The sequence below is a fragment of the Artibeus jamaicensis genome, unplaced genomic scaffold, assembly GCF_021234435.1.
Source record: "Artibeus jamaicensis isolate MK-2021 breed Jamaican fruit bat unplaced genomic scaffold, CSHL_Jam_final contig_1998, whole genome shotgun sequence".
NCBI lineage: Eukaryota > Metazoa > Chordata > Mammalia > Chiroptera > Phyllostomidae > Artibeus > Artibeus jamaicensis.
In genome coordinates, this window is record NW_026521407.1 from 20587949 (window position 1) to 20660037 (window position 72089).

The following is a 72089-nucleotide window of genomic DNA, read 5'->3' on the forward strand; positions in this document are numbered from 1 at the left end:
TTTGATCTCTATAAGCTCAGCAAAATAGCTCCCCCCACTTCTGTCAACCACACAGGAAGTTTTCACACCTAGACAGGAAGAGGTTGAAATCTCCCATTTCCTTTATTGATAAGAGCACAATAACTCATTGTTCAAAATAAGATTTATTCTGGATATTGCGATGCCAGGTTGGCCACCCTCTCTACAGAAAGAAGAGAGTGTTGTGGGGTTGTCATTTTTGAGGGAAGGATAGGAAGCAAAGGGGAGGGTAACAGTGGGGTAAGGATAGGAAGAATGTATTTCTTTCACATATGGAGTCATGCCCAGTTGTTATGTTCCAACTGAGAATGGCTAGATCTGAAAGAAACTTGAGGGATTACTGAAAGTGGGGGTGGGGGAAAGAGGCGGTACCATCAATTGCCTAAAATTGGCCCTATACAGGTTTCCTCATTGTTCTGCCAATTGGTTTTGAAATAAATTGGAAGAAATTTGGCAAGAGATACAATCAGGATATGGACAGTATATTGGAACGAAAATAAACACTGTGAAAACTTGGCAGTTTCTCATTGGATACTTCAGAAGTGAGTTATGAGACATCAAGTTGGGAGTAACTTCTATAAGTTTACACAATGAAAATTAAAATTAGGCTAATGATGACAAGTTCTGTTCTTAACATTTGAGAGTCAGACACTTAAATAGGAAACTCATTAATGAAACACACAAAAAATGGAGAAAAAATAGAATTAGGTCAAATTAAAGATTTATATATAGTCAATACATTGAACTCAAAAATTTAATCCAGGCTATGGCACAGTGCATGTGAAGGGCCACTGCCTGGACCACCCAGCTAGCTGTGGGTAGATTAAGAGACTTCTGGCCAAGATAGAGATGTAGGTAAACATGCTTCACCTCTGTGCACAACTATAGCAAAAATTACAACTAAGCCCCCAAACAAACATTACCCAGATTCATCAGAAAATACAGCTGTATAGAAGTTGAACAACCAAGGGTTTAAAGAAGCAACATTCATCCAGACAGGTGCCTTTTCTACAATTAGCCATGCTACTAAGACAGGGAGTCAAAGCAGCTTTACTTAATATACAGAAACAAACACAGGGAGGATGCCAAATTGATGAGACAAAGAAATATGGCCCAAATGAAAGAACAGAACAAAACTCTAGGAAGAGAATGAAATGAAATGGAGATAAGCAAATTCAGATGCCCAGTTCAAAAAACTGGTTATCAGGATGCTCAAAGAATTCATGGGAGACTTCTGGCCAACATGGAGGCATAAGTAGACACACTGTGCCTCCTCAAACAACCAAAACAAGGACAACAATAAATTTAAAAACAAAAAGACAACCAGAACCGAAAGAAATAGAACTGTATGGAAGTCCAACAACCAAGGAATTAAATAAGAAACATCCACCCAGACTGGTAGGAGGGACAGAGAGGACTCACAGCAAGGCAGCAGCTGGAGACCCGAGGCGGGCAAGGTGGTGGCTTGCAGACTGGATGAGGTGGTGGCTGGCAGACTGGGCAGTCCCACATTCATGTGCAGATAAACAGGGAAGAACAGCTAGGGAGTGAAACAGACCACACAACCCAGGGTTCCAGCATGGGAAATAAAGCCTCAAAGCCACTGACTGAAAACACCTGTGGGGGTTGAGGCAGCAGTGGGAGAAACTCTCAGCCTCACAGGAGAGTTCATTGAACAGAACCACAGGGTCCTAGAACATACGCACATCCACCAGAAAGGCCCAATTTGATTGTGAGTAGCTGGGGAAGTGACTGAAAACCAGCAGAGAGTGGAGCAAGCAGCACTGTTTCCTCTCAGTCCCCTCCCCCACATATAGCATCACAACGCAGCTATGTGAGTTGCCCTGCCCTAGTGAACACCTAAGCCTCTACCCCTTACTACATAACAGGTGTGCTGAGATTAAAAAAAAAAAAGTGGCCGAAATAAAAGAACAGATCAAAGCTCCAAAAAAATACAACTAAACAATAAAGAGATAGCCAACCTATCAGATGCACAGTTCAAAACACTGGTAATCAGGATTCTCCAGGAACTCACTGGGTACTTCAGCAGCATAAAAAAGACCCAGGCAACAATGAAGGTCGCATTATGTGAAATAAAGAAAAATCTACAGGGAATCAACAGTGATGGGAAGGAACCCAGGACTCAGATCAATGGTTTGGAGCAGAACAAATAAAGAAACATTTGACCAGAATAGAATGAAGAAACAAGAATTCAAAAAAAATGAGGAGAGGCTTAGGAACCTCCAGGACATCTTTAAACATTCCAATATCCGAGTCACAGAGGTGCTGGAAGGAGAAGAGGAAGACCAAGAAAGTGAAAATTTATTTGAACAAGTAATGAAGGAGAACTTCCTCAATCTGGCACAGGAAATAGACTTCCAGGAAATCCAGGAAGCTCAGAGAATCCCAAAGAAGTTGGACCCAAGGAGGAACACACCAAGGCACATTATAATTACATTACCCAAGATTAAAGATAAAGAGAGAATCTTAAAAGCAAGAGAAAAGGAGAGAGTTACCTACAAAAGAGTTCCCATTAGACTATTAGCTGATTTCTCAAAAGAAATCTTACAGGCAAGAAGGGGCTAGAAAGAAGTATTCCAAGTCATGAAAGGCAAGGACCTACATCCAAGTTTACTCTATCCAGCAAAGCTATCATTTATAGTAGAAGGGCAGATAATGTGCTTCCCAGATAAGAGCAAGTTGAAGAAGTTCATCATCACCCAGCCCTTATTATATGAATGGTTAAAGGAACTTATCTAAGAAAAAGATCAAATATACGAACACTAAAATGACAGCAAACTCACAGCTATTAACAATCAAACCTAAAATAAAAAACCTAAGCAAATAACTAGAACAGGAACAGAATCATAGAAATGGAGATCACATGGAGGGTTATCAGTGGGTTACTGAAACAGTATAAAAAAGACCCAGGCAGAAATGAAGGTTGCATTCAGTGAAGTAAAGAAAAATTCAAAGGGAACCAACAGTGGAGGGGATGAAGCTAAGATTAAAATCAACAATTTGGAACATAAGGAAGAAAAAAGCAATCAGAACACCAAATAGAAAAAAGAATTTTAAAAAATTAGAATAGAATAAGGAGCCTCTGGGACATCTCCAGACATACCAACATCTGAATCAGGGGAGCCAGAAAGAGAAGTGGAAGAGCACAAACTTGAAAACTCATTTGAAAAAATAATGAAAGAAAACCTCCCTAATTTGGTGAAGGAAATAGACATACAAATCCAGGAAGCACAGAAAGTCCCAAACAAGTTGGACCCAAAGAGAAACACACCAAGACACATCATAATTAAAATACCGAAGGTTAAAGATAAAGAAAGAATCTCAAAAGCATCACAAGAAAAGGAGACAGTTACCTACATAGGAGTTCCCATAAGTCTGTCAGCTGATTTCTCAAAAGACACTTTGCAGGCTAGAAGAGACTGGCAAGAATTATTCAAAGTGAGGAAAGCAAGAACCTACAACCTAGATTACTTTATACAGCAAAGCTATCATTTAGAATGGAAGGTCAGATAAAGAGCTCCCCAGACAAGGTAAAACTAAAGGAGTTCATCACCACCAAGCCATTATTATATGAAATGTGAAAGGGAACTATATAAGAAAAAGAAGATCAAAACTACGAACATTAAAATAGCAACAAATGCACAACTATCAACTGAATCTATAAAACAAACTAAGCTAACAAGCAGAACAGGAGCAGAATCATAGATATGGAGATCACATGGAGGATATGGAGATCATCTGGAGGGCTATCAGCTGAGAGAGGGATGGGGGAAAATGGGGGAAAAGGTGTAGTGATTTAGAAGTACAAACTGGTAGGTACAAAATAGACAAGGAGATGTTAAGAATGGTATAGCAAATGGAGTAACCAAAGATCATATATGCATGACCTACAGACATAAACTAAGGGAGGGGATTGCTGGAGATAATGGGCATACTTGGCAGAGGGTGGCAAAGAGGGAAAATAGGAACAACTGTAGTAGCAAAATCAAATAATATATATTTTTTAATTTAAAAAAATTAGTCCAGAAATTCCACATACAGAAACTATCCAGGTCTTCTAATAACCAGGGCTACTTTTTTTTCTGGAAAGAGATATCCTTGTGACTCAGCCATTGCTATGTTTTCTTGAATGAGTATCTATAAATGAACAGAGGTTCTTAATTTTTGTACTGAGAACCCTTTTGAAAATTTGTTAAAGCCTGTAAACTCCTCAGAATTGTATGTTAAATGCATAACTTGAAATTCATAGGATTATAAAAAATAAATTATGTTGAATTGCAATTATCCAAATCTTTAGAAAACAAAATTGTCATAACAATATATATGCTTCATTATTAACACATCCAATAATAAGACCTGACTGTGGCCTATTAACTATCATAATTTTGAAGTAGTGAGGATTACAGATATTATTTTGGGACTTATAACACTGCAGTATGATATGAAAATGTCTACTGTTATTACTGGTGGCCAAGTCTCAGTATGGCCAATAATATTGCATATATTCATAATCAGAAATATATATAAATTTCAATTAGAGGTTAGAAAAAATAAAGATGCCATTTTTTCCATCCTACTTCAAAGACTCCCTGAATTCTATTTGCACATCTTGTGGGGGTCCATGAAAATTGGACTAAGGATCCATGGCCAAATCTTACACATCTATTTAACACAATTTCTGAATAATTATTCCTCCCATTTACCCAAAGGATTTACTCATTCTAAACAAACTGTTTCTTGCTAAGGTAAAACAGGTAATAATGTGCCCTCACTAAAAACTCTCACTGTTTCTCTTTTGTCTGCATTATATTCTAAGTCCTCAACATCATGTTTATAAGTCAGAGCCACAACAGAAAGTAGGTGGACCTTTAAAAAAAGACTTTGAAAAGGGTTTATCTACAAAGGGACTATTAACAAAATTGTGGGCTTGGAGGGAATCACAAGAAACAGTACAGTAACCTAGGACTGACCATTTCTAGACCCAAAGGGATAAGCAGAGACAGGAGTTACCTGATCCCCTAAAGGACAAGTTGAGTTGATCATTGATCATTAGAAGGCCAGTGCCCATCAGCTACGGGAGCAGCTAACTCAGGATGACTTCTCATGGAAGGAACCAATGGAGCAAATGGTCTGATCTCACTCTTCTTCTTCTAATCTCCTTCCAGGGATCTCCACTAGGTGAATTCAATCAGAAGTTGGAGGGCAAGGAATCTATTGATATCCTTCCATGAATAGGGAATGCAAGGGTAGAGAGTGGTCTGGGAAGACAAATAGGAGAAATCCAACATAGTATTGCAGATATTTCAAGCTCTGGTCCAAACTTCTCCTAACTTCCCTCTCCCATCCCTCACTCACAGATACCCTTCACTATGGACATTCCTATGCTTCCCAGACATGCCAAGTTTTTTGACTTGCCCATACTTTAACATAGTCTAGACTAACATGTCATTAGCCTCTTTCTCTAGTGGGTTCCTGGTTGAGTTCTTAATAAGTGTTCAGGATCAAGATCAAAGATCCCCTCTTCTTGGAAACCTTTTCCAAAAAGAACATGAGTCCTAGATGGTGTTATTAGAGGGAACATGAATTACCAGTTCATCGGGATTCAGTGTTCCATGGGGTACATTTTGGGAGGTGGTACTCTACTCCATTGCAGCAGTTACCAAATCCCTTAGACTCTTGATAGAAAATTCCCAGAAAGAAGGGACAGATTTATCTGAGGAATGATCCATATAGCAGTGAAAATGGAAGCAAAAATGGAATGTGTTCCCTTGTTAATCAGATATGCTGCATAAACACACAAACAAGATTCTACCTTTAAATCATACTCCTATCCTTGAAGAATACACGCTGAGGAATACATATATTTAAAACAGGGAAATGCAAGCTACATGTAACTTTAATCAGAGCAGGAAGCTTAGGCCAACAAGCTTCTGAGGAATGAGAAGCTCCAGATGGGACAGAAATAAGAACAAAAACCTGTTGGTCCTATCAGCTATTCTATAGTGATCATTAGTTTTCTAAGAATTACTTTCGAAAACAACCATTTCTTGTTGTTCATGTGCATTTTCTTTTTCTTCTGATAAGAAAATGTACTATAAAAAATAGTGATATGTTTGAAAAATTTTCAACTGTCTTGGTCTAAAGAAAGATTTAAAAAAAAAGGATCCTGTAACTACTCTTCTCAGTATCCCAGAAGGAAGGAAGGGCCAGTGTGACCACCTCACAGTGTCACCAAGAGGGAGGCAGAATGTAAGGGATAGAAAGTTGGGGGCCCTTGATTTGTCATCTCTTCCCTGCTAGACTTGTAGCTATCAAAAGCTTCTTATTTCTTGTCCCTAGTCAACTGAGAGTGTGTTGGTTAGTGATGGATCCTAGCCCTGTGGAGTTCTCAATCTACAGAATGACCAACCTCACAGCCTTATTGACCCCATTTTTCACCCAATTCCTTGTCCTTACAGAATCACTCAATGATAACAGAAGTAGAAATGTTCATCATGATCGTGTATGTTTTCTTCCACTCCTTTGGTGGAGGTTGTAGATACCTTACCTTCATGGCTGGACTGTCAGGACAAAGTTTTAATCAGAGGTGATTTTCAGGAAGTGTGTCCCTGCAGCAACCTGGAAGCATGATGTTCAGACCAGTTAGGATCTCAGTCAGTGGCCCGTCTGGTGTTGGCTAGGTCCTGAGACTGACCTGTGTGAACGAACACCTTGGTAAATTGATCTCTTCCAAATGCGGTTCCTTACATATGGCTGTTAAGGCCTGAGCTGTCCAGATGGCTGGGTTAGTTGAAATGAAAACTGTTTTTCTTGTGATCACCTCAGAGTTTCAAGTCAAGTGGCCCCAGCAATGACTTACCCTCTTTTCTACTCAAGCTCATAAAAAGATCTTCAGAGGGCTGAGACTGTGTGTATTTCCTTGTTTGCAGAAGATAAGCGAGAGGTAATGCACAGTAATGAAAATTCTCTGAGGACCTGGATCATTCAGCTCCTGTGAATAGGTCTTGACTTGTCTGCACCTTGAATTTTCTATCTGTAAAGTACACTTAGCAAACATAACTTCTGAGCTTAGGAAGCAATGTGACTAGAAGGAGAACCCCAAGCAAGCTGAGGTTGCTCTCTCCTTAGAGAGTCCCTCTCCCTCCATGCTCCTAGGACTCCTTGCTTCCTTTCTCCACCTATTTATGCATTGCCAACTTATCACACTTGAATACAAGGAGCCAAAACTAGGTCTTTCAGGTCCTTCATTAATTTTTTAGGCATAGAAATGCCTGGAAACCCTGACATATTGGCCTCAAGAATGGATTGGGTGTGTGAGTATATGTGGGCACATGAGTGTGGGAAGGCTTTCCAAATCGCTCTATTCTTAGGGAATAGCTACTAGAATTACAAAAAGTACAATCAATTTTTTATCCACTATCCAAAAAAGATGTGAAAACTAAATCTCACCCATGTTTATTTTTCTTCTTAATTAGTATTGCAGTGTATCAATGGAACATTTTTGGCTGCAAGTAACAAAACACCCATTTAAAAATGGTTTAAACAGTAGAGACAGATCAATAAGTCATGAGGTAGGTAGCTCCAGGAAGGGCTAACTCAGCAGCTCAATAATTGGTCTCTCTCAGAGTCTCTTGGTTTTTCCTGATGGTTGCGATTGGCCTCTAGCAGCTTCAAGCATTGCTTTCTGCATAGCAACATTCAAGGCAAAAAGGAAAGGCCTATTTCAGTGAATCTTTTTATGCAATACTATTTTCCAAGTGCTTCCAACAGATTCTCATCATCTTTCTTATGCCAGGTTTAGGATGCTGGCCTCTAAGCCAATCACTGGCAAAAAGAAGTTCAAGAGTCTCATGATTGGCTTTGATCAATCAATTTCTCTCCTTAAGCATCCTCCTAGTCCACCTTCCCTGACACATTACTTCCCCAAACCTCAATCAAAACAGGGTTTAGTCAGGTAGACATGGCAGGGACCAGCCCCTGAGTAGGTAACCAACATTTACCTGGTCACAACATTGTTTTCATTGCTGTTCGAATATAAACTATATAAACTTTCTGAACGGAACAGCAGAATATAGTTGGAACAGAAATCTACTGTCCATAGGACAGGTACATGGATGATGTCTTTTATTATAATTTAATGTGAATTTACAGCAAGTTTCCAATTCTAACTTTTTTTGTTTGTTTTACTCTATCTGGAGTATTATAAAATCTTAACATTCTTATCAAGCTAACATTCATCCCAGAAATCACTCTTTTCCGGTGGCCATGAGACTGAACTGCTAAGGTTTCAATGTGGACTCTCATGTCACTAAAGACCCAGTCACTTGTCATCCCTTCTATTTTTACCATTGATGTCTGGCAGTGGTAAAACAAGCACTGCAGAGATTGAAACAAATACAACTACACTCAGCCTCTAATATAGCAAAATGTTGTGTGTGTGTGTGTGTGTGTAGGACTGAATGTGTAAGAGTGTGTGTGGTACCTGTCCTAAACTACCCAGGCCAACAACACATTTGCAATATGCCTGTCCATGGGGCTCTTGGTTTAGATAAGGCTGCACAGTTGAAGTCTAATAAGGACAGCCCTCAGCAGAACCCCTGAGCCCAAGAATAAGCTAGATGTTTTCACAGGGACCAGGCAATGCGCTCAGTCAGCCACGCGTGGCCTTCCTTTGATGTTGGACCCAAACCAACTTCACACAAAGGGGGAAAGCAAATATATGTAGTGAAAATAATGTCAGAGCCAGCTGAAATCATTCATGGGAGTAAATGCATGCCACTTTTAGGCTCCTTTGTTGCCTTTGAGACATCCCCATATTGGCATCCTCCACTCTCCAGCCACCCATGGTAGTATATTGACTCCCAGAGAGCAGACACACCTTTCCAGACATGCAGTGGGTAAGTATCTCAGTCTCCCTTCCCTTCCCCCCATCAAAGCTTACCTATCTTGCGTCTTGTTCCAAGGTGACCCTACTTGAAAAGATGCCAGGGAGTCCTAAAGATGTAATTAAATGGCAGTGTGTGCTCACGGTCAGTGACAGTTTAGAGATGCCACTTTTGCAGTGGGACAGCTGTGTGCAGGTCGGTCCTGAGAGTGATAACTCTCTGGAAAGACTGGCAGCATTTCAGCGTGGAAGGTAGGGAGGTCTGTTTGGGAACAGGGGAGACCCTTCCCCAATCAGGCCAGGTGACAGCCATTGCCTCAGCATCAGGTTTTAGCCACCTCTGACCAGGAGAATAGAGGTTTGGTCCCATGGCAGTCTTGGGCCCACGTGTCCCTACTTTTAAAATAGACAAGTGATCCAGCCCTCAGAACCTGAAATGCAAAAGGCTCAGAGTAAATCCCAGACTCTGCAATTCACTCTTTCCCCACAGGCCAAACAAGAACTAATTTTAAACAAACCACCGTGACCAAGCTTGAGGGAAAGGCCCGGAACACTGAGCAACGGAGCCGGCAGAACTGCATGCCCCACCCACATTGTTTACAGCTCCAAGCCTCGCAGAGACTGACTGGGCTGGGGTTTGGGATGCTGTCCACGCCACCCTGAAATTCCCTCTTCAGGTTAAGATTAGGAAATCCTTCCCCACACCAGTCCCCTCTGACCAGAAGCTCCTGCCTTCATCCTTTTTTTTCATTTGTTTGTTTTCATTAAGAACTCAAGTCTGGATTCCTATAATAGATGAACTGGAAAAAGAATCCTGCTAAAAATTGTCTACATGTGTGTTTACGTCATGGGTTTCTACATCAGTCAGGTTTCTCCAGAGAAACAGAGACAGAACATTTTATATATAAATATAAATATATTTTGATATACATATTTATATTATATTTTATATACATATTAAAATATATTGAATATATCAATATACCTGGCATACATATATGTAGAGAGAGAGAGAGAACTGTTTTCAGGAATCAGCTCATGTGACCATAGGGACTAGGAAGTCTAAAATCCATAGTGCCGGACAGCAAACTAGGAACTTAACTGTGGGTCAAGCCTCCAATTTAGAAGCAGGATTTCTTCTTTTCTGGGAAACCTTAGTTTTCCCTCCCACCAAGGCCTTCAGCTGATTGAATGAGTCATATCCACTTTATCAAGCTAATCTTCTTTACTCACAGGCAACAAGTTGTCAAGGTGAACTGCACCTACAGATACTTTCTCAGCAGCATCAAGATGCAAGTTTGTGAACGATTGAACAGGCTAGCAGAGTTGACACAGAAAATTAACCATCACAGCTTCCATCAGCTTTGCTGGTCACTGAACCACTATGAAGATCTCGGATCACAAATGGGGGTTGTTCAAGCCTCTGAGCTGTGTCAGGCCACACAGACTTTGGGGACCTTGGCTACATGGCTACAATTTTACCCCCAGCCAGGCAGTGCCACCCCTGAAATGGGGGTTCTGGTGTCTGAATAAAGTAATAACAAAACAACTCCCAACTTCCGTGCTTACGATGTGTTAGGCAGCATCATTTCACTGCCACTACTTCACTGAGATGAATCTTCATGCTATTCTTTTCCAGGTGAACCCAATCCAAGGATCGGAAAGGTTGTGTCACTTGTCCAAGGGCACATAGTGCTTTCAGTGGAGGATCAAATGTGAACCTGACCGTTCTGAATCCTGAGGCTGCTCCATGTCCTAGAGACCAGTATCTCCGAGAGCTGCATGGATTATGAATTTCTTCTTTCTTCCCTCCCCTGCAATCTTCCCATTTACTTGCTATAAATGGCTACTCTGGCCATAACCCTGAGCTTGGAAGCTGGTAGTTGTAGGGGGAAGGGGAATAATAGGGAGGGCTGGGCAGAGCTGAGGTGTTGAGAGTTTTCAACTAACAACTAATCAGGGTAAAGCAGGAAGAGAAGTTTTGAGTTGCAAAAAATGTTTTTACCAAAACATAAAAGTTGGCTCCGAACAGAGTGAAAATGTAACCTCCAGCCAAAGATGCCCCAGGAGCATCCACCTTCACTCCCAGTCACACTTACCCAGATCACATTTTTGATGTCAACTTTCTCCGAGTCACGGGCTGGAAGAGGGGAAGCTTTGCTTCCCACATCTGTTCCTGTTTCCAAACAAAAGTGCTCATCACAGTCCAGAATCTTCACAGAGGGAGAGTCAGCGCCTGCCCAGTCAATCACATACAACACTGACTTTGCGGGGCTTGTCCTCACCCAGCCCTAGGCAGGGCCTTCCTATCCACTGTGTGAGCATTGCTGTGCTGTGCTGTGCAAGGTTCCAAATCGGAGCCCTGCAAATGCTGGTCCACAAAGAGGCCATTGAAAACAGAGTCTGCTGCAATTAGCCAGGAATGAATGGTTCTGCATTTCACACACATGAGGGGCTCATGTCATGACATCCCCCTCCAAGTAAATCAACACCAGTGGAAACTGGCCAAAGCTCTGGGCCACCAGACTGAAGGACAAAACCACAAAATGGAGACTGCCCAATTCTAATTTCATTCAGGACAAACAGGGAATCACTCAGCAGAGCTCCAGTCCCCACTCAGAAGAGTATCCCCTCGGAGCCAAGAGCTTCACGGACCAGCTACCCCACCTACACCCTCCAGCAACTGCATTTAACATAGGATTAAAATAGCTTGAGAAGTCTTGCCTTGGTGAGGGACATTCTTCATTTTGATCTTGCTGTCCATGCTGAGCTTGTTGGGCTTTTTGGATATAAAGTCACATGCACAATACAAAGAATTTATTTCACAAAGTCACTACAGTACTTCCATGTGTGGCTTGCCTTTTGCCTCTCTCCTTCATGTCACTCAAGATCCTATTCAAATGCCGCTTTCTCAGATTGTTCCTGGCCACCCATTCTAAAATGGCACCCACTCCAACGCAACACTCACTACCTTCTAGATCTGCTTTATTTTTATTATACTCCTGCCATTGTATCATATCTTTGCTTACTTACTTATGAACTGTTTCTTGTTAGAATATAAGCTGTGAGGACACAAACATTAATCAATCTAATCATAGCTGTGTTTCCAGCATCTAGAACAGTATTCATGACATAGGAAGGGCTTGATAAATATTTGTTGAATAAATGAATCAAGGGACCAGGCCAAGGATCAACCACTACAAAGACCACCAAGGATGAGCAGTCTTGGGTGTCTGATATGTGGAATATCTCTTATTGGGGAGCTACCCTAAACATCCTTGACCTTCAGGAATTCAGCTTCAAATCCCATGTTTAGACTGGTGTTAGGGAGTATCTGACTTGTCTCAGAAAACCAATCGTGGAAGTTTCTCCTTATCTCATGGGCAGAAAAATATGTTTGAAGACGTATAGAATAGTAGGAACATTGAGATCAAGAGTTGAGAACCATGCGGTTTGGGCAGAATGGAAACCTCTGCAGCTTTGCAAGAGTGGGGACCCCGAGGCTTTGGGGTACATCCTTTGGCCACATGGCCTAGGAAGCAGCAGAGACTGCCTGGAAAAAGGGCACAAAGACTTTTGTTGGTGGGCCATGAGAAGGTGCCACATGACTTTGGATTAATTGGAGATCCTGCCTGAATGGTAACACAGCTGACAGTGCTGGAAGCCTGAATCACGGATGTCCACTACTTTTCCTGTGATACAGTACTCCAGATTAGGGCAGAGGGAGAAGGAAGGACTGTGTGTGTGTGTGTGTGTGTGTGTGTGTGTGTGTGTGTGTCCGTGGGTATCCTAAAGGACTTTGATATTTTAATGAAGACACTAGGTAACTACTTTAAGTCTGTATAGCTTTAAATAAATATTTCCTTACCTTTTCACAAAAAAAAAAAAAAAAAAGAGTTGAAAATCAGATTACTTAGATCCAGCTCCTAGATCTGACACTTCCTAGGTGAGTAGCCTTGGGGTATTTATTTAACATCTCCTTGTTTTAGTTCCCTGCCACTAAAATGTGGATGATGAGACTGGAGCTACTTCAAAGGGTTTTATGGGAGGAAAGGAATGAGAGGGGGGCTGCAGGAGGAACCGTCCCCACACCCTCAGATCCAATTTGCCCACACACATTTAAGGGAAATGGCTAAGTGGCTCATTCCTACGATCCTGATACAGTTCCTGCCCTGTTGTGTGGATAAGCCAGTCCTGCTCTCTGACCACATCTGATTGCCCCCAGAGAATGGTCAACAAGTCAAAGACAGCTTCCTATGGACTGGACATGAAGACACTGAATGTCTGTGGGGCCTGTTGCTTCTATAGTCACTTCTGCCCAACAACTCTGTCCATGCAGGATGGTGGCATAGAAGCCTAAACAAATCCTTTCTTTCAGGAAGTATGCCTATTAGGCAAACAAGAGGAGTCTGGTCTCCGAAGCCCAGTTCTCCACCAGGGCTGATAACACCTCCCAGGCCTGGGGTATCCAAGGAGACACCGTGATGGAAAAGACGGCTTTCTCCCCCAAACTCACACCAACCCTTGAAACACATCCCAATTACTGAAGGCAGCCTGTGGGTGTGGGAGTCTTTGCAGAGTCTGAGACAAAACCTCATACCCAAACCCACAACGTTCCATCACATTTTAGTAGTGATAAAACTACCAAACTAAGAATGAAAAAGAAAAAGGCTGAAAAACCAAGATCAGGGGTGTCTGTCATGTTGACCTTCCAATACAGACACTGGTTTTTAAGGGCTTAATGAATATGCCCACAGCGAGGCTCATGGTGCCTCCACATTTTTCATCATTTCCCCATTGTGTTTGCAAGAGGACAGAAGCTCAGAGCCATAAAGCAAGCCTTTTGCTGGCAAAACTGAAACTCCATAGCTTTGTTCAATCACCACATTTGCCCTCACCCTAATTTAAGAATGAATGACCTAACAAAATGGGAAAGTAACCTGTAATTTAACCAATCTTTTAGTGACCACCTTTCAAATATGCCACTGGAGCTGTTGAACCATTTAACTAAATCTAAGGCAACACGACATATTCTGCCCTTTTTATTCCTTCCATCTCTTCCTTTGGCCAAATGTTGGTGGCAGGTCACCATCCAATGGGCAGCCCACTTAAAATGGGTGTCAATATGTTCACATCCAGGTTCCAGATGTCCTGCTTGAACAGCTGGGAGTGGAATTTGACTCTCATGTAAAGACCGGAGACATGATTTGGTCATTGACTTCCACTGTTTGCTCTGACTTCTTACAAGAGAGGTCGAAGTGGAGCTGTGAAGTTTCCCAGGCTCCAAGCAGGTGACAGAAGTCCACCCTTCAGTTTGCCGTCCTTCCCTCCTGAAGACCTGACACTTATGAAGCAGCAAGGAAGGAATTTCCTGACACAGCCATTACCCAGGATCATCCATTCCAACTGATTGGCCTTCACACCTGAGCTCAAGAAATTTGTACTTAGTGATCTGAATGAACTGGACAATTGAATCAGAAAAAGCAACAAGCACTCACAATATTAAAAGAAGCCCAGGTCTGGGCACTTCCCTTCCTGCCTCCCACACTAGCCTGCACTCTCTGGAGTGGACAAGCAAAGAGCTGGTGGCATTGTCTTCAGGGAAGAGCAAAGTCAAGGAAAGACGTTAGCACATTTGACACATTTCAAATTCAATGTGCTCAATTTTTAAAACGTCCATTCACTTGCCACTTAAGTGTATGTCCTGCTGTGGTGGAGACGGAGACCACATTCAGGGATCTAAGTGCCAGCAGAAGATGAGGAAACCACACTTCTATTTTGTCATTAAGTACAGGATGACTTACCACTCAGGTGGAAAATCACTCAGGGGCTCACACTGCTGTCCACACCCAAGTGGCTTCAGCTACACATCCTTCAAAACACAGAGGAAAGGCCCATAGTATGAAATCACTGTAACTCAGCACCTCTCTTTTGGGTATCCCCGAAATGAAGGAAGAGGAAAGCACACCCCACGGCTGAGAGCCAGGAAGGGAGTGCATGTTCTCAGTGGGTTAGGCAGCGCTGCAGTAATGGCCGTGGTTGGCTCAGCTCCCTGACATTGCAGAAGGGGGCCCTGCTGTGCGGAAGCCCATCATGGGCAATTCAACTGCCCTCCCAGTCTAAGTGAGGGGGAGGGTGATGGATGGCTCTGGCTCTGCAGCCTGGGAAGTGGTTGGTTACAAACAGCGTTTTCCTTCTAAAATGCAAGTGGGATCATGCCTGTCTCCAGCCCCGTAGCCCCCACTGGCTTTGGATAAATGCCGAAGTCCTTACCATTGCCTACAGGCCTTGTCTGCTCGGGCACCAGCCTGTGCTGCCAGCTTTCACGTGAGCCCCCCACATGCCAGCCACCTCACTCACCACATTCCCAGAGCCCACCACATTTCCTCTTAACATCTGGGTTTTGCCCACGCTGTTCCCTCTGTCTGGAAATTATTTTCTCCACCTTTCCTTTCACTGGCTAACTTCTACTGAATGAAGAAGCCTATGACAGAAAATAAATACTGATAACACCTCCCAGCTCCAGAGGTGTTCTCGCCCAGCGTTTGTTGAATAAATGAATCAAGGGACCAGGCCAAGGATCAACCACTACAAAGACCGCCAAGGATGAGCAGTCTTGGGTGTCTGATATGTGGAATATCTCTTATTGGGGAGCTACCCTAAACATCCTTGACCTTCAGGAATTCAGCTTCAAATCCCATGTTTAGACTGGTGTTAGGGAGTATCTGACTTGTCTCAGAAAACCAATCGTGGAAGTTTCTCCTTGTCTCATGGGCAGAAAAATATGTTTGAAGACGTATAGAATAGTAGGAACCCGTCCTCAGTTGAGTTTTTGCATTTTATTAATAATTTGTTTCTCTGAAAGCTCCAAGGACTAAAGAATGTGCACAGCGGTGCATCAAGCAACCCCACAGGTAAATTTTTAACCAGTCAATGTTGAATCTAGTTTATATGTACTTATACAAGTTTGTTAAAAAGATGGACATCAATTCCTCGAATTTTAGGGTTTATGTCTTTTAAGTGACCCACTTGTAATTGGTACACCATCCTTTTTGGAGTCAGAGATACGTGGGTTTGAGTATCAGCTGATACTCAAAGGCCATTCACTAACAGTGTGACCTTGGGCCAGTTGTCATCGCCTTTGTGCCACAGCCTTCTCACCTGCAAAGTGGGAGTTACCCTAGCACCTGCCTGGTAGAGTTGTTGTGAGGAACAAATGAGATAATAAGAGCGAAGTGCTTAGTGCTATTTACCAGGTACAATAGGCTGAATGTTTGTATCTCCCCCAAATTCACGTGCTGAAATCTTAACCTCCCAGGTGATGAGATTAGGAGGTGGGGAGCTCGGGCGCAGGAGGGTTTGGGTGGAGCCCTCATGAATGAGATTAGTGCTCTGATAAAGGAGACTCCGGAGAGATCTCTTCTGCCTGTCCCATGAGAGGTGGAGGTCACATTGAGAAGACACTGTCCTTGAGGAGGCCAGTCCCGCCAGACACCGAATCTGCTGGAGCCTTGGTCTGGGACTCCTAGCCTCCAGAACTGTGAGAAGTAAATGTTTGTCATTTATAAGCTACCCCATCTATAATGTTTTTATTTTAGTAACTCAAACTGACTAAGACAACAGGCATGCAGTAATATTCAAGCAACTCAATACATGACAACTGTCACCATTGACATCATCATCAAAATTAAAATAGCCCTGCTGCCTCTCTCAGTGGTGGCTCCTGGTACTTTAAGACCTGATACATTGGTACCAAAGCCACAGGGAGTTAACCTAGGCCTGGATCCCTCTGAAGAGCATCCTTCTACCACCTGCATCTTTGGAAGGAAAAAACCATGAGACTTTCTCATATGGTCATGCCCAGGGAGTTGACAGTCACTAAGACACGTTTGGGGGTCTGACCAACAAGATTTCAGAGGAAAGCAGCCCCCATTAGCAATCCCTGACATCTACAAAAATTCACTGCACTTCTCAAAGGCCGAAGGCCGGCCGTCCTCATTTCTACACACACCAGAGGGAGGCAAGGATGGTACCCTTCTCCTACTTTTGAATACGAGGAAACTGAGGCACTTAAAGAGGACCCACCCAACCTCACACCAGTAAATGTCTGCCCTATCTTCAGATTGCCCATCCCCACTGCCCGCTGATGCCCCAAGTAGCAGCCCCTAACCTCAATATCCTCTCCCTTCCCGGAGGCGCCACTGGGCTCCTTTACACGGTGTAGTTTTTCCTTCTCCCAACAATGGCCGGTCTGTAAGAGGCCCTGGGCGCCTGGAATTTGAAATTGTTTTTCTTCCCTCCCTTCCTGAGGACCAGATTGTCCCTAAGCCCCAAGCCACCCGGCCGGCCAGTGCAGGCCTGACTGGCTGGCACCATGGCTGCGTGAAGGATGCAGGTTTATTTTTTCAGGATTGCTCATGAGCGATGGAGTGCTGGCGTGGGCCTCCTTGGGAAGGGTGCATGGCAGCGGGGCATGGATTTGCGGGGAAGTGACTTCGAGGATAAACAGAAAATACACACACTCCACATCCTGCCAGCAAAGCCCCAGCCTCCTGGGTCCTGACAGGGGGTCCATTCTGACTTCCTCCCAGAGACTCACACCCAGCAGGCTGCAGCCTCGAGGCATGGCGGGTGGGACAGAAGACAGACCTGGGTTCTCCACTTTCTAGCAAGGTGGGCTTGAAAACGTGCCTTAGCCTCTGTGCCGCAGACTCCACATTTGAAAACTCGTAGCATTATTTTGATTCCTCCAACACACGAAAGTCTTTCCCACCTCAGGGCCTTGGCATGTACTCTTGGCTCCGCCTACAATGCTGTTTCCCTCTTCCCCTTCACATCTTCCTTCTCATGGATAGCACTCCTCATCTTTCAGGTTTCCGCTTAAATGCCGGCCACTCAAAGGGCCTGTCCCCAGCTATCCTATGTGAGGGAGGTCATGCCCTAGTCACCCCCACCAGCTGTTCTCTATCTGGGCATTCTTATTTTCTTTAAATATTTGTCACAATTTCTAATGCTTCTTATTTGCTTTGTCTTCTCTTTGTGAGGGCTGCTCTCTGCCATGTCAGTACGATGCCTAGAATTTGATTGGGATTCAATCAGTATCTGTTTGGCTCTGACCAGCGTGGCTTAGTGGGTTGGAGCACCATCTTGTAAAGTGAAGTGTTGCTGGTTCAATTCCCCGTCAGGACACACGCCTGAGATGCGGGCCCTTCCCCAGGTGGGGTACATTCAAGAGGCAACCGGTCAATGTTTCTCTCACACATCAATGTTTCTCTCCCTCCCTTTCTCCCTCCCTTCCCTTCTCCCTAAAAATAAATGAGTAAAATCTTTTTAAAAAATCAGTATCTGTTTAACTGATGAGTAAATGTTCCTACTTTGTCCAGATTTAATGAGTTCAACAGAGAGATCAATCTTGACCCTGTGGGCACTTTTATCTTGAACCGAGCTCCTGTGAAAGATAAATACTGGGGACAGAAAGATGTGTAGCCCAGAGGGCCAAGGATACTAATGCTGTTGTCGCTAGAAAGAACATCACAAACTCTTTTCTGTGTATTCTACAATTTGGGGCCAGCGTACTGTGGGAAATTGTGCGACGTTTTCCCCACATTCACTTGGGAATCTGCTGTACCTGCATAAGTGTGTTTATAAAAATATCTAAATCCTGGAAAAATAATTTAGAGATTGAGCAGACAGAATGAAAAAAAAAACTTATGAGTGATAAGTAAATACATAGAAATTCACAATTAAGTTCTCTTCCTGCACTACAGACTGACTGAGCACCTGAGATTGTAAACAAATGAATGATGTAATTTCACACTCAGTAGCTAACAATCCTTGCTGCCTTCTGCTACTGATATTTGTTCACATGAGCTCAGTTGAAGAAGGGGGATGGGCATGGAAAATGACAGGTTTTAGAACTGGGAGAAGGATCGATTTTATTATTAAGCAGAACCCCCTTATTCCAAGCATCTTTTCAATTGGAATCTATTTGACATATAACATTGTGTAATTGGAACACGTATAACATGTTGATTTGATGCACGGACTATGCTAGCTCCTCTACCACATCACATAATTGCCTTTTTTATGTGATTTTCAATGATTAAGATCTAGTCTCTTAGCAAGTTCGATGGTCATAATTCGATATTGTTGTCTATATTCACTATAGTCTGCATTGGGTCTTGAGGTTTTATTTATCCCCTCGTTACAAGCTTGGATCTTTAAACAGCATCTCTCTTATTCCCACCTCCTAGCCCCAGGTAACCACCATTTTACTCTCTGTTTTTATGAGTTGTGCTTTTTAAGATCTATATAGTGATATTATACAGTATGTGTCTTTCTCTGGCTTATTTCACTTTACTTAATGTCCTCAGGACCCATCTATGTTGGCCCAAGTGGCAGGGTTTTGTTCTTTCTTATGGCTGCATAATATTCCATTGTGCGTGTGAGATACACACAGGGTGAGGCAAAAGTAGGTTTATAGTTGTTCACGTGGAAAATAATACAGCTAATGGAAATTAATAAATATACAAGAATAAACTCTGTGTTTTGCACATTCACAACTGTAAACCTACTCTTGCCCCACCCTGTATATTTCTTTATCTACTCACTTGTTGAGTAGATAAATGAACAGGCACTTAGTTCATTTCCATATCTTGGCTATGGTGAATAATGCTACAAGAAACATGGAGTACAGCTGTTCCTACCAGAACTTGTTTTCACTTCACTGGGGAGAACTTCTTTAATTACAGGTGCAAAAAATGAGGTCCAATGGGGCTGTTGCCCACCTGGTTCCTGCAGCCATGGAGGGTCAGGTAGTTAGGCACGCAGGCTCCCAGTCTTCCCAGCACCTCATCCAGGTCATTTTAGGAGGGGGTGGGGCAAAGCCCAGGCCACAGCACCAAAATGAGTGAGCAGGCTGTAGCAGTGGCCCTAGCAACGGGACTAGGTGGGGAGTGGAGAGACGTGACAGGAAAGGCTTGGAGGTGAACTGAGTGGTGGCCAGTGTTCCGCATCCCTCATAGAATATCCTTATTTTTGGCATGTTGGCTGGCTGAGTGGCACCTGAGTCATCCCTCTCGAGGCTAGAAACCAACCCAAATAGAGGCACTCACACATCACTCCCCTGGCTTCGGTCATCGTGGGTGCCCACCAAATATTTGTTGATTTGCTCTGACTCTAGTGCCTGACCTATAAGTGTGCAATGGGAGCGTCTCTATGTGCCACCACCGTAGTGTGCGCTATTTATGTCGGGAAGGTTCCAAGCAGGAAAGAATAAATCACCTCATTTACGGACAGCAGGCATGGCTCCTACTGAATCAAAATGCTCTTGTTGACGTGGCAACAAGAAACAGTGGCACTGGAAGATGTGGCAGAGAATGAAATGTGGCAGGGAGGTACCACTTTCACCTTCCCTCTGCTGATGGCGCCTGGGGTGTGGTCCCCTTTCACCAGCTGGAAAAAGAGCCTCCCTAGAGAAGTCTGTATTCCAGCTCTACTCCTTAATAGCTGCCTGATCGTGGGCATGACTTTGACCTCTTTGAACCACAGTCCCCTCATCTTCTAAAACTCTTAAAGCCCTCAGCATGATGCGTGGCCAAGAACAGGTAGGTATCCAGCAAATAGTCACTCTCCTTTTCTTCCTGACAAAAGTAGCCCAAAAAGAAAAGACAGGCTGTAAGGAGCAAGAGACAACAACCCTAGGTGGTTTGGTGAGAAATTATTGAATCCAAGGACAAGCCTGGAAGCATTCAAAGAGGAGGAAGAAATGAGCCAGAACATGACACTCAAGAGCAAGGTCCAGAATACCTGGATTCAGAGTCCACTCAAGGGGAGAGAGGGTCTTGGGCAAGTTCGGTTTCCTTTGGACCTCAGCATTTTCAAGCCGAAACAAGTTAATTTTTAATATTGCTCTTGAAGGTCCTTAAGGCTATGTGATTTAATGGTGTTAAATGTTATCATGGCAAAAAGTCAGAGCCAGGGCAAGAGGCATCCCCTCCTTCCCTTGATGTGTGTCCCACCATGGAGCAGGAGCCAAGTGGAGAAAGAAGCTCATCAGGACCCGGTGGACCTAGTGATTCTCAGGACCATAACAAAGAGGTAAAGGTGAAGTTATACACCTTATCAGCCCGGAGGGTCTCTACTTCCTTCCACATTCCACGTATCCATGGGGAAAGTTGCCTGGGAGGAGAGTTCATCTATTTCAAAGGGCCCCGAGATTGGTCAAGCAAGTAAGAAAAATCCATTGAAACTACATGGGGCCTTTACCATGCTTGACTACAAAGTCAACTCCCGTTCTTAGCACTTTTCTCCTATCTGCCCTTCTAGGGTGAAGGCAGGGAGGCCAGGAGGGTGAAGTAGGAATTCAACATGGAATCCACCATATCCAACCGCCGTCTCAGCACATCCCGACCTCTGTCAGCAACGTGGCCCGGGGCATGCTTGCGTTTGATGAGTCCCCTGAAACTTAAACTCCCCCAGGATAAGCCAGGGACTGCTGAGACTGCTGCGGTAACAGACCAAGAAGAACCTCCCGCTGCCCACGACGGAGCACCCAAGGCCACCTGTGGCAGACTGACACCTCTCTTCCTGTCCCAGTGATACGGCTCTGCAGAAGCCAGGTGTGTTGTCTTCCTGGGGCTTCCATCAGAGCACAGCACAAACTGGGTGGGTTAAAACAACAGAGATAGGTTGTCTCACAGTCCTGGAGGCTGCAAGCCTGAAATCATGGTATCGACAGGGTCATGCTCCCTCTGAAGGCTCTGGGAAAGAATCTGTTCCTGTCACTCTCCTAGCTTCTGGTGGCCTCAGGTGTACCTTAGCATGCAGATGCAGCAATCCAATCATGTCTTCTCATGATGTCCTGCCTGTGTCCTTCTTCTGTATGTGTCCGTGTTCAAATCTTCCCTTTGTAAAAGGACACCAGTCATATTGGATTAGGCCACAACCCCCTACTTTAATATGTCCTCATCTGAACTAATTACAGCTGTCATGACCTTATCTCCAAATATGGTCGCATTCCGAGGTACTGGGGGGGGTTAGGATTTCAACATCTTTTTTTTAGTAGGGACATAATTCAACTCATGACACTGGCCTTCAATTTATGATCAAGAAGTCAGGATTTGAAAGGAACATTCCCAAGAGATTACAGATTGGGAACATTTACTCCTTGTCCCCAGTACTCCTTCCCCAGAAAGGATACAAAAAGGACACCCATGCAGAGAGCCCCAACAGATAACTGGCCTGTGATCTCGCTCTCCTCCACCCGCCCACGCATTACTCCTCCGAGAGCTTCCAGACACGAGTCATGCATTCCAGCCCCCAAGTAATATGCCACTCGAACGAAGCCGCAACAAAGCTGTTTGTGTTACTAATGAACCCAGATGAAGGTTCCTCTAAATAGAAGTAAAATGTCTATTCAATGAAGGAGGGCCTCCCGAGGGAAGGGGCCCAAAAGGTTGAGAGCAAAGGCATCTGGGAAAAAGCCATGTACGTGAACAAATCTCAACACTGAGAAAGTATCATATCAACTCTTACGCATTTCCCTAAATCCCCGTAAAGAAACAGTCAAGCTAAAACACTTTCAGGGAACACACACTCAAACACACATTCAAAACAACATTTCATTTACTTCTGCCTTTGCTTCAGGAGCAGAAAGTCAGGGAGTAAGGAGGTCATTTACAAAAGCTCCCTTGCCAGTGTCTTCTACCGTATTATTTCTACGTCAGGATTATTGGGCCAGTTACCCCAAGACAAATGCCAAACGAGAAACTGATCACGTTTCCCAATCTTATTTGCAAACAAGCATTTATTTCCTGCTTATCAAGGCACAGTGAGGGTACTTTGTCCATTCAAATCATTGTCTTAAGCCAGTGATGCAAACCACTGAACAAGGTTCACCCCAGCCAGAGCCTGGACGCTCAATGTCATTGAACTCAAGGAGCAGATAATTAGTATTGAAAGGTGTGATTGCAGCCCAGTCGGCCAGGTAATCAACCCCGGATTTCTCTTCAGGATCCTAGACCAGTTGGAAATCTTAGCCCAAGAGGAGGCTGGAGGGAATTATCCTGGAAGTGTAGTATCCCTTTTCAAATATAAACAGTGGACAATTATCCCAGCCAGTAAGCCCTTCCTCGCTCAGCACACAGCATCCCGGGCAGTGAGCAGAGGGAAGCCAGCATTTCCCATACAGGTCTGCCTCCTGCCTTGGCTCCCTGGGGCTCTTCCACCAGCTCACATCTTCCAAGACTGTCGCAACCTTGGGATGCCTCTGCAGACTGAGCCTCTTCATCCTGATGCTTGTTTTGCAAACATTTGGCTGCTGCGTGAGAACCTGCCTCAACCTGAGGCCTGTGCTCCTTTTTGGCTGAGATGGCAAAAGCTTCTTGAGAAGGGCTGGTCTCTTTTCCCACTCAGACCTGATGGCTTAAAGGTGACAACTGGAATGTGTCTTTTTTGCTGTCCTTCAAAGATGGGATGCCAGGTCTCAGTTCTCAAAAGCCAACAGCCAACTTTGTCTTAAAACATGATTACATATTTAAATGGGCACCCCCCGCCAAAATCACACGTTTTAGACAATTTGTTAAAACCTCAAAGCAGGGCTCTAGTCTCCTTTTGACCATAAATAACCCCTCCTCCCCGGACCAGGATACCATCTGACAAGGAAGATACATACGGAGATACAGTTTGCCTCTACAGCAAAGGGTGCTTTCTGCAGCCTACGCACAGTGCTTTGCTTTAACCAAACACAATGGCTAACATAGTTAGGCAGCAAAATAAACTTGAGTGTCCATAAAACACTGATGCTTCCAGGCTCCGGTGAAGGCTCTGCAGCCAGCTATGTGTCCCTGGTCTTGGAGGCAGGGCCCAGCGTGTAAACAAAGTTTGCACACAAGACACCACGTATCATCAACATGTTCCATTCAGGCTTCTGCCAACCTCACGACAGGTGTGTAACTCTCTATTCTGTATTGTGGCCATCAGTAACATTAGGAGGAAAGAGGCTTTTTGTTCTTTAGAACTTATCTTCCACTTGGGTCAGGCCAAGCAACGCTCAGGGGCCGAGCCCCCAGAAATGGTGCTCAGAACTTCAGGCTAGGGCTGCTCCTTCCTACCTGCAGAAAATGCCGAGATTATGTTCAGGTCACCGGGCAAAGGCCCTCTTACCTTCCGAATAAGCCTCCTCTTGCTTCCATGGCACCATATATTTTTTTCCAGGATTTTATTCAGAAAATTTCAAATATCCAGAATATTTGAAAGAACCACATAGTAACAACCCATGAGGCCTGTATTTAAGTTATGTCCTCTTCTTGTGGCTCTTATATTTGTATCTTTTTCTCCAAGCCCCATTTTTAAGGGACCTGTCCTGGGAAACCAGTGGCATGGGAAACAGTACCTGTGGTTGTTCAAGAAGCCCCCCAGTGCTTCCTGCCACCCTCTTTCAGAAATGAGAAGGGCCCAAGTGACAGTGACGCACAGACCTGGGTTTTGATCTCAGCCCTTCCCCTTACCAGCTATGTGAACTTGGATGTGTCGTTAAATCACCCTGAGCCTCAGCCTGCCTTCAATTCTATTATGGGCAGAGAGCTAAGCCGGTGAGCCTACACTGAGCTTTTATTAAATGGCAGGAGCTCTTCCACATGAAGCCACTAGCTCAAATCCTCATGGTAACCACATGAGAGGGGCCCTAGTGTTACCATTCATTGCAGAAAATTAGGCTGGAAATCCAGATCTTCTGTTTTGTGGTGCCATTGTGAAGTGAGCAGTGGTGAACAATAGCTTTTCAATGCATAATTCAAAGATTTATTATTATTATTTATTAGCAGCAATAGTATTTTTTAAAGAAGGCATCCAATCAGCACCCAGTTATAGCTCAGAACATAGCCAAAAAATAAGTGCTTTTCATTGTTCTGGCTTCATGTCCATCATTTATTTACAACTGGGGCCACTACTTAGTGCCCTAATACTAAGAGTGACACCCCTAAACTGAGGGTTCCCCCAAAGAGCTGTTTTCTGTATAGCTGGCAAAGACCCTTCTGGAAAACTCTGCTTTGAATACTCAGATTTCCGATTCAGAACACAGGATGGCATCGTTGTGCTAAACAACTGAGACTCCTACGCCATATCAGACAAACAGAATTCAGACCCAAGCACTTGGTAAGGTATACCTTTTATTGGATGGAAAGTCCTTTGGTAGAAAGTGATGGAAATTTATCAAATCTAAACTCCATCCATATGCTCTACTGTAAACATGGTTATTGACCTTGTGGAAATATTTACAGACTGGTTCATCCCTCGCCTCTTCAGCCCAAAGATATTTTCCATGGTAGAGGCCATACCAATCCTAAACCCTGAAAGTTCTAGGGTTGGTGCCCATAGATGCTCAGTTTTTCTCTGTTACTAGGTTAAGGCACAGGGTCTCTTAAAGGCAAAAGGACTGCCATCATTCAGCCCCAAAGGCTCTTGACTGCTTCAGACACTTCCCTCCTCCCAAGCTCCTTTGAACTCACTCTAAACAGACTCCTCCATAAGAGAGCATGTCAGCATGTCTAAGCTAAGTATCCAGGCCTTGGGGAAGAGAAAAGAAAGAGTAAGTATACACTAAAATTTGATGAAGAACTGCCTTTGAGTAAGAGATGCAGCTGAAGCCCAGAGCTGTGGTACCAGCTTTTCCAAAGTCATGACAAGTTGATCAAAAAGAGAGACAGAGAAAGAGAGAGAAAACCCAGAAGTTCTGAGCCCAGCATGTTGCTGTGTATTAGATATTCAACAAATAATAATGCCCATTAGCATAAGTCCAGAGGCTGCAGAACAAGTACTGGGGAAGAGAGTGAAATCTCCTAAAGATACTGTCTTTCTTATACGGATGCAGTTTCAGATGCACCAAGATAGGACACTTTTGATGGACCTGGTCCATTTTGCATCCAAGATGCAAAAGAAAGGGCCTAGGCTGCATCTTTGCCATTCATAGCTGAAGAAGACAAGTTAGAGTTTGGAGAGTTGGAGATAAGAGTTTTGGTAAGAGACCCCAAGCCAGGAAAGAAACAATTCACAGAAGGAATGGACTTATTCAGAAGGAAATGGACCACCCACTGATCTAATAACGTGACTCTCCCAAAAGTAGAGTTACAGGCAATTCCAGAGCTGATCTACACACATAAGCTTCTTGCTATAATCTAAAGAGAAGAAGAAGGAATAAGGGAGAAGAAGGAATGAATTAAGGTAGCAGAGTCTGTCAGGAGCCCACATACATTCATGAGAATTATATTTAAGAACTTGCTATTGGGAAAAACTAACATCTGGTCGCATGAATCCTTCCTTGGCCCATGGAAGTTCACGGCCAACAGCTGACATGTCATCGTAGAGAAACAATCATAGATGGGGAAGAGAAAACGGTGTTTTAGGTGGGCTGGCAGCACAACTCTGTGGAATGCCCTGTTTTTTAACCTACCCACAGAACTATGGGAAGCCAAGTGTTCTTTGCGCCGGGCCAGACTTTCCTACCCCACCTTGGGGGTCTGCCAGTTTTCGCTGGCTCTCTCTCCACTGTCAAGCCTTCTTGTGAAATGACTGGTACTTCCTGCTTCCCGTCGCACCCCAGACCCAGACGCACCACTTCTCCCTGGGTATCCGCCCTATGGTTTAATGAAAGGGAGCCAAGGGGCTCTTGAGGACACAGAAGCCCCTGTTCAGATGAGGACGAAAAGAACAGGCTCATTTCCCTCCCTGTTTCCGAGTTTTCCTCCACCTTTCTGTGCTCACTCCCCCATTCCTTCCCGTGGTTGCTGCTTCCTGGCTCTAATTCAGCACCACATTCTTGCTCCTCTGTGTCCCAGCCTCCCAGCTGCAAGGCCATAGGGATGTTCAGGGAGCTCCAGCTCCAAGAAATTCTCATCTCCATAGACCTGTCTACCCACCTCCCACCTGGCCTCCAGAGAAACAGCCAACATTCCTTCAGTCCCACAGAGAAAGGGTGTGACTTGGATTAGTCAATGAAGCCTCCCGGCCAGCATCTTGTGCCCCCAGAACAATAGAGTTGTATTTTTCTTGGACTTCCTTCGTTTTATTTGGTTTCTCCTTTGATTAGCAGAAAGAACTCCTCTCCCTCCCTCTGCTTTCCTTTATAATCCACCAGCGCAGCTCTTGTGTTCTTCCTGTAGAATTTCAACCCCCAGCCTCAGTCAGTTAAAGCCCTAGACCATGAACTTGAGTGATGTCAGTGAGCTTTGCTCCCGGGCTTTCTCACACGTGGGAATCATCTCCTGGGAGTCTACAGCCCATCTCTGATCTGTTTCTTTTGGATGCTAATCCCAGGACGCTGGGTGAGGTGTTAGTCAGACTGACCTTTCCCGTTTTCTGAGTCAGTGATCTTAGATCACTAAGTCAGGTGCTAAGTGTTGAAAATTAAAGTCAATGTGTGGGGCCTGTAACAGGGATCCAGGAAGGTGGAAAGGAAGGGGTGAAAGGGGAAGGTGACACCTTGGTTTTGGTTGAAACAAACAAACAAAAACCTACCTATCTGCTATCAAATCTACCCTCATCAGAAAGAATTCTTACTTGGTGTAAAGCTCACATTACAAAGACGATTACATGGACATGACCCCCCTCTTGACATATATTACTTCTGAAAGGACTGGCACATGTCTGAAGTCTCAAGGGAGCTCCATCCATCCCCAAACAACCAAATCTCCTGGTATTCAGGGAATTTTCTGTTTGGCTCTCTGCTGAACTCTGAAGGTCCGTCAGGCTGCAAGGGGTGTTCACAGAGTATCTTACCTCTCACCAGGTGGGAGCATTTAGGGCCCCCCAATTCCACCTCCAGCTTCTCTATCATGCAAACAAATCTCAGGGAACAACAATGCTAATAATGCCAGGTCCTTGGTTTGAGTCGACACCCCAAGTCCAGCTCTTGTCATGGAGGTCAAAATCCAAAGCAAGCCTGAGTCCACACACCTTAAATATCTACGGGAATTCAGACGAGGCAACTTCTCCCATTTTCAATATAAGAAAAATGGCTTCTTGAGAAGCAAAATGTTTTGAAGAAGTCACACAACTATTTTCAGGAACCCAGAGATCACATTCTCAGTCTACAAAAACTCTGGATATGGAATTATTACTTGAAAGGTAGAAGAAGATTGTACTGTGTTGACAAAAATTGGCTTGTAGATTTAAGCGAACGTCCCGACCAGCTGCTTAAGCTTTGTCTCATTGGAGGTTCAGAGCTCTTGTATCTCTCAAACAAACAATATAACATTTGCTCCTGCCTAACCCATTTCAGCCTGTTGTCTGGACTGCCTTCTCCTTAAACAAATCAAGCCGAGCAGGAGCAATCCTTTTCAACAAATATTTTCTGAGCATCAATTATAGGCAAGGCATTTGCTCAAGTCAGATAATAAAAAAAAAATACTAAATCTGCTTGTGAAACAAACCATATGATACTCTCTATGTCCACGTTTCCAAAATTCAGCCGCCACTCGCCTCTTTTCTCCACAAACCTGTTGTCAAGCAGAGACAACTTGATTATGAAAGCGAAGAAATTACCCCTATCGTCTTGTCCCTGAAAACGAGCTTGCAGACACACGCACGCACACTGGTGTAAAAGAATTATTTGTCCGGGAGGATTTACACATATGTCATGGAGATGAATATACAAGGCCTGTCTAATTCTGAACTCCAAGTATGCACCCATTATTTTTTAAGGCTCCACAAAGAAAGAAAAGGAGACAAGGAGAACTCAGCAAGACCCTGAAGGAGTCAGATCCCTTTTCTATATTGTCAGGTAATTGTTAGCAGAAATCGGCTGTAATAACAAGCCATTTTAGAGGAATGCCAATTCTATTCTACACTGCTTAAAGAAGACCCAGAGTCCGCCTTTGTTCCTAACCTGGGCAGTTTTGAGACAATAACAATACCTTCTTTCAGAAACGGGGGAATCAGAAGGGTGGGACTCTTGCTCTCCCAGATAAGCGCTGGCAGGAGAGGTGACTGCTCTCCAGAGGGAGGCTGGAGCTGGCCCTCAAGGGTCGGCCGGGAGCCCAGAGGGCCAGCCTTGTCAGAGAGAGAGAGCTGAGCGGGGGGAGCAGAAAGACAGGGTCTTGTTTTCAGAAACTTAAAAAAAGTCTCCACTCCTCCCCCACGTGGATTCCTGAGCCAAGGCCTCCGCCCACCCGCCCGTGGTGGCAGCACCAGCAGCACCAGCAGCTCCCAGGAAACGTCAAATGTCAAACGTCACTGCCCTCCCTGCAAGACTGTGTGTTTGCCGTCTGGGACTCCTTCACACTGCTGATTCCTTCCAAGAGTCTGAGGTTTAGGCTTTGGGTGAGCCTGATGGTTAGCCTCCCCGTCCCCCACCTTACCTTTTTATTCACAGTTTCCAATACACAAAGCACTTTATAACAGCCATGGAAACGTTCGTGACCACAGAATTAGAGAACGGGCGCACACCAAGAAGGCCTAGGGGAGTGTCCAATTATGTGGTACAGATGTGTGGTGTTCCCTTTTTCAGGTCCCCAAAGGGACATTTCTTTGAAAAAGGCCAGGCTGGCACAGGTTCGAGCACAGCATGACCCAACAGATTAAGAAGTGATGTCACCCTTGCATTGGTCGCCTTGGGTGGTCACCCCTGAGCCAGGCCTCTCGGAGATGCCCGGGAGAAGTTTGTGGAGTGAACGTGTGCCGCTTTCTTAAAGAGCTCCCTGCCGCTGTCAGGATGCCCCAGGGACCTCCCAGAGGCAAGAGTCCTGGCCTTTGGATTTGCCTTTGCTCACATTTCCACGGGCCCCCCCTGGCTCCCCTGAGAGGGATCTGAGCTCAGGGAACAGCAATAAGATGTGCAACTCAGCTCAATGATTTTTGTCTTTCTCTGGAAACCTTCGTTCCTGTTCTGAGCATTTGCCTTCACCCCACTTTTTCATTATTTCCCACCTGTTATGCAGAAATAATGGGCAAAATTTAAGACTGAGTCCAGCTGAATTCTCATCTGGCTCTTTCACGAAGAAAACAGCTAAAGAAGAATGGGCAGGACATCCCCCCCCCCCTCAGGGAACCTGAATTCCATGTCTCCCAGCCACCTACCTGCCTGCCCTTGGTCAGCTTCCCCGTTCGTTCACCAGCATCGCAGCCCTCTCCCTATGAGCTAAACACGATTGAGTTTTCAATGGCAGTCTTTGCTGTACAAATGAAACGTGTTATCACTCAGACCAGGTGGGGACCAGAGGATTCTCATCTTGAATCCCAAAAAGAGTGTGAATTTCCCCTGCATGGCCCTTCAATGTTTAGGCAGCAGAGGGCAAAAATGCCTCTAAAGGCCTCCATAGGAGGTGCAGACCACCCATGAGGTCACCAGGCCATCCCTTCATCCGTGGCAAGATGCAAGACAGCCACTGAGATCTGGTGATTCCCAGCAGCCCCCCTTTTCCTTCCCAAATCATTGTCATCCATTGACAACCTCGCTTGGGGACTGTCACTCCCAAATGTGAATTAATCTCACCCCACAAAGTACAGAACCCAAAGGAAATAAGACAAGGCTGAAAAGAAATGAGGCCACGAGTAAATGGCTTCCCTTCCTGGAGAATAAAGATGATGGTGGCAGAGCCCATTCAGTCTTCGTGTCAAATGAGTTTCTACAATACACAGTAAGCATCAAGCGTCCAAAAGTTGGCAGCTAGCATTCTTGTTTCACTGTTGTTGTAAGTATTGGTTTTCACCCCTGAACACTCAGAGCTCTGAGAGTTTGGACAAGTGAATTAACCAACCTGAACCTCAGCGTTCTCATCTGTTAAATGGGGGGAAGGATAAGAACTTCCACGCGAGATTTTCTTGGGGAGATGCAGGTGATACATCCAGGTGAAAACCCTTTGCAGATTGGCAAGCACACGACAATCTGCAGGAAAAGCTGTGCAAACACTTCTTCTTATTCCTCAATGTTCCCCCAAGAAGCAGAAAAGAAAAGAGACAGAGTGATAATGGAGGGCCCTGAACTTCCAAAGTCATGAGGATGATGCAGGTGGAAAGGGACAGTGACATCCCATTTCTGGTTGGTAGAACAAAATAATTTTGAAAACCTGGACACATCTGGGTCCAGATATAAAAAGGCACGGAAACCAGAAAAGACAGAAACCCTGACACACTCTGGAATGAAGTGAGTCCTGGGAAACCAAGTCCACCGAGGCACTGCTACTGCAAACCCAGCGATGTTCTCATGAAAAGGAAATTAAAAGCAAGAAAGACACGGTGGATGTGCATGGTTCAAGTCACACTTTGTTCTCTGCTCCTCCCAGACAAAGGCAGCCAAACCCTGATTAGGGGAGAAGGGAGGAGATAAGATCAGAGACACGCTTCACAAAAGCGTGGAGCCCCGGTCCCTCCGCGTGACCCAAAAAAGAGCTGGAGCCCAAGCCAGGGGCTTGGAGAACAATGAGAATGTGGGGGAGTGGGCTCGGCTGGCCTGCCTGCACTCCGAGGGCCGCGCAAGCAGCAGCTTGTGGAATTCTGAGTGTGCGTGGGCACGCAGGGGAGGCAGTCAGCACCCCAGCTCCAACTGGACCTGCCTCCCCCCATCAGCCGTGTGACCTTGAGCAAGCTACACACTGCTTTCAGAGCCTCTGTGTCTGTCCATGAAAAACCAAGACAGTGATTTCTTCCCTTCACTCCCTCGTAGGCATGTCCAGGGAATAGAGTTGGTGAGTGGACAAGGGCACTTCAAAAACAGGAGGAGAAAGCAGCAGCAAGCAACATTCATTTGCAGTGAAATTATTTTATAGCAATAGGTTGGTTAGAAGGCACAAGAGCAAATGACTACGTCTGTGCAGAAGAATATGTGTGTGCTTAGATGTGCACGTGGGTGAGAGAGAGAGAGAGGACAGGGTGTGTGCTCCCAAGACCCCCCTGAGGGGTCCCCTGCTGTTTGGTGGGAACCGTGAGACCAAGCAATCACTGGCTGTAAGGGCAAAGGGGTCGCGATCACAGGAGTGGGTGGCAGTGGACACCGTGCCTTGGGCAGAGCAGGAGGAAAGCAGGCTCTAAACAGACGAGCCCAAGCCAGAGGCTTCTCCTCCGGGTACTGAAATCCATGTTTCCTACGGGCAGTGGATGCGCATTGGCTAGAAGACTGTGACCACCCTGGACCCCTCACTGCATCACCCCACTCTTCCCAGCAACACGTCTCACCCAGGAGCAGTGAAAAGCTGTGGCCCTCTGACATTTAGTAACTAATGAATACCTGTTGAAATGAGCTCCGCCCACCCCGCCCCACCCCGTCCCACCCCACCCTCAAGCCAGTGCAAGTGTTCCTGAAGCTGGCTAGTGTTTCTTCACTCCTGTTTCTCATCTTCCTCTACCTCCCCTTCTTCGCCTCCACTTCTTCCAAATACATCACAGTTTGGAGCTGGGAGCAGGGGTGAAAATGGGTGATTTTGTTTTTTGAGTGTTTCTGGTTGAAGAAGAGGTAGGGTGTTAGGTCCAAGCTGTATTGCAATTGTCCCCAAAATCTCCAGATATCACGTATCCACATATACCCTTTTTTTGCTTGCCTTCCCTTTAAATTACCTCCCCCCAGGAGGAGTCCGGGAAGGACTTGTGCTTCTGGGGTTCCTGGGACTGCAGTCCCTGGGGCCATCTGGGAGTCATTAGCGTGCAGATTTCAGGTAGCTCCAGCCACACGTGCAGCCCACATGACACCCCCTAATTCCATACCCACAGCTCTCCTTCTCCAAACAAACAGCAGCTCCGTTTGCAGAGAGAAGCAAATGCCTCCCTTAGAGGAACTGCCGAGGAAAGCCGGGTCATAGCTGTCTCCTCTGCACTGGCTCACACCTCCCTGTCCAACCACCCCCGACCACCACTCATTCAGCAGTCAGCCACATCGCAGCTCATCCATGCAAGGACTGTGCCCCTCCTGCTTAGAAAAGCAAGCAAGAAAACCAGGAAGAAAAAAATATTTATTACCGTTGTATATTTGGGTAGCAAGGTCCCGGGGTTTTTAGAGGTTCTGATATGTTAATAATGATTTCAGTTTGTGGTTTGATTGTTTTCTCAAAACCTGTAAATCCAGGCCAGAAATGTATAAAGATGGCAATCTGAAAGCTTCATTTCCATCAGTCCAATTATTCTCCAAAGGCACAGCTCCAACACCCTTCCTTATAGAAAAAGGGGAAAACGGAGGGAATTTAGAACAGGATTCCAGAGTGAGGACAGAATTCTTTATGAATAACACGAGCAGCCATCTACAGGACACATTTTGAGGGCAGCCATAAAAACATCCCATCTAACTGCCAACGCATAACACTATGTGACTGGTAGCTCTAATCTACCATTAGATATTCATTGCTTTGGCTACGATTTGGTCATTCATTCCCTCGATGAACATTTACTTAGCAGAGTCTATGTGACACATTAGACAATGGATACAAAGAGGATAACACTGTGTCCTTGTCCTCAAGGAGATCATAATTTATCGGTGAGCATACATACACAAAGGACATACCGAGAGGCAGGCAGAAAATATCGTAAGAGCACAGAGATGGAAGCAAATACCTACTCCTGGGGAGACCTCAAGTCTGCATAGAGGGGTTAGCATTTAAATTGAATCCCTATTCTCTATTAAAGTCCAGCTGCCTCATAGACTGAGAATATCCAAAACCTTAATAGTCACTCCATAGTCTGAATGAGTCTCATATATTTACAAGGAAAAAATCTTTTTCTTTTATCTGGGAAAGATACCCTTCCCTGAAAAGGGAGAGGACTGCCTGGTGGCAAGGTTGGGGGGAGCTTTATAAGGAAATGTGTCCCAAGTACAAGAGAAAGGGAAATCTGGAAGACGGGGAATACGTCAGTACCCAAACCCAGGAGGACTGGGCTAGTTCCTTGCACAAGGCATTGAGGACAGGAAAAGGCTTGGGGAATCAGCGCTGCTCTTAGGAATGACCAAATGAGAGCGAATCAATAACTCTTTTTTCCCTAAGGAAACATCGATTGTGATTTTTCAGAATCCAAGGAAAATCTAATGTTTTCTTCAAACCCATTCTCCTTTTTTTCAATTACAGTTTACAATCAATATTATTCTGTACTTGTTTCAGATGCACGACAAAAGGTTAGAAAATCATGTATTTTACAGAGTGGTCCCCCCTTCCCCACTGTTCTAAGTACCCACCTGGCCCCATGTACAGTTACCATGATATCACTGACTATACCCCCCATGCTGTAATCAACAGCTCTGTGGCTGTTCTGTAACCACTAACTTAAGACTCCAAGGCCACTTCGGTCACTCTGCTGGTCTGCTCGACTAAAAAATCAGACAGAAGCGCAGTTGGGTCCGGGAAGCCCAGGGACTGAAGAAGGTAGGTGAGTGAGTGAGTGTTCACTCCACACATCCTCTGTCTCACCTGTACAGGTTAGTATCTTAGCTAACCATACTACCCCAAGGGTTGCTGAAGCAGGTTTCAGGCCTAGCTGGGCTCAGGAAGGTGGGCTTGGAGGCAAATACCCCACCGATATCACTCTGAAGCCCGCTTTCCTCAGACCTAAATTCCTGGAGGCGGGTCAGAATCCAGAGAACCTCCTAAGTGCCAGGAAAATAAAAAGCAATTAGTGACTTTTGCTTCAGGCAGAATCTAAAGGGGAAAAAGAAATCTTGGCGCCCCACAAAACTCTGCCTCCCTGGGCCTCTTCCGGAACCACAATGTTCAGCCCACTCAGCGCTTGGCCAATGCCACTCTCTCCTCCCCCAGATTTCTTTGCTCCTGGAAAATCATCTGGAAACTGTCATCACCACTGTGCTGGTTGGCAGATGTCCCCCAAAGAGAGAGTGAAGCGTACCACACACTACAAGGCATTTCTGGGCTCGGACCAAGAAAGGGGGAGCGGTGGGTGCGAGATGATGGTTCAGGCAAAGAGCAGCACGGCACCACCAGGGATAGGAGAGAGGGGACTTCCCGAGGCCAAGGGATGGAAAGGACGCTCGCACTGAGCCAGGAGCTCTGGACCACTTCTCCCTGAGCTGTGCATCCCCTCAGCACTTCGATGGAGCCCCAGGGTGGGAGGCAGCTCTCTGTGGCCTGTGCATTCTTTCAGAGCAAGAGAAGGAGTGTCCGTGGAAGAGGCCAAGAAGGAGGGTCTCAGAACAGTAAGCTCAGAGGGCAGAGCAGAGTGTGGATGGCACAGGCCGAATCCTGATGGAAAGCAGACACGGGGACAATTAAACGCAGGGGCCCCTTTTGTCCCCTTTGGATGTTCAGGCACACCGTCAGCTTCAAGCGATGTGTGATGCAGGTCGGGCTAACTGGGAGAGAGAGGGCAAGTGAATGATGGACATGGAACCACAGAGGATGAAGAAGGCAAGATGTCTCCACTGCATTGTACCTGAACTCTGACCCGCCCTCTGGTGTCCTCGAGCCGAGCCTCAGACCTACGGACCCCATCCAGCTCCCCCAGTGCCGGCACAGCCTCCATCATCCACACCTCAGAAATTTGCAAGCACCTGGTTTGCTGTCCATAATACCTCATGCATTTAATACAGTTCAGGTTCCAACAAAAGCTGGATGCAGGCTCCTTCAGAAGACGCTGGAGCCAGGTCCCTGGGGGGAAGAGGACCCTAGCGGAGTGGCTGGATAGGTCTGCGTCAAGACCACCCACCTTACCTTTCTTTCCCAGCAGAGAACTCAACCCTCAGTCAAACAGCACCCCCCCCCCCCCCACCCCCCCCACCCCCGACCCCCAGCTGCTGAGGGAAATATCTCCACCGTGGACGCATCTCCATTGCTCAAAAAAAAGGAGCTTTTAAGGGGGAGATGCCTACATTTAGGGCCCTTTCAGGCTCTATCTTGTCTTTGAAGATGGATAAATGCTCCGATACTTGAACCGAGGGTGACCACGCCCCTAAATTATACCAGGAGCTGCTTGCTTGTCTCTGTTTTGCACATGGATATTAAGGCAGATGAGACTGAAAAGAGTCCTCTTCTGCCAACAGAAGTTGAATTTTGTGAGGCTTCTGGGCACCCCAAAGGGAAGCAGTTTCTGCGATCGGTCCCGGCCTGGTCCAGGCTGTGGGCCTTCCCTCACGTTTCCACCAACCTGGAAACTGGGGGACAAGTGGATTCCACGCCTAAGACCCAGCACGAAACAGGACAATCTGCCTTTTCTCACCGGAGGCAAATGCATTTTCTCCCAAAGAAAGTGACAAGGACACTGTGAGAGTTTCTGGCTCTTAATGATTTAAAGGGAGGGACACCAAAACCAAAACCAAAACCTGTCCCTCTCCTATACCAGGCCAAATTTCACACTCATCCAAAGGGAGAAAAAAAAAAGGGTGGGGAAAAATGTCACGTTAGAATACACTTAATCTTTCTCTACATCTGTGAAAAGGGGCCTTGGAAGACGTCGTAGAGAAAAGGAGGAAAAAGGTGGGGGGAACCCAAACAAACAAACAAAAACCCTGCGTTTCCAAAATCCCTGATCTGTCTACTGGAGGCTGGGAGAGGACCCTCGCTTCTCTATTTAAACAAACCCAGGGCGGAACTGGTACTAGTGCAGCCTGTCTCTCCCGCGCGCTTGCAGACGGCGACTCACACCAAGAAATTAATTTGAAATAAACAATCACAAGGCAAGAAGCCCAGCGAGTCCTGAGTCCCCGGTTGTTTTCTCCCGGAATTCACAAAGCCCTGGAGCTGTTTCACCAGGCTCTCAGGCCGCCTACCCCCTGCAGTTTTTGTGACCTTACAGCTCCTAAAATCCTCCGAGACCTTAGCCCCCACCCTAAATACGTCACTCTGGAGGAAACTCCAAAGTTGGGGGCTGACCTCATGACCTTGGCCCTCCTGGGACCGCGGGGCCGAGCGCGCCGCCGCGGAGCTCCAACCAGAGGGCGGGAGACGGGGCTGCGGGCTTCGGGCCCCTCGCAGGGCTCGCCCGCGGTGGAGCGGAGCCCGGCTCGCAGCAGGGAGGACGCTGGGTTTGGCCCCTTAAATCTATAGGTTCGAGGGACCAGGGAGACGAACTCTGCCTGGGGGGGCGGGGGGGCTTCCGAGTCCTACTGAGATAGAAAAGAACTGAAAGACACAAGACACTTGGTCTTTAATTCAGTTACCTTCAAAACTGTGTATTAATAGTATTTCTCCCGTTCGGTGGTTCGATGGAGACCTTTTCCCCTACTAGGAAAGATCCGAAACAATCGCCCACCCAACGGGACTTCTTAGAGGGAGCAGCGGGTTAAAGTCCCTTCAGGCTGCGGTGAAGCTATAGCTCAAGAGCCCACTGGCCCCTCGGGGAGACGTTTAAAAAGCGTCCCGAGCATCGCAGCTCCTTTCTGTGGGTGCGCTCCCAGGTCCCAACTCCCCGAAACGGAAAGGTGACTGGAGGTGGGGAGAAGTGGCAGGTGCGAATCCCGGATCTGGAGAGGAAGTCCGCGGGCGAAGCACGACCCCAGCGCCGTGGAGTCCCCCGCAAAGGAGGCGCCGCTGCGCTGAGCGCTCGCTTTACTTGCATTTGTAAGCAAGACGAAGGCACCTTCCGCAGAAAATGCCTGAAAGATATTTAAAAGAGGCAAATTGGGGAGGAGGGGAAAAAAAAAGAAAAAAAAAAAAAAACCCGACCTGGGAAATGTCCCGCAGGCCGTTGTAGGGATGCATGAGGTGTCCTCCAATTGACTGGCGGGTCCCTTGTGTCTTGACTAAAGTTAAAGAAATTTGGGATTTGAAGAAGGAGGAGAAGCAGAAGAAAGGCTCAAAGTCCCTCTGGGACTGAAACTTCCCACTCCCACACGTCTTTTTTCTCCTCCGATAGCCAGCCAGCTGCTCTGGCTCTGGCTCTGGCTCTGGCTCTGGCTCTGGCTCTGTCTCTGTCCTGTCCGCACCCCCGGGAGCCCGGGTAGGGTACAGCCCCTGCTGCCCCAAGACCCCGCCGGGCACCCGGGAGCACATGGACGGTTCGCGCTTCCCTCACCCGACACCTCCTGTCCACTTCATCCCTCTTTCTCTCTGAAAACAGAAAAGGGAAGAAACCTGGAAGCCCCCTTTTGGCCTTCCGTTTTAGGAGCGCCAGGGGTCTGCAGTCATCAGTCATGAATGACACAGGACCACCGATAATCCCCGTAAATAGGGCGCCCGTTTGGGGAGAAACACTCAAGTAGGAATGTACAGGCACCTGCGTCTACAGAACGTGTTTCTGGGGGGTCTGCAGGCCTGCGAGGGGGCTGACACGCACACACACTTGGGCAAAATGTCCAAAGGTCACATTTATTCAGCCGGTCACAGATATTTAGTGAGCCCCTACGAAGCTACCTGAAACTTTCCTTTTCCCTCTCGGTGTTGTTGTCCAGCCCAGCGCCTGTCCTAGAGCCGGCTTACCTGCCGCCCCCTGCAAAGGGAACTGGTGGTGCCGGGCGTGAAGAGCGGCCGCACCAGGCTCTACGCCCAGTGAAAAATACCAGTTACGCAGGAGCGTCTGGGAGCGCAGGGCGCGGGGACCTGAGGTCCTGCCAAGGATTGGGGTCTTTTACCTGCAGGGAGCCGGGCCCTGGAGACTAAGCAGCAGAAGGGGTATGAGCGTCTCTACAGAAACCAGGTAGCCCAGGGCTGAGATCTTTGGGGATTCAGCTGCTCACCCCAACCAAATTCTTCTAGGACGTGCATCCCTGCTGAAAGCGGATTCAGACTCGGTCTCCACTTCTGCTATGGGATTTGGAGAAGGGAGGTTGTGTTCTTAATTCCTCAGGTATGGGGAACCCCATCCACCAAACCGCTCACCCCGGTCCCTGGACACACCACCCCCACTCTTGCACTGCGTGTAGCACCGCGTGTTTGCACCGCCCCACAGAGCCGGAGAAACTCGCTCTTCGCCAACAACTACGGGTTCCCGCCTTGGCGCCCGCGTAGACGCGGAGGGAGATTGGCGTCCCCGGGTAGGGAAATTGAGCCCGGCGCCTGCCCTGGAAAGGGAAGGGGGTGGGGGATCCCAGACCTCGGCTTCCCGAGGTCCCCCTTGGGATCCGCTCGCACCTCCACGTCTCCGCTCCCGGCAGCAGAGCTCGGGGCGCTGCTGGCTCAGGTGCTGGGACCAATGCGCGCCATCGCGTACGTGAGAAGTGCCACCGGCTCCCGGTCCCTTTTCTGACCAGCGTCCTTTCCCTCCCTTGGCCCCCACCAGACTGTGGACCCCAGCAGCTTTAGCTCTGGGCAGAAGGCTGTGGCTAGCACGGGGCCAACGGCCTCAGTTTCCCTATCTGTAACCTCAACTCTGAGGAAGTGTTCCTTTAGCCTTGGCTGTATTTGACGCAGGTCTTCCGGTGGGAGGCTGTGCGTGTCTTCCAAAGGCAGGAAGGAGAGGCCAGGGGTGACCAGGGAAAGTCACACGGGAGCGAACTGAGCCCTGAGTTGGGGGCGGGGAGGAGTTGGCACCCAGGTCCCTGCAGAAATACAGGACCACCCCACGGGCTAATCGACGATGCCCACGTGTTAGACTTGGCCTGGTTCTGGCATGCCTAGCAGAGGACAGCGCTTGGCACCTGGAAGATGGGGTGGGGGTGAGGGGTCTTTCTCATGGTCTTGGTTTCCACATTCTGTGCAGAATACAAATCTCAGGCATCCAGAACGCTCTTTTTGTCTACGGATACGCACCTTCTAATTCCCTTAACTGTGCTTCCCAGAGGTGGATGTGCACGGGAGGGAATATCGTGTGGAATTTCTGCAGAGATAAATCTCAGCAGCAAAGCAGTTGTGATTGAGTGGAACACACCACGTTCCACCGACACCACCAAGTTTTCCTGCAGTTTCTGAGCTAGACAGTTTCTGGGCTTTTGGCGCCCCCTCTGGATGCAGCTGAGAATTGCACTCCATTTTTTAAGTCAACCGATTGTTTATCCTCTTTTCAAAAAGATACAAGAATACAAAATGCTTGCATCAAACGAACAAAAATGTATACAGTACTGTAATTTACGATTTAAAATGCTATATATTACTTATATCCTATTACACAATTATATTAAAGTATATTTGTATACGTACGTAATTATCTCCACAAATATTAAGTGAAATACTTCAAACTATCTTCAAGCCATGGTGGTCTTCTCTGTTTTTTATGCCACTAAATATGTGAATTGCAATAAAATGCAACTAAATACATACGTCTTGGTTAAAACCCCTGCCCCAAGTTCTAGTCTCTGAGTCTCCTCCTGGGTCAGGTGTCCCCGAATCACACAGTTATATTCACAAATGTCTCCTTTCAAGGACAGAGAAATCAGTCCACACTACGCGGGTTTTCTCCCCCCAAAAGACGAAGTTGTTCTTATACTTTCCCAGCGTATTAAGAGGCCACGACTGCAAAACTGTTGTACGGAGATCTCTTAAACACAAAAACAAACTCTTAGGTACCAGAGACATCCATTGAGTTACATTTGATTAAAAACCAAATACTATTTTAACAGGGTTGCAACTTACTACTTTCTAAACAGTGCCATTTTCTTTAAGAAAGGTCGAGTTTTTCGGAAGAAAATGAGATTTTAAAAAATTCTTCAAGGAAAACAACCCTTTAAATGTTGTCAAAGTGCCCGCAATTTGCAAATTAGAAATAAACAAATCCTTGGGCCGATTCACAATAGCGATCATTCGAATCCAGGCGATTATTTGCCGGAGCCAGGAAAGGGGAAGCTGAAAATTAAGGGTTTTCCACGGTCGTGCGTTCATTTGTGATTCTGAAGACAAGTAACCCACAAGCGACAAAGGTTTTTCTCCCCCAGAAAAGATACCCAACCAGACCCTAAGCATTTGTGTAAACACAAAGATTGTGCTCAAATCACACTTGAACCACATCAGACACCCCACCCCCACCCCCGCAGAACTCCGAGCTGTCTTCGAGTCACAGAAGGACCGCACTCGAGTGAGGACGGCAGGCGCTTCGCCCCTCCAGGTGTTTGCAAAGGAGGGCGAAAGCAGGCAAGCAGCACGACTCCGCCAGAGTGGCCTGTTTTTGTCTGCGGTGGTGCCCGTGTGTTTGGCCTTTAACACACCGAGTGACCGGCCGCAGCCTCGCGGCCCAGGACGGCCACCTTCGCAAAGTTTGATCTCTCAAAAGCCTGAGCAGTTTGCACACTCTTTCCAGGGGCAACGCTGCTGACGTTCGGACTCGGCCAGGAGGTGAAGAGTAGACCGTCAGAGCCGTTGTCCTGTCACTGAAGCGAGTCAGCAGGGTAGGGGATTGGGGGCCGGGGCTGGAGAAGGACTTGTCTGAGTTCAAGGTCGGAGCGGCGCGGGACCGCTCCGCGAGCGAGCGCGGGGCTTTGCAGCCGCCGCTGCCGCCAGCCTTCGCGGGGACTTAGCTTTGGTTTTCATTGATTCCCTCTCCAAGAGCGCAGCAGAATCCCGACTCGCCGCACCGGCCCCAGCGAACCAGAGCATGTTAATCTATTTACACGGGTTATTACAGAGGGACAGCGGACGTTGAGTCACCAAAACATTTGCTTCAAAAGACTATTTCTATGTACTTTCGGCAGAGTCAGACTCCAGGCGTGTAAACTGGGTTGCACACTATGGAGAGACTGCTTCTCCAGTCCTGTAAACTCCAGCTAAGTCCTCAGTACCGCGGAGAAAGTGGCGAAAAGAAATGCTTGGGGGTGGGGGTAGATCCGAGTCTAGACACTCGAGCGCGCGCAAACACACACACACACACACACACACACACACACACACACACACATACACGAAGATTCGCGCGGAGACGGCACCAAAATTCTGACATTAGGAGAGTACGGCAAACTTACACACTTAGACGTCCCGTGTCCCCCGCCTTCCCCGCGGCCCCCCCCCCCCGCCAGCGGCAGCGCTCCCCGCCCTGCTCCTCCCTCCCTCTCGTCACCCAGCCCAGTGCCACAATCCTCCTCCCCCCCAAACGGATCCAATCAGCTGCCTGCCAGCCCTCTGATTGGCTGGACGTCTCTAAGGTGAGGGGGAGTATTTATTAAAGAGCCGCTGGGCTGCAAGTCCGAGAGCGGAGAGCGGAGCTTGAAATTGACTGGGAACTTCAGTGGCGCCAAGGCTAGCCAGCTTCACCCCAGGAACTTTTCTTTGCAGGAGGAGAAGAGAAGGGGTGCAAACGCCCCCCGCTTTCGCTCTTTCTTCCCCTGCTCCTCTCCAATCCGCCTTCCCCCAAGCGAAGCGGGCAGCTGCGGGCTGGCCACCCCGCGCCTTCCTAAGTACTCGCCACCGCAGCCGGGTGACGCGCCAGGCTCCGCGGGAGCCTATAGCTCCGCGTCCCGGCAGCCCAGGGGAGAGGAGCCCGCGCCTCGAGTCCCCGAGCCGCCGCGGCTTCTCGCCTTTCCCGGCCACCCGCCCCCTGCCCCGGGCCCGCGTATGAATCTCCTGGACCCCTTCATGAAGATGACCGAAGAGCAGGAGAAGGGCCTGTCCGGCGCCCCCAGCCCCACCATGTCCGAGGACTCGGCGGGCTCGCCCTGCCCTTCGGGCTCCGGCTCGGACACCGAGAACACGCGGCCCCAGGAGAACACATTCCCCAAGGGCGAGCCGGATCTGAAGAAGGAGAGTGAGGAGGACAAGTTCCCGGTGTGCATCCGTGAGGCCGTCAGCCAGGTGCTCAAGGGCTACGACTGGACCCTGGTGCCCATGCCGGTGCGCGTCAACGGCTCGAGCAAGAACAAGCCGCACGTCAAGCGGCCCATGAACGCCTTCATGGTGTGGGCGCAGGCGGCGCGCAGGAAGCTTGCGGACCAGTACCCGCACCTGCACAACGCCGAGCTCAGCAAGACGCTCGGCAAGCTCTGGAGGTAGGGCCTCAGGGCACGGTGGGCTCCGCGGTGGCGGGGGGGCGCTGGCCGAGACCCGCTCTCCGCGCCCCGCCTCCCAGCAGGGGGGAGTTGCGGGTCTCGGAGCAGGCGGGGTGGGGCCGGAGGGGGGTGGGGACGCCGTGTAACTTGGCTCAGTTTGACAAAGTTCTTGGATTGCTTTCGGGAAGGGGTTGGGGGAGGGGGGAGGGAGATAGCCACAGGGTGGGAGAAGACTCATAGGACCCGCGGTGGGAGGGGGCTGCCAGCCTAATTTCGCGTTTCTATGAAGTTCAGTCCCACATAGAGGTTTGCGGTGGGAAGTGAAGTTTGCTTCTCTCTCCTTCGAACTGCGCTTTTTCGTGTAGCTCTACGCCCTTGGAGGTGGGAAGTAGGGTGGGGGGAGAAACCGAGGCTAGAGGCACCCCATAGCGGGAAGGGGGTGGAGGAGGGAGGCTACTGGCAAGACTTGGGCTCAGTATTAGGGGGTGGGCAGGAGGAGTTCCCTGCAGATTGAGTAGTTTTTTGGAGAGTTTTTAAAGGGTGTTGGGGACGGGGCCAGGGGGGTAACCCCAGTCGCAAAGACATTTAGGGCAGGAACACAGGAGACTTATTTTCATCTGCAGGGTTTTCAAAATACAACAGAATTGGAGAGGGCGGGGCGCAGAGTGACCGCTCAGGTCTGACTAAAAGAACCGAGATTTCTTTTTTTTTTTTCTTTTCTTTTACTTTTTTTCTTGAAAAAAGAAAAGTAACGAGCTGCGGCCGTGGCCGGAGAGCAGGGAGGAGGGAGTACAGGGGTTGTGTGCCGCCCTGACAGCTCCGCGGATTTCACAACCCCCTCCCCCCTTTTCTCTGCGCCCTTCTACCCCCCCCGCCCCCCTCCAGACTGCTGAACGAGAGCGAGAAGCGGCCCTTCGTGGAGGAGGCGGAGCGGCTGCGTGTACAGCACAAGAAAGACCACCCGGATTACAAGTACCAGCCTCGGCGGAGGAAGTCGGTGAAGAACGGCCAGGCGGAGGCCGAGGAGGCCACGGAGCAGACGCACATTTCCCCCAACGCCATCTTCAAGGCGCTGCAAGCAGACTCGCCGCACTCCTCCTCCGGCATGAGCGAGGTGCACTCCCCCGGCGAGCACTCGGGTGAGTCCCGCCACAGCCTCTAACCTAGCCAGGGTCCCGCCTGGCACACCCCCAGGCCTCCACCAAGTGGCCTCCGTTTAGGGAATTTGCTTTTTCCTGGGAGAGAAACACCAGCCCTACGCCGAATCCTCCTCTTCTCCCTGCCCAGTACCACTCAACACACACACACACACACACACACACACACACACACACACACACACACACAATCTGCATCCTAGCAGATTGATTTTATTGCAAGGTAAAATGCCTTTACAACTTTACAAGAAGGCTTTGCTCCCCCACCCCAAAAGCACAGACGGGACTCTTCTGCAAATAGCAGTTTGGTCAAGGGCCCTCAGACCCTCCCCTGATAAAGGAGACTGCCCAGTGTGCAGTGTGCACTGGCGAGTTAATCATTCAGGGTCTCGTGTGCAGTACAGAGTGCTTCGGGTACGGATGCAGGGCCCTATGACCCTTTAACGGGAAGGGAGGGGTCCCAGGGGGTTCCTAAGACTAGGGCCTTTGCTCAGCCCTTGTTGATTTTCATGTGCTTCTTTCTGGTTTATTGCCTGCAGGGCAATCCCAGGGCCCACCAACACCACCCACCACCCCCAAAACCGACGTGCAGCAGGGCAAGGCTGACCTGAAACGAGAAGGGCGCCCCCTGCCAGAGGGGGGCAGACAGCCCCCCATCGACTTCCGCGACGTGGACATCGGTGAGCTGAGCAGCGACGTCATCTCCAACATCGAGACCTTCGACGTCAACGAATTTGACCAGTACCTGCCACCCAATGGCCACCCGGGGGTGCCGGCCACTCACGGCCAGGTCACATACACCGGCAGCTATGGCATCAGCAGCACTGCCGCGACCCCAGCAAGCGCGGGTCACGTGTGGATGTCCAAGCAGCAGGCTCCGCCGCCTCCACAGCAGCCCCCGCAGGCGCCGCCCGCCCCGCAGGCGCCCCCGCAGCAGCAGCAGGCGGCGCCGCAGCAGCAGCAGCCGGCGCCCCAGCAGCAGCCGGCGCACACGCTGACCACGCTGAGCAGCGAGCCCGGCCAGTCCCAGCGAACGCACATCAAGACGGAGCAGCTGAGCCCCAGCCACTACAGCGAGCAGCAGCAGCACTCGCCGGCGCAGCAGATCGCCTACAGCCCCTTCAACCTTCCGCACTACAGCCCCTCCTACCCGCCCATCACCCGCTCGCAGTACGACTACACAGACCACCAGAACTCCGGCTCCTACTACAGCCACGCGGCCGGCCAGGGCTCGGGCCTCTACTCCACCTTCACCTACATGAACCCGGCGCAGCGGCCCATGTACACCCCCATCGCCGACACCTCGGGGGTCCCTTCCATCCCGCAAACCCACAGCCCCCAGCACTGGGAACAGCCCGTCTACACACAGCTCACCAGACCTTGAGGAGACCTTAGACAAAGCGTGATGATCTTAAAAATAACCGAAGAAAGAAAGAACCAACCAGAATTTCCATTGGACATTTTTTTTTCCTTCTTCCATAAAGACATTTAAGCTAAAGGCAACTCGTACCCAGATTCCAAGACAGAAACATTAGCCATCCGAATGCACGCCCACCTTGTTGCGAGGCAGTGCCTGGCCACTCATGGTTAGATGGACCAGCGGGATCTCGACAGGAGACTGGACTTTGCAAACCTTCTTCGAAGCAAGCACGGAGGATGACGGAGAATCGCGTGACCAATTTGCCCAATCTCTCTGCCTCTTTGGACTTTGTAATTATTTTTTAGCAGTAATTAAAGAAAAAAGTCCTCTGTGAGGAATATTCTCTATTTTAAATATTTTTAGTATGTACTGTGTATGATTCATTACCATTTTGAGGGGATTTATACATATTTTTAGATAAAAATTAAATGCTCTTATTTTTCCAACAGCTAAACTACTTAGTTGAACAGTGTGCCCTAGCTTTTCTTGCAACCAGAGTATTTTTGTACAGATTTGCTTTCTCTTACAAAAAAAAAAAGTGTGTTGTTGTATTAACATAACCACCACCCCCAGCCCCCCACAGATTTGTGTTACATGATGGGTTTTGGGGGGTTAGCTTTGCTTAATGCCTCAGGCTTTCTGATTCAAGGACGAGCTGCCTTAGAAAAATAAAAGCCTTATTTTGCAAGTATGGACATACACACCGTTTAGTCTAGAGAAGCATTTGGTAAGCTTTATCACATATATATTTTTTAAACAAGAGAAAAACACCTTGAGCCTTAAAATCATGCTGCTGAAAAATACTCGCGTGCTCTTTTAGTGCATTTATTTCCTCCTGCGTTTGCTTATGCGTTGAAATCTTAAGCAAGAAGCAAAAGGCAAGGAGGGGAAATCTGATTGGGGGATGTCTCAGCAGCCAGTCCAGCACACTGCCCCCTGGTTGCCTGCCCGGCCCCATGTGGAACACAAATGCTCAAGTCCTCTCACACAGTCACCTGTGCCTCTCTGAACGCCAGCAGTCACCTTCAAGACATTCCACGTGCTGAAATTATTTATTTTGTAAGGAGAGGTTTTAATAAAAAAGAACTTCCCTTTTTTTATTTTTAAAATGTACCTTCTTTAAAATAGGTTGTTGGAGCCTTCCTCAAAGGGTATGGTCATCTGTTGTTAAATTATGTTCTTAACTGTAACCAGTTTTTTTTTTATTTATCTCTTTAATCCTCTTTTTTTATTATTAAAAGCAAGTTTCTTTGGATTCCTTGTCCTAGATTTGTATAAATGCCTTTTTTGTCCGTCCGTTTTTTTTTTTCTTCGTTGTTTTTGTTGAAAACAAACTGGAAACTTGTTTCTCTTTTTGTACAAATGAAAGGTTTCAAATGTAGTGTATCACTGAGTCATTTGCAGTGTTTTCTGCCACAGATCTTCGGGCTGCCTAAGTCGTGCGTGTGTGTGTGCGCGCGTGTGTGTGTGTGTGTGTTGTGACACAAGTCAGTGCAAGCATGGTGGGACATCGGTAATTCCCCTGCATGTTCTCTTGGAGAGAGGGAGGAAGGGGGGAGGAGTCAGCCCACTGACAAACTAATTCTCAATTCTGTGGCTGGAGAGTTGGAGGATTGCTTTTTAAAAAAGACAGCAAACTTTTTTTTTTATTTAAAAAAGATATATTAACAGTTTTAGAAGTCAGTAGAATAAAATCTTAAAGCACTCTTATAATATGGCATCTTTCAATTTCTGTATAAAAGCAGATCTTTTAAAAAATATTTCTGTAACTTAAAAAAAAAACCTGGCATTTAAATCATATTTTGTCTTTAGGTAAGGTTTGGTTTGTGTTCGTGTTTTGCTTGTTTCCTTGTCCCCCCATCCCAAACCTTTCTGTTCTCTCTGTGAAACTTACCTTTCCTTGTTTTTCTTTTTTTGTATATTATTGTTTACAATAAATATACATTGCATTAAAAACGAAACTGCCCTATGGACTTATTTGCCCCTTTCTCTTGTTAAAAGGATGATGGGAAGAATTTGTGCACAGAACAGATTCTTCCCTATGCTGATCACTGGGAGGGTTTTGGTTTTGATGTGCACTTTGAGAAATCCTAAAGTCGGCCCTGGGAAGACAGTGTCCTCAAAAACCAACATGGGAGAATCTTGTCAAGTGCCACCCCATTAAGGGCACAATGAGAATTACAAGTCAGTAGTTGCCGCTCAGGCAATTGTCTGTTGTGGTTTAGGGCAAAAGCTGTTCCCCGGTGGAAGTCAGAAGGGCACCTGAGACCTGAAATCAGTAGCTTGTCAGAAGGCAGAATGCCAGAGGGGGTGACTTGCTTGTCTGAATTCAACAGAGCACGTACCCTAAAATGGGGTGTCCATTTGAAAGGCAAAGCCAGCCAAAGTGAAACAGAGTTTCAGAAGGGGACCCCAGGGAAGTCTGTCCTATTAACCCATTAAATAACTCATAGAGTTTATCTGCAGGAACCATGGAATGAGATTCTTTTTCTGTTCCCTCTAGTTTAACTCATTCTGAGAAGATGCAAAGCCATCGTAGAAGTAATAAGACCTAATCCTGTTTTCCTTGGCCCTGGTTAGATGGGAGTTTCCAGGATCAGAGAGACGTTCAGGTCATTTTTCATTAAACAGATGAAATCACTCCTTCCCTCCCACCCCCACACTGAGACACCCCGCCCCCACCCCAGCTGATTAGGGAAGTGTCTCTAAGGAGGCAGGTCTCCTCTCCAACCTCAGGCTGGTTTTACTGCTGGGCTCCTGGCTCTGAGAGTCTTAACCAGCACCACACTCTCTGGTATTACCTCACATTGTCTGTTTTTGCTTATTGGATTCCTGGCCGGCGTCCCACGCCAGGATCATGGCAACCAGGAAAATGGTAGTTATCAAATCGAGGCGACGTTAGTACTCGGCCTCCTTGGCAAATTCCCTCACCAAACATTGATTGAGGGCCTGGGATCTGCTGGGTGCTGCACAAACACCTCCCTGCCTTCTGCCCCCACACCCCGGGTGTCAGTTTCTGCTGCTTGTCGCTGCCATAACATCCCATTCACTTGGGCCCAGAACCTATCCTCCATTCTTACAAAATTTCTATTGCTTTCCCTTTGCCAACACTCACAAAGTCCATTTTAACAGTCTCTGTTCAATTCTTATTTGCCCAAATCCTTTTGTCTATTCAAATCCACATATATCGCCCCATCCTGATCACACCTTCCCCTGCCAGATCTGCGTGGTTGGCGAGATTCTTCTCTCTACTCCTAGGAACACGCTCTTTTCCTTCTTGCGTGACCTTTGGCAGACCTTCTTAGAGCCAGAATATGCTGCTGAGACATAAACTTGCTGGGTGACCTAGAACAAGCTGCTTGCTTCCCCGTGCCTCGTTTTCCCCCTTTGGTAAGCACGTTTATAATCCCTCCCTCACGTAGCAGGGCTGTTATTAGAGCAGTTTTTTGTCAAGAAGCAGTCTGAGAACTGACTACCTCTGAATTTCCCGGTCTGTACAGGATTCCTGCTGCTTTGGAATGACGGGAAGATACTTGGGGTTTTCACAGGCTCCCCAGTGGCTTCTGATGCACAGAAAAATGCAAGAGACACCCGAGTGCAGACAGGGAGCCCCCCTGAATCCCCTCTCCCCCATCCGCCAGATCTAGTTGAAGGCCAGGATCACCAGATTATAACATATTTCAGAGGAATTTTTATCTAAATCCTGAAACGCAGGGCTTATCACCTTGACAACAAGACACTTATTGGAAACCTTGCAAAGAGTCCTCCAGACCAGAAAAAGCTTGTATTTAGAGCCAGGCCTATTTGCTTATTCATACTCAAAATAAAACTAAAAAAAAAAAAAAAGATTTTAACACAAAAGAAAATTTTAAAAATCCCTTGGAATCAGTTTTGTGGGTTATTATTAAAATGGTGCTTATGGATTTGTGTGAGAAGCGTGTTTGACCTTCCCAATCCAACTCCATCCTGCCGCTTCCCGTTCCCTCATTTCCAAAGTGAACGTTTTTGAGGCATTACCGTGACACTATTTACATTAATTCATGACTATTGTTATAGTCAGAGATGGACTTACGATGATGCTAAAGATGCTTAAGCTTCAGGATTTGTCATTTGCACAGACTCCTTGTACTTAATTTCATATTTTTAAATGTATATTCTTTTTGTTGGAAGATCCCCCTCAAAAAAAAAACTGATCAGCTTCAGGCCTCATAAAACTTGAGTCTGCCCATGACTGTGGCCATGGGACAGGAAACCATGACATCAGAGGCTGCCCGCAAGATGCTTTCACTTTTGTTCTCACCAATCCTGGCAATTAGTGGGCGCTTAGTAAATACCAACCTTTCATCCTATCTGTGGACCAGAGAAAAAGTTCACAGATGTGTGGTTAGGAATCTCCGCTATAACATTCTGCCACCTGTCTTACACACCTCCCTTAGCCCTCTGAGGCTCAAATGAGTTCTATTTCTCAGAAGATGTTATCTCATGGATATAATAGAGGTTCAATGAAGTAAAGCCCACAGGAAACATTCGGTACCTTTCCTACCTCATTTCTTCACATCCTCTTCCTACTCATTTCTCATCTCCTTGCTTAGACCCTCTGTGCCCTGCACTCTCCCAGGTTCTCCCGTTAACTCTGGCAACCGAAAAACAGTTTGCTGGGCCCTTAATGGGCTGTTCCTTTTTCCTCTTTCACAGACTAGAACATCTGAAGGCCAGGCAATGTCAGGTTTGTACTCATTCACAGCAACCAGGCAAAAGTTGGGTAATATGTAGATGACCTTGAATTGTCAAAATTTTATATTGACCTTAGTCCAGTTACCATGACTTTATGTTGCCGCATCCCACTTTAGGAAGAAAATTTCTGCTTTTCATTTGTAGAGCATCCCCTGTGGGTCAGGGTTCAGCAGTGAGCAGGCCAACATAACACCCCCACCCCCACCCTCACAGGGATTGCATTTCAGAGAGGGCAGGAAAAACAAATAGTCCTCCTAATATTTTCTTGTTCACATGCTATGAAAACAATGCAACTGAGGAGAGCTGGTTGGGAGGTGATTGCAGCCACCCAGGCCCCAGGTGATGGTGGCAGAGGGACAAGGCAGTTGATGGGTTTGGGTGAGAACTTCCTGACCCCTTTTTTCTCTCCTAGTCTCCATCCAGTTTTCAGTGACACGAAATTTACTCTGATCCAATTGACATAGAAGTGACCCACTCTCTTTCACCTCAGTCAGTCCCTCCAATCCACCCATGAACCCTCTGTAAGTGTCTCTGCCTCTTGATGAAGCTCAAATTCCTGTATCTGACCATCCTCTTTTTTGCCAGAGATCTCAGAAAAAAATCCAGTCCCTGGTACCCAAGAGGGTCTCTTGACCTTTCGAGACTTGGTGAATGCACTCCATGGGCTTATGGAATCAGACATTTGGGAGGTAGGATGGGAGGTCTTTTGGTTTGGTTGTGTTCTCACTGCAACGATCTTTTAAACATGTCAGCCACTGAATGTTCCTCAGTCCCTTCGAGAATGCTCACATGGGTCAAGACCTCCCTTCTCCTATTATGAAGATCTTCTCTCTATCAGTTCCATTCCATGGTCCAGGGAGACCTGCCTCCACTCCAATGAGATGTGGGTCTTGTCTCTCTTCCAAGTGGTAGCCCTTCGCCTATTTGTACACTTTTCAAGTTTTCTTTTACTTGCTTTCCCCGTGCTAAATATTTCCAATACGTTTTACATCTGATATGGTTCCCAAGCCCCTCCATAGCTTGCCATCCTTTTTTTGAATGCACTTACTTATTAGCATTCCTCTCAAATTAGCATGTCTAGAATGATTTCCAGAACTCCAATTTTGGTTTGACTAATATGGAATACAAATAGATTCATCCCATGTGTAATCAGAAGTTGTGCTTCTATAAGTTTCAAATAAAATCACCCGCTTATGTTATGGTGAGAAATTTCTCACCTCGCATGTAATTGTGCAGTAGATCTTTTGAACTTAATTACCAAGTTTGACATTTACCTCTGTCTTGACTGGAGCGTGACATATACAAGCTCAATGGAAGGAAAGAGAGGAAAAGGGATTTACGTCATGGAGGCCTCACTGTGCCCGGCACTGTAACAGATATTTTATATACATGATCTCATTTAATCCACTTAATAACGCTCGGAGACAGGTGTTATTACTACAGTTTTATTAAGAAGGAAACTGAGGCGCAGAGAGATTAAGCAATTAACCTAAGGTCGTGTAAACTAGCACACGGCATAGACAACCACTATGGACTCCCCTGCTCCACTATCTGCTGCCCCCACTCCCCAACCCAACCAAGTACTCAGTTTTCCAAAAAGAATATGAAATGGAGTTCATAATGGGGAAAGGAGAGTAAAATCTTATGTTACAGGGAAACTTTTTAAAGCGAAATCTGACCATAGGATGCCCCCCAACCCCCACCACCATCCTGCCCCATTCAAAGCCTTTTGATGGCTACCTATTCACTTGGAATAAAATGCAAATTCTTTGCCGTGGGGTATACTATGCCCTACTCTAGGGGGTTGCAAACCATAACCCACAGACCAATTCTGGCCCACCAACATTGTTGCAAATAAATTTTTAATAGAATACAGTCGTAGCTGTTGGCTTACTTGTGTATGCTGCTTTCCTGCTACAGCACCAGAATCGAGTATGTGCAAACAGAGTTCGTGGCCTGCAGAGCCTAAAATATTCACCAGCTGGCCTTCACTGAAAAGGTTGGCTGACCCTTTCCCTACACAGCCCAGCCATCACCTGCCTTATTCCCTAGATCCCCACCCCTCTGGTGTCTTTCTCATTCTCAAATCTGTCAAGATCTTTGCCATTTAAGGGCCTTTGCACTTGCTGCTTCCTCGACCTAAAGCACCCTTTTATCAGGATGTTCCCCGTTGTCTCCTCCCCATCTTCAGACTTCTGCTCAAATGTCATCTCCTCCCAGGGACCTTACTTGGCCATCCTAGATGGAGTGGTCCTCTCTGCTATCACCCCAGCCGCTCTCCCACTGTCTTGCCTGTTTCCGTAACGCTATCACTTCCTGACATTATCTTTGTCATCTGCGTATTTGTTTCCTTCAACTAAGGCTTTGAACTTGGTCTTATTCCCAACTCATCTCCAATACCTACAAAGTGCTTACCACAGAACAAGAACTCAATGACTGTTGATGAATTCATTGACCTCTTAAGCTATTTTTATCCCCCTAGATCCTTGGGTGGGAGTTGAGTATTAGGAGTCTAATGATAAAAAGTCATCAGTTACTCCATAATTAAATAACCAATTAAGTGAACATTTGATGAGTGTCCACTGGTGCAGGGCAGAAATTTAAAACTAATTGAATAAGGAGCTCACAAGAAAAAAAAGGTGAAAGTAAAGCCATTAAACCAACAACAGTGTTGAGTGTTGAAGTAGACATGTGCACAGAATGCTGTAAAAATTCAGAAAGCGGAAAGCTGAGAGGCTGCTGAAGCAGGGGCGGTGGGCTCACTGAAGGAACATATTTCAGGCACAGAGAAGGGACTAGACGAGAATACGGGGATGGAAGCAGGTTCACAGCCAGGGGCAATGGCATGGTGGTTCAGCATGGCTAGGGTTGGTAAGTGGCAGAGAATTAGTAGAGAGATAAGGGGGGGAGTGAATTATGGGGAACTGGAGAAAGACTGTAACCAAGGAGATGACAAGAGCAGTTGTGTGCTAAAAAGGATGCATTATTTCCTCCTACCACCATGTAGGCTTTTGACTTTACTGTCAAAATCTGGGAGCAGGGAGACCACTCAGGAGTCTCCCCCATGGTCTGTTGCAGAAGAGCTAACCGCCTGAGCTAAGGTCAGGGCAGCAGCAATACAAGGAGGGGAGGCCATGAGATTCTGGAGGTAGAAGTGGCAACATCTGAGAACTGGTGGGATTTAGACCAAGAAAGTGGAGTCAAGGCCGACCTCTGCTCTTTCTTTGGTGACAAGGTGAGAAGTGGTGTCATTTAACAAACTGCAGGACATAGGAATGTAGTTGGAACTGATTAGAGGACACGTGAATATGCATGTGGATTAACCTATAATTCTAAATAAGCATAACACATGGATTGTGAACAGATACAATTTTATTTTTTCCTTTACTCCTTTGACCCCATTTAGGGGCTGCGAACTTCCCTTGGTCCCGAGTGATCTTTGGGGGTGGGATTGGAGCTTGGGGGAATAAGAACATGGCATGCTCAGAAAAGAGAAAGTCCTCTGGCTACGGAGCTATTAAAATTTTTTCAAGTTGCATTTCTGTCATTGAAATGTCCCATCCTAGCCCTGACTGGTGTGACTCTGTATATCGAGTGCTGGCCTGCAAACCAAAGGGCCGTTGTTTCAATTCTCAGGGCACATGACTGGGTTACAGGGAAGGTCCCCAGTTGGGGGCATGTGAAAAGCAACCACACATTGATATTTCTCTCCCTCTCCTTCTCCCACTCTTTCCCTCTCTCTAAAAAGAAACAAGTAAACTCTTAAAAAAAAAAAAAAGAAAGGAAAGAAATGTCCGTCCCATCCTAGGACATACCTAAAACTGGTTTAATATGAATTCTCCTCCCGTCCTCAACTCAAGATTGCTGCAGGACAGGAACGGGCAGTGGGAGGAAGGAAGGCTGTCCCAGTTCTCTCTGCATGGCCCCTGGTGGTCTCCCTCCCACTAGCTGGCTGCTGTCTCCTGTCTGTGCAACAGAGTGGCGGGAAATGGGACAAGCAGGGGAGGAGAGGGAAGGCCAGCAAAAGGGACCTTTATCTCTCTGGTGCCTCACTGTTGGCTGCCGTTTGATGGTTAAAGCCGGTATCCCTGGCGGGCCAGCCACTTGTCAGAGCGGACTATTTTCTTCCAGGGCACTTTCAGGACACCTCTTATGAGCAGCGGTCTTGACTCAGGGCAGCTACATCACTCTTCACACTGGTTGTTTCCAATTCTCACCCCACTGTTGAGCATGCGCAGAACACCTCCAGCCTCTACCTAGATCACCTTGCGCCGTCAGGTGAGTCTGCTTAAGTGTACCCTACCCTGGTTGGTTCCACACTGGCTCTCTCTGTGCCGGGACCACATTGGGTTAATGGAAACACTCAAAAGAGAGTAATCGCTTACCCAAGAAAGTTACCGCTCCTCACGTCTCACCCAGGCTACCTGGACTCTTGAGTGTCTCAACTGGAAGAACACGTTTGAGAGCTTTGGGAGCAGTCTCTCTTTTAAAACCCATGGGCTGAATTCAGGGCTGGTGGATAACACCACCACCCCTCCCCAGGGAAGATACGGGGCAACCCCTCTGCACAAAGCGTCCTTACAGGTGTCCTTTCCCACTTCTGACTCTGCCCCTCCTTTCTTTTTTAACAATACAATTTTTAAATCTTGCATATGGTGACATTGGATCTTAACTATGTAACTCTATCATTTTTGAGAAACATGTGCATCTGAACACCCGCCATGCCAGTCAAAGCAGAGAGCATAACCATCACCCCAGAAAGCTCCCTTATGCCCTCTTTCGTTCAATTCCCATATCCCCACAGACAATCCCTGGTCTGCTTCCTATCACCCCACATTAGATTGACCTGTTCTTGAACTTCATATAAATGGAATTGTACAATATTTATATCTGGCTTCTTTTTGCGCAACCTAATTTCCATGAAATCATCAATGTTGCATTGATGTATCAGTAGTTTATTATTTTCTCTTGCTGAGTATTATTTTCCTGAATAAATATACAACAGTGTGTTCACCCATTTCCCTTCTGATGGACATTGGGATTTTTTTTTCTTGGCTTGGGACTATTGTGGATAAAGTTGATACAAATCTCCCTTGGGCAGATACCTAGAAATATTACTGCTGGTTCATAGAATAGATAAATGTTCAACCTTGTAAGAAACTTCCAAGTCATGTTCCAAAGTGCATAAATCTTGTTACACTCCCACAAGCAACGTAGGAGAGTTCCAGTTTCTCTACATCAATACCAACATTTGTTGTCAGGTTTTAAAAATTTGACACCTATTTTGGCGGGTGTGAAATGGTATCTCATGCTTTCAATCTGCATTTCCAATGACCCTCTTCCTCACCGCCCTATGTAATTCCCGTGCAGAGTGTTTTGCATTATAGAATTAATGTGACATCAGATCTGACGACCCCCTACACTCTTCTGGAACCCAGATGTTTATTTCCTTTCTTTGGATGGGAAGAGTTTGGATATCCATTTTTCTTATGACTTTTCATTTTTGCAGCTGTTTCGGCACTGTATGAATCCAGCTAGAACCATACAGGTCGTGCCAAGCACTGCGAGGAAGCTAATTGTACTGGTCCCCGAGGTCCAGCTGGAGACAGAGGGCTGGGAATCTAGGAGCGTCTAATACGAGACTCTCAGCCCCTTACAGGCAGCTTGGGAGGTGGAGGAAGTCAGCATACTGGAGGGGAATGTTAAAGCCCAAATAAACATCTGAGCTTCTAGGTGGTGCTTATTCAAATTACCCTGAATTCTTTGACCTGTGGAAAGCTGACCCACGACTATGCAGATATAAGATCTTAGAAAGATGATATGGGACTCTCACATTTTATAGCTTAAAGCCCCTAAAAAGGGTAAGATCAGCTCCCATTCTGAGTCCTTGATCTCTGTAAGTTCAGGGGAAAAAAGAGGCAGTTCTCATGTAGAGTCCCCCAAAAGAGAGACAAAGGGATGAGTCCGGAGCCCTATTTCCCCTTAGATTGAGGCTTCTGCATTTCAGAGTGATCATGCATGAATTAACCCTCAACTCCTCCGTCAACAGTTCTGCCTTTCTCCAGAGCCAATTTTGAAAGTCCCTGAAATTTCTGAAGCCCTCAGTGAACATGAGCACACATCTGACCTCTGAGTTGATTTCATCACCCAGCTGGCCCTTGTCTGAACCCCTGCCTCTATCCATGGAGAATTCTTAAAATCCATCCTATCCTCCACCTGCAGCTGTTTCCTGGGATTTGAAAACATAACAACATGGCATTTTTAAGTCTCCCTGATGCCCCTGCTCCTTGATCCCCTATTCTCACCAAGACTATTTTGCACCCCGTTTTCACCTGTATTATCTGGTCATTTTGATTCAGCCATGATGCCAGTGGTTAGCTATTGAAACCAAGCCAGCACCTCATGCCAGACAGCCAAATTAAGATGGCAGGAAAGTAATTTGAGCCCACAGAGTATCAGAAATCAGCCTTCAGCAGAGCCAATCGATGGACACAAGGCCAAATGAAATTCAGCTGTCCAGCTTGAGGCCAGCACCCATAGCTATTAATCAAAACAGTCCCTGTGGGCATATAGTGTGGAAAGAACAGTCTTGCTCTGGTCTACTCCGACACATTGCTCAAGACGTCATAATCATCAAGTCAACAAATGTTTCTACCAGCTGACAGGCTCAATGCTAGAGGGACCCCACACCTAGTAGGGAGAGACCACATTAAACAAGTCATTTTAATAAATTATGGAGAGCTATGTTTCTGGATTAAATCTGGTCAGAAGAATTAAGTGAATAAAGAACTGGGGAAGCAGGAGTTTCCCAGATTCTAAGATTACCATCTGCACATGTCTTGCTTTTAAATACCACATGAAAAATGAAAGATTATGTAATAAATCAGTTGATTACCCCCTTCCAAAACAGATCAATACCTTGATTTATAGATTCATCTTCCATTGGAATAGGACTTCGATTGTCCGACGTGGCCAAGCTGTGCTCCATTACAACTGTAGTGATCTAACTGGAGCTATGATTCCCATTCATTTTTGGCGATGCTGGGAGGAGTGGCAAATTCCTCTTTCCCAGAAACTCTGTCTAAGCTCATATGAAAGCTACACTCTTCCCCCAAGTTGCCACATTTTCACTCTGGATTTCTCAGAGCTACCCAGCCCAAAAGTCCCTGGAGGAAGAGTCCCATAGCTTTGGAAAGGAAGCCAATGAGTATGACTAAATGTCTTTTCTCCAGTCTCCTCTGGATGATTCAATGCATCGTCCTGGTCAATCATCGATAAAAATGATATAGTGTGCAAATCTGCTGTTGACTGTTGTGCCAAGACCCCCCACAAAGACCAGGCTGCAATGAAGTTGGGGGAATTTATATGAGATCAAATAAAGAACAACCACACTGTACAGGGAACTACCAGCAGCAGGGAAAGAGGCCTGTTGCAAATCTTCTCTGATGTATTAAAGGATAACTCATCTCCATTTCACAGTCTGCCTCGGAGAGGGACCAGGGAAGGAAGGGCGAAGGGTAGACCTGATGACCCACAAGCTGGGTACCGTCCATGCCAAGGACACTATTTCTGGTGACGCCCGTCTGCCTAGGAGCAGAATCTTGACAGACAGCAGACCCCCTCAGGCCCAGACCCACCCCACAAGCTGCTGTTGTCCTGCCACAGCTGTTTCCGTTTTTTATTACGATTTTCCCCGCCTTTCATTTTCCAGGCCAAGGGGAATCTCAGGGGGCCCATCTGTTTCTCTCTTGCCCTTTTCCCTGTTCCCAGAAGCAAAGCATACACATGCACGCGTGCACTCACACTCCACACCAGGCCACTGCAGAGTCCTTGAGGACAGCAAGGAACCGGAACCAGAAGTGAGCACGACCCACCCGTCAGCACCCCAGGGACCTGAAATGAGAGGCAGCCATGGGGAGCGGAGGTGGTGTCCTCGGACCACTGTCCGGGAACACTGCGTGGTGAGGAGAGCATCCGATGCAGGGACCAAGCCCTCTCGACAGAACAACAGGTTCTTTGCCTGGGAGAACTTCCTGTTTTGTTTTGTTCTTACTTAAACTTTCTTATTTAAAAACAAAACCAAAAAAAAAAAAACAGGCTAAGTGGTTGAAGCCTACAGTACTAACTCGCCCCAGTGCTGAAAACCTAAGAGAAATGATCCCATTAAAGCATAAGAAAAGTTACAAACTTATTAAAAGAGCAAATTTCCCCTTCAGAGGGGACAAAATAGTGTTGCTCCTAGCACGAACGGCACTGTAAAAGGAAAGAAAGGAGGGAGGGCAAGAAGAAAGGAGAAATGGGGGAAAGGAGAAACCAAGGGAAGATATTTAATATTTTCTTGTAGAATCGGAGAACGAGTGGTGTTCCTTAATTATCCCTGTGTCTTTGTGGAAACAGTCCAGTCTGCTTTCCGGTACCTGCTTCCCAGGTCACTGACATCGTCATCAGGAAGCTAAAGTTTGGATGGCCCTGACTTTGGGTCTGGATGCCAACGGGACTCTGCTATATGATACATGACAGGTTCCAATTTGAAAACCTCCTGAAATGCAACAGTCTTAAACCAAAAGCTATGGCCTCTGTGGTTTGGGGTAGGTTTTTCTGTTTGTTTGTTTTGGGTTTTGTGGCGAGTGACCTTGGAAGCTCTTATAAGTAGGGTCCAGGCCTTGGGTCTCATCGGCACAAACTCAGGAGCCCTAGGGCCACTCACAGATGGCCTGTGAAGGCAGACCAGAGGACAGGAAAACACCTGAAAACCAGGCAACCGAAACGGGCAACCGCTGACCACACCTCGTACAAGACACGTTCATGTGGATTCGGGTTGGGGCAAGACCCACCCAAGCCCAAAGTGGGACTCAAGAAAGTGACTGATGTTGGACAGTGGAAGACAGTCAACTCATTAAATTTTCCCAAGGAATTCCAAGGTCCTTTCAAAAAGCATATGAGATAACCCTAGCACATGGGTAGAGGGCCAACAAATGGGCTTCGGATTCTCGTCATTTCTTCTCCACCAGGTTTTCCCTAACAGCCTCTGCAGGCACCTCATGCTTCACCGGCATTCATCTTACATGCTGCTAGCAAATCAATATTCCTGGGGCACTGCTCTAATTACTCACCATTACTGTCCAATCGCTTGGTTCACTTACTTGCATAATAAAACACAGAAACTACAGAGCTTCCTGCATCTCACCTGGCCCCTCTCTCCACTCTTCCCGCCACCACATTTCATCGCCCCTGTGTTTTTGGCAGCCTCCAGTTCTTGCTGCCTCCCTTCCTTGTGTGAGTTCTGTTCATGGTATTCTTTCCCTCCAAATACCCGTTCCCCACCAGCTTCTGCCCACATCTGTCTATCTCCACATTCGAGCTCTTCCTATGCCCTGCCCACCGCTGTGCTCACACCTGAGCTAAAGAGCCTCTCCTTCCTCTCAAGATTGTTAGACTCGATCAAGTCTAAGATGCCTTGAATCAAAAGACAAAATGGGTATCCTAAAGTCGATAAAACAAATATGTGTTCAGATACCCTATCTTGTCTATATATGTAATCCACATTGTAGTTTTCATGTGTTTTTCTCCTTTTTTGACTTGTAGTTTTCATTAAGGCGTGGTCCCTAGTGAGCTGTTCAACTTCCGTGCTCCTCCTCAAACCCAGCACAGGACTGAGACTGTATCTCTATACACACATTTGAATACATATTTATATGTATGTGAAAACTGGCTGTGAGAATGAATAAACATTTATGACTTCAAGGATTTGTGTAAAGATATTCCATTTATTAAGTTTTATAGTTGAATGTGTATGTTTACATGTTATTAAAAGCTTAACTCATACATTTCAAAATAATGGCTTAAACCGACAATATATAAAGTGGGGCAAAAGTAGGATTACAGTTGTTCACATGGAAACTAGTACAATAATTAATATGTATTAATACAAAATAAACTGTTTTATGTACTCACAACTGTGAACCCACTTTTACCGTTTATGCTGGTTAATGAGGAAGAGTATACAAACTAGAACACCTACTAAGTGCAGAAACTCGACAAACCACCTGACAGGTGCCTTTTGTCTTCATTCTCACCACAGCCCTCTGAGATGGGTACCTCAGTCTCCACTTTACAGATGAGCTCCCTCCGGTTCATCTGTCCAGCCTCAGGGCCAAGCTCAGAAGTAGCTGAGCAGACTTGTAACCCCCTTTCCAGACAATGTCTAGTCTAGTCCTGTCATCAGAGACACAAAATGTATTTACTCTCCTAGAAATGAGCAAATCCCCCTGCCAAGCCTGCAGCTGCTCTGCTGCCATTCAAGGAAGAAAGCGGGGCACCTCAGGATTTGGTTCCAAGGGAGGCTTTGCAGGGAATCCTGAAATTTCTCCTGTCTTCGGAGAGGGGAACCAGCAAGGATCTTTCCACTTGGCAACCCTGGAGGTTTGTGGAGAGGAACACAAAAACAAACAAACAAAAACAAATTAAAAAAACCAAACCCACAAAATATATTGGCCCGGCTCTTCTGAGAGGCAGATGCTGTGATGGGATTAAATGTGCAAGGGCTTTATTAGAGGAAATGCCTGTGTGAGGGAAACTAGGGAGGGAGTTGGAAAAGCTGGGAGCACCGTCAGACCACAAGGCAAGTCTGACCCTGAGTGAAGGAAAGAGAAAAGCATCATAGACTGCTGGGCAAGACCACATGGGAATTATCCAGCCAAAGTCAGCCCTCACAGGAATGCTAGGTCTCCCAAGAGCGTGACTCCCTTAGCAAAGCATCCTTGCTGCACTCTGCCCTAGATCAGGAGCAGCCCTTGAAAGGTGTGGCTTCTTCACCAACAAGGTGGCATTGGGTGCAGCTGGGTCATAGGGCATTGGGTCATAGAGAAGCTGCTGATGGCTTTGGTCAATTCCACTCCCTGTAGGTGGAGATGTATTCTCATGGAAGCTAGGGAAGGGGATGCTCCGTTGAATTCAAATAGATTGCACACATATGTGTTGAGACTGCATGGTTGACGAACCATGTATGGGATGAGACTGGCTCAGCCCACAAGCTCAGGAACCCTTAAAAACTATGGACACAGCCAATGCATTTTCCTCATCTGCCCTGAGTCCATGTAGCCACTGTTCATACTGGATGAAGCATTTTTCCCAGAGCAGCTTTGCTATCTGTAGGCTGCAACAAAAGATCCTCAATTCCTTTACTATTATGGCATTTAAACTCTTCTTTTTAAATATAAAAATATCATGCATGCATGGTGTGAACAATCGGCAAGTTGTAGATCCATGGACCAAGTGGTAGAGGAACCCAGGGACTCCAGCTCCTAGTAGAGATAGATCTCCATTACCCATTGTGTGTGCCCAGTAAGAGTGAGAATGAGAAGTAGGACACTGTGCTTTACTGAGCTTCTACTTAGCACTTCATGCTGAGCCTCTGTCTCACTTGACCCTCTTGATGACCCCATGAGGTAGGGAGCACCCATTAGCTCCACTTGCCAGGTGTTCTGGTGAGGGGACAGCAGTCAGATGAAACGATAAGACACGGAGTCAGGTAGGCTGAGAGCTAATGGTAGGTAGGGCCAGAAAGCAAGGAGCTGGCAGCTGAGGACCATTGACCAGCTCCTCACATACGGCTCTAAGCTTCTAGGCAGAGAATGTGCAGCTCAGAGAACTGCCGATACTGTTGTCTGTCCCAAAGATTACACTAGACTTGATCCTGCAATAGGATCTACTACATGAAGTCTGGAAAATGTTCCCACACTCTTCCTGGGAGGCATATTGGTTGTCTTCCTTCCATGTGTGTCAATACTGCCTTTCAACGCAGGATTCAAGGAAGAAAAAAGATCATCCACTGACAATAAATTGCCAGTCTTAGTTTTCAATTGTTAGAATAAAATACCAATATCAGGGAAAAGTTGTTTCCTAAAAATGATGCAGAGCTTCCATCTTTATAGCATATGAGCAGACCATTCCATAACCCCCAAATATTAGTCCTACTCTCAACTGACTGCATCTGCTTTTGAACATACAGATGCTATCCCAGAAGGAAAGAACATAATACTATCAGAGATGCTGAACTTGGGCCATGACTGCTTTTGATCATTTCTGTTTATAGGGCTGTGAGATCTTCCCACTGGGCTTTATTTTTCACTCAGGGGATCATTACCCCGAGTTGTGGGGACCCTGGATTCTTTATCATCCCCAGTAGTCTCAAGTTGTAAATTTCAAGCCACTATTAAGGTGGCCAGACAGATTTTTAAGACTCCTATAGGCAGCATACAATTAACCACCTCCTGTCAGCTGAAAAATCAGCTCAATAGCCATTCAACTTCATTCCAAACTTCTTTACATTAAGGAAGGCTTAAACAGGTCCCTTGAGCCTCAGAACTAGAATCTCTGTAAAGCTATGGTGACAGGAAGAAGTCCAAAAGGGGAGATGCAGCCAGTGAGGAAGAGGGAGTGTGCAACGGGCCACATGTGCATGCGGGTTACAAGTCAATCACCGTAGCCACCAACTGCTGCTTTTTTTCACCCAAATCATTTTATTGGAGTCATTATGCAACTAAGTCCTACAACATATCAACCCATACATTTTTTTTTTTACCAGTCTTCTCTGTCTGTCCCTGGAACTTTACACATAAGGGGATATTTACCTGGGACAAACAGCGGAGTGACCAAATGGACACACTTCTCAGTGGCTGGGGCCACCATCATGGATCACAGAGTCTACAGGTCTTTCTCATAGTGAAGCAGAAGGAAATATTAGTGCACAGAACAAGCCTCTCACCCTTGACCTCTCACCCGTAGCCACCAACTCAGAAGAGAGGCACCATCCCCATGCCCATGAGGAATGAGGCCAAAAGCAAATGTCTGTGGAATAGATGGGGAAGGGCGGATTATTGCTCAGAAGGCCTCATGAGCCAAATGGCAGGGAACTAATACAAATAAAACACAAACAAGTTAGCCTCCCACAATCTTGACTCCTTTTACATTTTTTATTAGATTTTTGCACTGTTTTCCTCTTGAACCACTCAACGTATCATTCACATAGAATGACATAGCCCCTCTCCTCCTCTTCCTCCTTCTTTTTCCCCAAATATCTTAGGTTTGTTTTTTTGGTTGTTCTTTTTTCTTTTTCTTTTTCTTTTTACTTTTTCCTTCTTATTTTGCTTATATTCCTCCCTCTATCTAGAATACCTTTTTCCCTATCTCTCTATGTCCAACTTCTACCTGGATTTCAAGACTCATCTCAAATGTTACCTCCTCCATGAGGTCCTCCTCATGAGGCAATTAGAACTTGGAGTAGCACTCTTCTCTAAGGAGTGATCATTCAAAAAGGATCTTCTATGTTGAAGTATTTCAAAAGTGCCCTTTGTTGATGGAGTGAACCTTAATCTCTCTGACCCAGCCTAGAAAGCCCTTTGTGACTAGGCCTCTCTCTACTCTGGGTGGCTTTGTCTCTCACCCTCCTGGCCTTGCTTGCTTTGCTCTCTAAGGTGAAAGCAATACTTACTACTTGTGCTTCTTGCTGTTTCTCAGAGCTGTGCTGAGCGTGCATGGGTTCTCACTGCTGATCTCCTGACCCCTTCACCTGAGTGACTCCTGCTCATCCTCCAAGCCCTGTGAGTCACCTCCTTCAGGAAGCCTTCCCCTCCCCCAGCTAGATCAGGCTCCTCTACTCTCCGAGCACCTCCAATCACCTCCTCTCTAGCATTTACCACATTGGATTGCAACAATCAGATCATCTGTTTTCACACCTGTCTCTCCCATGAGATGGAGCCTTCATCGAACATATTTCATTCAAATTCGCAACTTAATGCCTACTAGAACAGAGTAGGTTTTTTTTCACTGCTGTGAATGTAGTTGGGCAATATGACACTTCAGGGTTCTCGCCCACCTATCCTTGCATCTGGTCCACCCTGGCATGATTAGGATTGCTGATAGAAATTGCTTTAGTCAGTTTGGGCTGGTATAACAAATTACTATAGACTGGGTGGCTGATAAACAACAGAAATTTATTTCTCATAGTCTTAGAGGCTGGGAAGTCCAAGGTCAAGGCTCCAGCAGGTTCTGTATCTGGTGAGAGCCCCACTTCCTAATTTTTCTCTGTGTCTTCACCCAGAAGCAGTGAGAAATTCTGTTGAAATGCCCAAGACTCATTCTCCAAGCCAGTGGATAGGTCGTGAGCTCCATCCATGAGATGTCCTATATCTCCTCCTCGGAGACACTGGGGCGCAGAGCAAAGCAACTCCAAATTAGCTTTAGACACAGTAATTTCAACTCCGGCAATCAAATCTTGTTCTGGAGAAGAGGAACTCTTCATGCCATGAGACACCTTATAGATAAGCTTCCCAGAGCTTGCAGCAATCTCAGTAAAATGAGTCAGGCTCTTCAGCTGACCTGTTAGATACAATGTGACAAAATGGGGACAGTTCCTTCCCAAGGGCAGTCTTCGATCATGAGCCACCCACTCCCACCAAGCTTGCCACGCCCCTGGTGGTGAGGGAGGAGCAGTTGAGGCAGGTTGGGGTGGTCAATACAATTTACCATCTAACAGTATGAGCCCCTCTGGGTTATTTTATAAAGGAACACAAAGAGGATGGAGGCCTATGGGTGGAAGGATGGCGATACCTAACACCTTGTGGGTGCCAGGTCCGCTCTAAGCACTTAGCCTAACAGGGAGAGACACCATGATGCCAGTTTTACCTATGAGGACACAGAGCAACACAGAGTTAAGTCACAGAGCCAAAGTTCAATGGCTGGTAAACAGCAGAGCTGAGATTTGAACCCACATAATCTGGCCCCAAACCCTCTCTGTGAATTCTACAGCCTCCCAGAGTGGTATGGGGAAAGTAAGACTGAGCAGAACTACACGGTGCCAAATTGAAGTCCTTCTTCAAGGCAGTGCAGATGGCAAAGGTGCAAGAGAAAAGCCTGTTCCCAGAGAGATTTCAAGGTCCTTGAATCAAGTCCATGCCACTTTTCCCTGTCCCCACCTGCCACACTGAGCCTTGGTATAGTCTATCCCACTGCTCCCACAGTGGCTTCTCCCCAGCATCACCAGTTACAATGAGGTCAACAGTACTGAAGGTCCATTTGTTTTCAATTACGCAACACACACTCATGTCTTCTTCTGAAAAACATTCCTTCCATCCCATAGCCCCCTCTGCTCCCCAAGGTGAGGGACTCTCACTCTCTACGGCAAAAAGGAGGGGGAGGGCAGGAGGAAAGAGGGAGGGAAAAGATGAAGGAGGAGGGGAGAAGAGGGACAAGAGGAGGGAGGAGAAGAAGGAAGGAGTGTGCAGGAGAGAGAAGGTAGAGGATGGGGAGGAGGAGAGGTGGGAGGTGGAGAAGAGCGAGGAAGAAGAGGTTGCCTCCTCAAAGGAAGATCCTTTTCCCATGGAAATGCACTCTGGCTGGTGCCCATTAGCATCCCTGTGCATAATAAGGGTTCGGCCTATTGTCATGCAAATTAATTCAGATGACAACACTCGCTCCTCGACAACACGCCCCAGCTCAAGGATGTTTCTCACACTGCCTCAGCCAACACTAACTGGGGCCTCGCCACCATCTTTCATTAATTATGTTTCCCCCCTCACTTTTGCGAGGTTTGAGTTCAGCTGCAATCTCCTTCACCTCCCAGCTGCTGCTGCTGGCTACTTTTCATTCTGGAGACGCTGACAACATCCCGAAAAACAAAATAAAAAAAGTAAGAAAGAAGGAAAAGCTAGGGAGAAATCCGCATTTCAGATCCGTACTAAAAAAGAAAGAGTCGGACTGAACCGAGAGCTGGAGTTAGAAGCGGACCCATGGAGCCACAGCTCCTTGCTTTCCCTTCCCATTGTGGTAAGATTATCTAAGCAGCAGCTCTTTCCCCCAGTCAGCCGCATTCTCCTGTCGCTCAGTCACAGCCTGATAAGATGGATTCTTGGAGTTCTGAATATAGAGGGTGACTCACCCTTCTCATTGTCTGGTCAGCCGCCCTCTCACTCCAGGCCACTGACCAAGTCTTTCCCACTGAAGCTCAGCACCATCTCAGGCTCTGACCAGTTTTCTTGCCCTGAGGGGAGATCTCTGTCAAAAGAAGGAGTAAACATGGGTGGCTTTGGAAAAAGCCAGGAGTGAGAGCAGAGCTGTGGGCTGTATGGCCGCTTTCCACCTCCTGACCCCCTGGATGTCCAGACGTCTCAATCCCAGCCTTCTCTTGGCCCGAGCATCTATCCCTGAAGCCTAAAGTTAAGAGCAGGCCAGAACTGTGCCTTATTGTTCTATACACAGCATAGCAGGCTAGTTAAATCACAGTTCTGGAGTCCGAGCACCCATTCAAGTCCTGGTTGTCTCTTTACAAGCTGCATGAGCTTAGGCAAGTTATTTACCCTCTGTGTGTTTCAGTTTATCCAGCTATAAAATGGGAGTAACAATTGTGCTCACCTCATAAGGCTCTTATGATGATTCAATAAATGCATAATACATAGAAAGCTCTGAAAACAATGGCTGGCACATTGCAACCACTTTCACAAATGTTAGCTTGTGACATTAATTAATTTTCCCAGATCTTTGTGCCTTTTTTTTCTACTTATCTGGTAACTCCCCCTTTTCCAGTTCAGCCGAGTTCACACCTCTACTTATTTTCCAGGCAGCATGTCCTGCTTCCTTTTGCTGTGACAGTAAAATGCCTAATAACCCGCAGCATTGCCAACACAGAAAGCATGCGACCCAGGGACTACACTCGCCCCTGACAGTTCTGACATTTCCGCCATACATCTGAGTAAATGGGGTAAGGAAAGATGAGGGAGAGACGCTCTGGAAATCAACTTTAGCTTAAACATTATCTGAACAACAGACAGGCTTTGTAGTCAGACACAAATTATATGCAAATCACATGCAAATCTGAATGTAAATACTTTAGTCCCAGGGAGAAAATCCTTGAGGAGACATTCTCACTCTCTTCTCCCCTACTTCCCAGGACATAGTTTGTTTTCCTATTGGTCGCTTTGGAATTCATTATAAAGATTCAAAGATGCACATAATTATCCAAAGGGGTCTGTATCACCTGCTTATCAGGGGTCAGAGGCTGAAGAACTCAGGAAGCACACATTCCTGCAGACTTCTCAAACCAAAGGGCAAAGGGCATTCTCTGCCCACTCGAATCCTGAGCCAAGAGAATCAACATCAATAGCGCTGGACAAGGTCAAGAACCCACATAACTACAATTTTCTCAGGGGCCTTAAACTGGGCTAGAGAGGGCCATTCTCTTGAATCCTTGGGCTGCCCCTTCCTGGACCTGGGGAACCCAAATCACCCCTTGCTTAATGGTCACTCTTAATTTCTGTCACAGGATTTGAAAAAAAGCCTAAATTGATTTCTTTGGGGGTGCAGATAAGAAGTAGGAAGGGGAAAAAACAAAACGTAACTACATTTCATTGACTCATTCAGGACAATGTTACTAGGTCCCTACTGGGCATCAGACAGGGCCCCATCCTGGCACAGAGCATTTCACTTAAGCTTCTGAAAAGGTGGAGGATTCCCATGGGAGATGACTCAGATTCACAGCGCATACCTTGCTCTGAGTTTCATGGTAGTCTTGCTGGGAGAAAATCATGTAACTAGACTGGGTTCATTATAAATTCACAACCACAATCTCCAACCTTTAGTGGGACCTCAAAATGGCCCCAAATCCTGTATTCTTCTTCAGTCAGCTCACTTTCCACTCTAGAGTAGAAATGGCTACGTTATTCCATTGCTTTCCTCAAACCTCTTGTTTCCACTCTAGGGTGATGATCATGCTTCATACTTCGCATGGAAAACAGAAGCCATTTTACTAAATCCACACACAGATCTACCCACAGCTTACCTATCCTCTCTTCCTCCCTTAGTGGTCAGGGGAAGACCCATCCCCTCCCTTTCAAAGACCTATTGCTCCAGATCATCCCCAGGGACCTTGCTCTGAGTTAGGCCTCTCTCTGAGACCCCTTCAAATTCCCCTTCACTTTTTGAGTTTGCTCTTCAGTATGCAAAGAAGTCAACAGACACCTTCAATGGATTGCCTCTATCACATACTTAGAATGGTACCTGCTGCCCAGCAAGTATGCCTAAGACTTTGTCATAATTATTCTATGAAAGCAAATCACTAGTAGAGTTACACACATCCAAAAGCAATGAGATCACTTTCTCTGCCCAAGAGCAGCGCTATGACATGATGATATCTGTCATTTTCAATGTTCATTGTTTGACTTCTCAAAATCACACATTGTTTGACTTCTCTAGACTAAAATGAACTCACATGAATGTACAACAAGGAAAAATGAAGGAATTCACAATCTGCAAATGCATGGGCTTGTTTCCAATATTTCAACATATTGAATTATGCTATAATATACATCCTTGCTTATCCATAAACTGAAGATAATCATCAAACCAACAGTTGTTGAGGGGATAGGAGCTCATTTATCTTAAGAGCCAAACATGGGTTCTAGCACCAAGCAGATGCTTAATAAAATGGTACCTACTATTAATAGATAATGATAACTAATAATAGTAATAATATTAGTAGGGTCAAGATTGGGATCAAAGCTCTTTATCCCCATTCCTAAAGCCTCTTGGTTGGATGGGTTAGCAAAATTGAGGGAGGACCTGCTGGCAGGTGGAGGAAATCCAGAAAAGAATATATATTAGACAAGCATTCATCACAGAAGGACATACTGCCCAAACTCCATAACCAGCGCTGTAGTGGGGTCAAGGGCACTGAGTGGTAGTTCTAAACCAGAGATGCTCTTTTCTCCCAGGGGATATTTGGCAATGTCTGGAGACATTTTTGATTGAGAGAGAGGGGTGTATATTACTGGCATCTAGTGAGTAGGGGAATGGGATGTTGCTGAACGTCTCAAAAGGCACAGGACAAGGCCTCACAGCAGTGAAGGATCCAGCTCCAAATATCAATAGAGCCAAGGTTTAGAAGCCCCAGTGTAGGCCATGGACACAGGCTGCCCAAATCCAATCCCAGCTACTACTCCCAGGAGCTCTGTAACCACAGGGAAGTTAAATGAACTCTCTGGGCTTAACCCTTTCATCTGTAACGTGGAAATGATGACAATAATAAGAGCACGTACCCCATCAGAAAGGGTTATATGGCTTTATATAAGTAAAGTGCTTCGACCAGATGTCAATGTATAGCGACCACCATCTCCATAGCATATTAGGTGCTATGAAGATGGTAGTCACTATTATTCACCCTGACCCATAACATGACCAAGGCCAAAGTCCCTTCCAATACTTGGTACTGAAGTAAAACCCAGACCTCAATTCATTTCTACTTAGTTAGAATCATTACAGATAAGACATTTCTGAAAAGTCTGAAACTACAAAAAAATAACCACAATGAGAAATCATGTGTATGTGTTTGAAGAGAGAGTTTGGGAAATTTTGCAATTATGTAATTTAGCTCTTTTTTGGTACCCTTGAAAGCTCAAAATCCTTTAGGAGAATTAGAAACATAGGCACATTATATGAACTGGCAGTTCTGAGCATTTTTAAGACTAGAAATGGATGAGGGGCAGGAGGATGAAGAAGAACTGGACTTAAACATGACCACCATGAGGAATGACATCAGGGCATGGGTCATTGTCTGTCAGGGTGAGATGATTCGGGAATCAAGGGTCTGTCCCTATGGTCCCAACAACATGCTCTGCCTCAAGCTCACTTTCAAAGCCCTGATGTTTCCTCCTGGATTCACACCCCACCCCTCACAGCTTTTCCCTTTCTCTGTGTGATAGAACATGAATAGGCACTGGAGTCCCACTGACCTATGTTGAAATTCTAGCTTCTTCCTTTATAAGCTCATTATCCTTGGGCAAGTTACTGAACTTCTCTGAGCCTCAGTTTCCTTATCTATGGGCTTTGCTGTCAGCTGGGTGTTCTGTACCTTCTAAACTAGGTGAGCACTCCTCTTTTATGGGATCAACCACCTTCCCCTCAAAATGTGTATGTTGAAGTGCCTAGCCCAAGGATCGCAGAATGTACCTGCATTTGAAGAGAAGGTCTTCAACGAGATCATGAAATTAAAATCAGGTCCTGTGGGTGGGCCCTGGTCCAATCTGACTGGTGTCCTTATAAGAAGAGGAGATTAGACACAGACACACAAAAAGGAAAGGCCATGTGAAGACACAGGGAGATGGCGGTTATCTACAAGCCAAGGAGAGTGGTCTCAGAAAAAATCAACCCTGCGGACACCTTGACCTTAAACTTTTGGCCTGAAGAACGAAGAGAAAATCATATTTCTATTGTTGAAGCCACCTAGTATGTGGTATTTTATTTTGGCAGCCCAAGAAAAGTTAACACATCCTCCCAGAGTATTTTAAAGTTCCCCAGCACCTTATGGAAATGCACCTGGCCTATTCCTGCTGTAAATAAAGTAGCCTCCTTCCTGGTATGATTGCTCTGTGCTGCTTCTTATAGTCTCAATCAGTTGTACAGTGCTCAGTGGGAACCCTCGATCAACTTTCTAAGGGGATACAAAAGAGAAGGGGGGTATGTGAGCCACAGGGTGTATGCTCTTACACGTCCTCTTCTCTGAGTCCTTTACTTGATTCAGTGGCTCCAAAAATGGCCTCCACCAGTCTGCAAGGAAATTCTAGGTCCAGGAGTGCGTCAAGGTCAACGCAGCTACTATAGATCACTTAGTTGAATCTTCTCTCCTGTTGAATGCTTCCATCTTTCTCTCTCAGCTCTCCCCTTCCTTCTCATTCTCTCTCACACTCGGTCTCTATTCTTTTCCATCCCTCTCCACATGTCATATTTTCTTTCCATGTTGTTATTTTTCTAGGACCCTTCCCTTTCCCTCCCTCACTCTACTGCTCCTGGATTTTCTGGTGGAAACAGGTTGAAATTAGGGAAGGCAACCAAAACTTGGTATAGATATGTGCTTTATTTGCTGAGGATATACAACCTTGACCTCTCTTTGTAGAGCTCCCCCAGCTTAGAGAATTCCCAGGGCCTCACTGGATCCAGGAGAGCAACTGTGATGCCCTCCCCACCCCTCCAGGACTTCAATAGCTGGGGAAAGAAATTTGGACCCTGGAATCATTGCTGAAAGCCATTTCCTTACCAAAATGTGCTTTTCCCAAGGCAAGTCTTCCACTGTCTCCCTCTTTCTCTGCTTCCCCTCCACCCCACCACCATTTCACAGGTAGGGAAATGCAGACAAGAGCTTGCATGTCTTGCCTGCCTCTAGCCCCGCCAGGAGCATGGTGAGTCCCATGCAAACCCAACACAAAAGGAAAGAAAGGAACCATGGAATCTAGCCCATTTCTCTCCACTCGATGCCTGGTTCTCATTTAGCCCAGTCTCAGATTTCCATTGGTTCCATTGCCTGCTTTCTCTGTGGACCGGAGCCTGTTGAATAGTGTTCACTTCCATTGATGCTTCCTTGTGCCATCAACAAAGACGAAGGGTGGGCCCCTCTGGCCACCTTCCATATGACTTCATTTGCAAAGTCCGGGCAAAAGGACCGGGCATCGCATCTCATCTTCTTATCATTGTGGGGATGGGCGGGGAAGGCTAACTGGGCAGAACAAGGGAAGACAACCCTGAAGGCAGCTCTTCCATCAAATGACTCCTGCTTTTGATTTTTGCTGCTTGCACAATACATCTCACCACGCCTGCCAATCGCCCCAGCAGGAGGGTTGGAGGGGGGATAGTTGGTGGGGAAAGGAAAGCAAAGGCATCATTCAAACTGCCTGCCCTTGGCCCGTCATTCCCTCTATGTGCGTGGACTGTGCTTCTCTGTTCTCATCATTCACTTCCCCGAGGTGTCACGGTGTGAAGGGACGAGGCATGCTTCCTCCTGGTTTCCCTAATCCCTCCCCGTGTCAAGTAACATATGCATCACTCCCTTGCCCTCAACACAGTCTTGGCAGGTCCTCCACCAACATCTGTTGCCTGAGGTCTGCCCCACGCAAGCTTCCCCTTCATCAAATGACAGGACCAGTAGGCAAAACTCTCTTCTTCCTTCCCCTCCTGCCAGCTCACAGCTTGGGGTCCCAGGGTCCAGCACTTTCACCATCAGACAAGCACTGAACAGGACTGGAGGCGGAGGCGGCCCCAGGAGTGTATCAC

The 72089-nt window shown here is 46.6% G+C and overlaps 1 protein-coding gene across 1 annotated transcript; it reads left to right on the forward strand.

The window, feature by feature from the left end:
* The first annotated feature begins 41907 nt into the window (after positions 1-41907).
* On the forward strand, positions 41908-47158 carry SOX9 (SRY-box transcription factor 9). Its single transcript, XM_037128118.2, has 3 exons — positions 41908-42686; positions 43572-43825; positions 44383-47158. Exons 1-3 carry the CDS (start codon positions 42256-42258, stop codon positions 45225-45227), a joined length of 1530 nt encoding a protein of 509 aa, XP_036984013.1. The 5' UTR covers positions 41908-42255; the 3' UTR covers positions 45228-47158.
* Positions 47159-72089: the final 24931 nt, after the last annotated feature.

Coding starts and splice junctions, on each gene's coding strand:
- SOX9 (XM_037128118.2), top strand. CDS start 42,256: ATGAATCTCCTGGACCCCTTCATGAAGATGACCGAAGAGCAGGAGAAG. Junction 42,687..43,571: donor ACGCTCGGCAAGCTCTGGAG/GTAGGGCCTCAG, acceptor GCCCCCCTCCAG/ACTGCTGAACGAGAGCGAGA. Junction 43,826..44,382: donor CTCCCCCGGCGAGCACTCGG/GTGAGTCCCGCC, acceptor TATTGCCTGCAG/GGCAATCCCAGGGCCCACCA.